The sequence below is a fragment of the Coffea arabica genome, chromosome 2c, assembly GCF_036785885.1.
Source record: "Coffea arabica cultivar ET-39 chromosome 2c, Coffea Arabica ET-39 HiFi, whole genome shotgun sequence".
Lineage (NCBI taxonomy): Eukaryota > Viridiplantae > Streptophyta > Magnoliopsida > Gentianales > Rubiaceae > Coffea > Coffea arabica.
The window spans coordinates 54582738-54654826 of NC_092312.1; the positions used below are offsets into that span (position 1 = coordinate 54582738).

Below are 72089 nucleotides of genomic sequence, written 5' to 3' on the forward strand. Positions count from 1 at the left end.
AATTTTTATGAATGCAGGGGAGGGGGAAAACAAAAGAAAAATACCCAGAGTTAGTAGACAAAACTGCAAAATCGGTATGCATGTCCTATGGGGGAACCCTTTTTGTGCCAAGGGTAGGCCTAGCATGAAAATGCAATCCGCTAGAGTAGGCACTATACAATACCTGATGGATCCGATCAACTCATGGAGTGAAAAATAATTTTTAAAAAAATTTGGCCCATTGGAATGAGAAGAGACGTTGGTCAAAATGAGGATCTCGTCCGAAGGGATTGATTACTTTTGATCGATACAAGAACTTGCAAAAACGCACGGGTTTGACCTTGACGAACTTCCTATCGAAGAGATTGGAATTCGTTGACCAAATTTTTCAGTGAAGCACGGGTCAAAACCCTAACTGATCAAATGGCTGGATGCAATGGATGGTTTTCTCAAAATCGACTAAGTTTTGAAATCCGACATTGAAACCCTAATTGGTCAAATGAAATTGACAATTTATTAAAAATCGACCGGATTACCCTAAAAAGGGAAACAGGTCAAATTAATTGAATAAAATTTAATTTATCCAAAATTAATCAGATCACCCTAAAAAGGGTAAATTGATCAAATAGATTGAACGAAACTTAATTTATTCAAAATCGGCTCAGTTGCCCTAAAAGTGGGTAAATTGGCCAAATGAATGAAATTGAATTAGTGATTTATTCAAAAATCGGCTGAATGACCCTAAGAAGGGTAAATTGGTCAAATGAATTGATGATTTATTCAAAAATTAAACGGATGACCCTAAAAAGGGTAAATTGGTCAAATGAATTGACGATTTATTCAAAATTTGACCAGGTAACCCTAAAAAGGGTAAATTGGTCAAATGACCCTAAAAGGGGTAAATTGATCAAATGAATTGACAATTTATTGAATGAATCGGCAAAATGGATTGGTTGAATTGTCCGGCCATTGGTTATTTCAAAAATATTTGAGGTGCATTAGTCTATGACCTTCTAAAAATCAAATTTTGGCCTCAATTTATTTATCGTCTCAATAGGAGGAATCATTTGTGAATTTCTTCAAATTAATGTCCTTTGCGCAAGGGATTTTTACCAAAAATGGCCAAAAAGTGATTATTAGACGCTCATATTCCAAAGATCGCTTTTGAAAATGATCGGATCCTTCCTTACCTTGTGCACTACCCCTTTGGATGGTACGAGAAAGGTAAACGTGCAAGTCTCATTGGATTATATATCCGAGACATGGGGTGGCTTATTCCTAACCACGGGATTCCCTATGTGGTATTCCCTTTCTATGGTTTATGCGTGATGCCATTTATTAAAGCAATGTAAATATGCAACAAATATGGCCTAAAGGGCATAAATAATGCATCGGGGGGAAGAGGTCTAAAATGAAATGTACTTATTAAAAATTAAGCATAATGACTGAAATTTAAACATGTGAGCTATCTAGTGGGTAAGTCACTAAAAGAGTGCCAAAGAGGCCTCTTATTGCTAAGGCACATGAATGCAAGCCAAGAAAACAAAAAGAATGGTTAGCACAATTGATAGTACACATAACACATTGGGAGCAAATAAGAAAGGAAATACAATAAAACAAGTAAAAGGGGTGGAACCCCTTCCCTCGTGCCTAATGTGCTTAAAAGAGGGTGAGGCTGACTCTAACCTAGGAAAACGCTAATATGGATGCATGAGGCTGGGGCTAACTAATGCAACTAGACTCGATAAGGCTTCGGCTCCCAAGCCTTCAGACCTAAAGGCAAAGGGTCATCACTCCCAAGGCCTTCGATCGGTGGCTCGAGTGATCCCTTAGGTAGCGCTATGGGCGCAGCGCACACCATCCGCCTACCCAAGGCGATCGATTCTAATCCTACAAGGCGGTGTGGGAAACGCCCACGAAAATAAAATAAAATGGGATAACAATAAGTAAACGTGCACGTATGAAGTGCTCCCTATTTTGAGGGAAGGGGTTGAGAACCACGCGAGGCTCTAAAGGTGACACACACCCCCCCCCAAATGCAATGCAAGCGCGAGATAAGTAAACATACATCCAATCAACCAATCATACATTCGTGAGCGAGGGAGTAATTTGAAACGCGAGTGATGCAAAAATCCTAAAAAAGGAAAAAAATTCAACCCTAAAACACCCAAATGTGATATATGAAAAGGTTAAAAGAAGAAAAAGATTGATTAAATCAAATTTGCTTGGACTCTCGAATATCCCCAGTGGAGTCGCCAACTGTCGCGCCCCATTTTTTGATAAATAAATAAATGGTTTAAAAAATGTATTTTTGTGATTGGAAAATGAATCGTGATTTAAAAGAAAAATGGGTCTAAATGGGGTTTTGAGAATGCGACGATTTGACCCAAAATTATAGTTTAAAAAGGGTTTTTAAAACTAAATACGGAGTCGCCACTTGGTAATGAGTTAAGGTGTACCAAGTCACCTAAAAAATATTTTTTTAAAGAAAAATAGGAAAAAGTAGTGAGAAACCCTTTTTAAACGACTCCTAGTCTACGTAAACCAAAGAAAAGGTTCGGGAGTCACATTTGACAAAGGGGAAGGCAAGGATAAAATCCAAGGCACCCCTTTGACCTAGCCAAGGCTAGTTGCATGATTTAATCAAAGATTTTCTTGTTTTAACCAAAGAATTTATTACATTTGGATGCACAACATGAATGCAAAATGAAGAAAAAATGCAAACCTAAATTCTAAAATGTCTCTTGTAAGGTTTTTGGTCCCAACCACATGAATTGTGGCGGCCAATAAAGGAAAACCTTATAGAGGTCGATTAATGCAAATGATGGCTAAAGTGCAAGTGTGCAAGTGTATAAAAAGGTGAACGTGTGAAATTGTATGAAAAATCCAAGTGTTTGTGTGCAAGTGTATGAAAAGGTGCATGTGTGAAATTGTATGAAAAATCCAAGTGTTTGTGTGCAAGTGTTTGAAAATAGAATAATAGATATATAAGGTAAAGTGGAATTCCATTTGTGAGGTGAAAATGAGCGCGTGATAGGAAACATGTAGTGAGAAAGTATGGTTTGAGAAATGTGAAAAAATGTGGTTAAAAGAGTATGTAGGTGATAAAAATGAAAGTATGACCCTAGAGGAATGCAACAAGTCGGGTACGGGGGTTGACTCCTAACTTTTCGACTTCTATTTTCCCTTTGATTAGAAGGCAAGACTAGCGTGCTAAGGCTATTGAGTAGCCACACTCGCTCGTTTTCCTTATCGGAAGGGAAAATTGAAGAACTGGAATCATAAACTTAAAGCAAGTAATCATCTTCCCCCCAAGCGGCCCAAACGTCTGATGCCATCTTTCTTTGCAGACGGGAATCAGAAAACTCAAGTCTGGCCACTCCCCAATCAAAACGACAATCACACAAGCTCTTTCTCATACCATTTCAATTCAAATTCATACGGTGGGAAGCATAAAGCAACAGAAAAATGCAAGACTGCAACACATCGAAATCTTAACCGGTTCTTTCAATAAGGAATTTCAGTCAGGCATTTTGTCGAACAGGTTAAGAGCATCAGAAATTTCACAAACTCCTTACTCAAACGCAACTATAATCAACCCAAAAAATTGTCATCAACATAGAAAAACAGCCCAATTAACACATATAGCATGCGTACTCAAAATCATGAACAACAAAAGGAAAATTGCAACAAACGTAATCACGGCAGCACGCTCCGAAAGCTTGAACAGAATCAAAACTTTTTTTTTTTTTAAAAGAAAAAAAAACCCTTACCTGCTCCTGCTTGATGAAAGTTTTGCAGGCGGTGGTGGGAAGTTCCGGTGGTGGCAGCGGCGGCTTCAGTCATGGCCTTTTCCTTTCTTGCTCCTGACCCGAAGCTCTTCTGAATGGCCTATTTGTGGCTTCGTTATGGAGATTGAGGAGAAGGACCGTGAGGCTTTTGGGAGGCGGATTGGGCTTCCTTCCATTTCTGTGACGCTTTGACAGCTGCAACCAACTCTTTCCCTGGGAGTCATGGTGGCCACAGAGGTGGTAGAGGTGAAGAATGGGGTGGCGCCGTGGAGAAACGGTGGTTGGATGGGCCATTCCGTTGTTTTATTGGTTCAGAGCCTCCAAAATCTCTCAGCTTTCTCCCTTCTTGCTCGTTGCTCTCTCGATTCCCTTTTTCTCTCAATTTTTGTCTTGCTCAGCCGCGACTCCTCCCACTCAGTCCGTCTCTCGGTTCTCTCTCACTCCAGTCTTAGCCGCCGCCAGTTTTCTTCTCCCTCGGCTCTCAAACTTCGCGACCCTCAACTCTCTCGGCCCTCCTCTGTTTTCCTTTCGCTCAGCAGCCATCAGCCGTAGCTACCTCCTTTCCACCCCTCTTTGCCTTGTTTTCTGGTTTTCCTTACCTAATCTTTGGCCGTCGTTCCTTTTTCCTCACCAAGACATCCCCCCAGCTTCCTCCCAATTTTCATACTCTCTCCGTTTTTGACGATGCCTCTCTCTCTCTATCCCCTCTAGCCGTCCACTTCCTTTTGCCGTATGCTTTTTCCGTTAAACCCAAAAACTCTCCCCTCTCCCGGTTGCGCTTTTCTTTCAGCTAAACTCCAGCCGTTGTTACCCTCACTCTCAGCCGTAGTCACCCAAAACTTTCCCTCAGAATCTTCCAGTTCCAGCCGCCTCCCTCTCTCTCTGTTTTTCTTTTTTTTTTCGATCCTATCCCCCTCTTCCCCTCTGTTGCGGCTGCCTTCCTCTTGCTCTTTTATATCATCAACCCCCCTCCTAAACCCTTAAAACATTGCCACCATATTTGCAGCTTAAGGAGCCGCACAAGTCCTCCTTTGCAAACTGCAAAAAATTGCTGCTTGCATGCCGCGGCTCTATTTTTTTTTTTTTTAACTTAATAATTTTACAAAAATAATAATAAAACTAAATAATAATAAAACAACAATTTTAATCAAAATAAACAAACTAAAAATAACAAAATTACCATTTTCGATCTTTTCTTTCATTTTTCATCATTTTCATTTTTTCCAAAATAAATTAACAAAAATAAACCAAAATGCCAAAAGATTGAATTTGAACGTATTTTTGTGAACAATTTTCCTTTTTCTCTTTTTTTATGATTTTTCCTTTTCCATGATTTTTCTATGCTAAAACTTAAAAATAAAAATAAAAACTAGAAACTAAAAAAAACTAAAAAGTAAAAGAAATTACACCAAAAATTTGGTGTCTACAGCTATTATTGTGCTTAGAAGTGGCTTGAGTGTTGGAATATGTGATTTATCTCTTGATTTGGCTTGTTTTGGTGAAGTTTTTATTTTATTGGGAATTTTTCTGGTTTAATATGAAATGAATGTTGTGGCCATCTTTGATGATTGGCAATGGACTATAATGGCTCTAGTAGGTATGTTTGATAAGTATTTGCAATCAATTTCGGATTTGGATGGAAAAATGGAAAATTAGGGTTCATAAAACCCCAATTCTGTCCGGTTTTAGATCATAGGGTTAGAGGCCGAATTAGACTTTGCTCAAAACATGAAAGTTGTAGGTATTGATGTTTTTGAGGTACCTGTAAAATATCAGGTCATTTGGATTAGTGTAGAGTGAGATATGACGAAATTACTGTAGCTGGTCTGCTTTGATCAGAATGCGAAAACTGCGATAGTAATTGGCCATTTTGACTGGAATTGGTTTGGATTTTGGAGTTGGTGTCTTCTGATGAAATGTAGCTGGATGTCTTAGCTAACTTATGCCTTGGAATTTCGGCATTTGGACTTGTATGGACTGAGATATACCGATTACAGTTTTCTGTGTTTTGCAAACCTGTTTTGGTGATTCTGGTTTAGTGTTTGGCATTTTTGACCTAGTTGGGTCAGGAACTGGATTGAGTGACCTTCTACATTGTTGTAGCCCTGTTCCATAGCTTCGAAACGGTGGGTCTTACACCCCCATCCGATAATTGTAGTGAGAGTTGTGCCATTACCGCATTATGACGTCAAAACCGGTTTTCTTATCAAGGCCTAAGTTAAAACCCTTTTCTTAATTTCTGGTTTGCTTTCATGCTTGTATATGTTTATAAAAAGCTATTGGGGTTGTAATTGGCATGGCTTTATGGCTCGGTATCGAGTCTCATTGAATGTGTTACATGTTTTAGGACGTGACGGTAGCTCACGACGTCTTGGTGATCACGGTGTATGAAACACCACTTTCTTGCTTGGTGAGTATACTACTCACTTATTTGTTACAATGTGACTCCGTGCTATGTGAATTGTTGCCTTGAAGGCTTATTTGGTTATTGGAAATGATTGAGGTGGGGGTGTACTTGACCGCCCTCACCCCTTGTAATTTCCTTTATAACTATTTACCGTTTTACTGAAATACTGCATTTGTTATATGAGATACTGAATTCCATGTATGGAAACTGAATTGGTGTCGTTTGGGACGATTGTCCAACGGCTTTACTGTATCACAGAGCTCAATCCCGTTTGGTAGTCAATTGGATCGAGCCGGCGAGGGCTTGGTCGTGAAAATTGTCATGCCACGGGGACTGTACTGAGGAACCTTGTAGTAATGAGACTCTCGGTTCCGGTAAACTCGAGTATTACCAAAAGCTACTGAAATGGAGTGCGGGCCCGGTTGGGGTATGTTGGGTGGAAGGAAGTGGAAGTAAAGGGTGGTCTACGGTTTGGTACTTGTAACATTGACGGAGAGTCAATGAGGTTGGATCAAGATTTCAAGTGTGGAAATGGGCTCTTGAGAGCCGACTGTATCCTTTTACCATTTTACTCCATTGCTTATGGTGTACTTTAAGTGATTGGTTATGCTTATGTGACTTTGGTTGCTAATGTAGTAGTATACCACTGGGCTTTAGCTCATTCCGTGTTATTTGTTTTCCTTACAGGGATATAACTACTTTTGTGAATGGATTGGATAGTCATTTGCCAAATTGAGCTTGTAAATGTCTTTTGTATAGCTCTTGAAATGAAACCCTAATGTGTAACGGGTTCATTTCCTTTTGATAGGCAAACCGAATATGTACTTCTTTAATGGATGGCTTGTATTGGCCTAATTGCACTTGTATGAACTAGTTAGAGATTTTGGCATGCCGTTTTGGGCTTGTAAATGTTGATTTCCAATGTATGTATATGCTTGGTTGTGGTTTGGATAAATTTCGGTTTCGAATTTTCGTTTTTTTTATTTTGTGATTTTGACTTGTTTGCGCGCAATGGTATGTTCCGGAACGTAATAGATTGACGTAAACTGTACCGTTAGTCCTGGCGAGAGCTGGGCAGGCAGTCCGCTAACCCCTTTGGTTCGCCTTAGGGGAAGGTGGGGCTGTCACAGTTCCTCTAGCACTACAATTACCCATTCTAACTAGTCTAAAATTAATTCTCCAAATCTCTGATTAGTCGTACCGGCGCGACTTTTTTTGAAAATTTTTGACGCATGAGTGATAAAAGTATAATTTAAGTAAAATTCACGCTAAAATTATAAAATTAAATAATACCAATACAAATAATTTTAAAATAGGTTAAATTAAGAGCAAAAACATGAGTCCTCACATAGTGTTTGCGGTGCAGCCCTCCCCTAATGCCTTCCCAAGAGGTTGCATTCCAGTCTCTCATCTGAGTTTTGCGGATGACATGGTGATCTTCATGCAGGGACAGCGCGGGGATGTCACAGCCTTACTGAACTTTCTAGACCTCTATTAGCAGGGCTCCGGCGAATGGATCAACAATGAAAAGAGCTTCTTCATAGTCTCCTCACGCTGCTCAGTTGCTAGGTCGCGCCTACTATCCCATTGGATTGGGATGAGCCGCCGTCATTTGCCTCTCCAGTACCTTGGTTGCACGCTCTCCAAGGGAGGACCAAAGAGGGGACATTTTCAACACTTGATAGATAGAATACAACTGAAGCTCGCCGGATGGAAAAATAAGCTACTATCAGCTGGGGGTCGAACAGTCCTCATCAAACATGTGTTGTTTGCCATCCCTCAATATACCATGGCTATCCTAGAACCCCCAAAGACGGTCTTGCAGGACATGGAGCGGATTATGGCTAAATTTTTTTGGGGTGAGACTGATGGTAGGGATAAAAGACACTAGAGAGCATGGAAAAGACTGTGTCGCCCAATTGAGGAAGATGGTGTGAGAACCCGTAAAACCCTAATCATTTTCCTAGGATTTTAGTTCCCTTAATTGCATAATTTTTTTGCGTTTCTGGCTTAGAAATATTATCTGGGTGGATTTTATGAGCAATTATAGTTTTAAGATGATTTTTCTAGCATTGGTGAAATTTTAGAAAATTAAGAGTAAATAGTGGACGTGGGACCCACTAGTGCGAAAAGTTCGGAAAAATTCGGCCAATAAGGTTAAGTTTCGGATACTGTGTAAAATTTATCGGGTGTTAAGAGATAAATAGAATGTGTGAAGTGATTGATGTGAGAGGGAAAAAGAAAGATAAGAATGCATTAATGAGTGTGACAAGTGTCACAATATGATTGGGTGGACTTTAAGAAATACTATTCACATTTTTGACTTTTTTGACCCATGGATTAAATATCAAAAAAATGCCCAAAATTCACCATTTTTCTCTTCCTTGTGGCCGGCTCTCTCCTTGCAAAGAAGAAGGAAATTCCACCAACTTTCAAGCTTCCATAAGCTTCAATCTTCCATAAACAAAAGCTTAGACTAGATTTCACTCCATAAAATCCTATCTTCAAGTGCTAGTAAGGGTTGTAGTGAAGTTTGTTTGAAGAGCTAAGTGTCCAACACCTCTCTACATCCCTTGTTTCTTGGTAAGTTATGCTTGAACACCCTACTACACCTAATGATGGTATTATTATGCTTAGAAGTGGCTTGAGTGTTGGAATATGTGATTTATCTCTTGATTTGGCTTGTTTTGGTGAACTTTTATTTTATTGGGAATTTTTCTGGTTTAATATGAAATGAATGTTGTGGCCATCTTTGATGATTGGCAATGGACTATAATGGCTCTAGTAGGTATGTTTGATAAGTATTTGCAATCAATTTTGGATTTGGATGAAAAAATGGAAAATTAGGGTTCATAAAACCCCAATTCTGTCCGGTTTTAGATCATAGGGATAGAAGCCGAATTAGACTTTGCTCAAAACATGAAAGTTGTAGGTATTGATGTTTTTGAGGTACCTGTAAAATATCAGGTCATTTGGATTAGTGTAGAGTGAGATATGACGAAATTACTGTAGCTGGTCTGCTTTGATCAGAATGCGAAAACTGCGATAGTAATTGGCCATTTTGACTGGAATTGGTTTGGATTTTGGAGTTGGTGTCTTCTGATGAAATGTAGCTGGATGTCTTAGCTAACTTATGCCTTGGAATTTCGGCATTTGGACTTGTATGGACTGAGATATACCGATTACAGTTTTCTGTGTTTTGCAAACCTGTTTTGGTGATTCTGGTTTAATGTTTGGCATTTTTGACCTAGTTGGGTTAGGAACTGGATTGAGTGACCTTCTATATTGTTGTAGCCCTGTTCCATAGCTTCGAAACGGTGGGTCTTACACCCCCATCCGATAATTGTAGTGAGAGTTGTGCCATTACCGCATTATGACGTCAAAACCGGTTTTCTTATCAAGGCCTAAGTTAAAGCCCTTTTCTTAATTTCTGGTTTGCTTTCATGCTTGTATATGTTTATAAAACCCTATTGGGGTTGTAATTGGCATGGCTTTATGGCTCGGTATCGAGTCTCATTGAATGTGTTACATGTTTTAGGACGTGACGGTAGCTCACGACGTCTTGGTGATCACGGTGTATGAAACACCACTTTCTTGCTTGGTGAGTATACTACTCACTTATTTGTTACAATGTGACTTCGTGCTATGTGAATTGTTGCCTTGAAGGCTTATTTGGTTATTGGAAATGATTGAGGTGGGGGTGTACTTGACCGCCCTCACCCCTTGTAATTTCATTTATAGCTATTTACCGTTTTACTGAAATACTGCATTTGTTATATGAGATACTGAATTCCATGTATGGAAACTGAATTGGTGTCGTTTGGGACGATTGTCCAACGGCTTTACTGTATCACTGAGCTCAACCCCGTTTGGTAGTCAATTGGATCGAGCCGGCGAGGGCTTGGTCGTGAAAATTGTCATGCCACGGGGGCTGTACTGAGGAACCTTGTAGTAATGAGACTCTCGGTTCCGGTAAACTCGAGTATTACCAAAAGCTACTGAAATGGAGTGCGGGCCCGGTTGGGGTATGTTGGGTGGAAGGAAGTGGAAGTAAAGGGTGGTCTACGGTTTGGTACTTGTAACATTGACGGAGAGTCAATGAGGTTGGATCAAGATTTCAAGTGTGGAAATGGGCTCTTGAGAGCCGACTGTATCCTTTTACCATTTTACTCCATTGCTTATGGTGTACTTTAAGTGATTGGTTATGCTTATGTGACTTTGGTTGCTAATGTAGTAGTATACCACTGGGCTTTAGCTCATTCCGTGTTATTTGTTTTCCTTACAGGGATATAACTACTTTTGTGAATGGATTGGATAGTCATTTGCCAAATTGAGCTTGTAAATGTCTTTTGTATAGCTCTTGAAATGAAACCCTAATGTGTAACGGGTTCATTTCCTTTTGATAGGCAAACCGAATATGTACTTCTTTAATGGATGGCTTGTATTGGCCTAATTGCACTTGTATGAACTAGTTAGAGATTTTGGCATGCCGTTTTGGGCTTGTAAATGTTGATTTCCAATGTATGTATATGCTTGGTTGTGGTTTGGATAAATTTCGGTTTCGAATTTTCGTTTTTTTTATTTTGTGATTTTGACTTGTTTGCGCGCAATGGTATGTTCCGGAACGTAATAGATTGACGTAAACTGTACCGTTAGTCCTGGCGAGAGCTGGACAGGCAGTCCGCTAACCCCTTTGGTTCGCCTTAGGGGAAGGTGGGGCTGTCACAGGTGGTATCAGAGCCTAGGTTTGAATAGCCTGGGTGTTATAGGAATGCTTGACTTGAGGATTCTATTGTTTATGCCTATTAAGTGTAATCATATTATTTTTTCCTTTGCTATAGGATGGATGCGAGTGGTGACCCGAGTGACCGTCTGGCAGGAGATCGTCCTCGTAGTACGCTGCCGCCAATTAAGTATCAACTTAGGCAGAAGGGGGCCGTGGTGCGTTGGAGCCCGGCCAGCCACGTTCGACAGTGCGAGTGCCGTAGCAACTACGCCTATCCCAACGCTCTAGTGTTGGCGGTGGCAAAGGAACGTGAGGAGTTTGCTAAGGATAATACTAAGTTGGAAGCTGCGGTTGCTACATTGGAAGCTGAGGTGACTCAGGCTAGGGCAACCAATGAGAAGCAAGCCGCACGTATCATGGAGCTAGAGTATGACGTGCATGAGGCCGAGGATCGAGTCGATGACCTATGTGATCAACTGAGAGATGCACGTGAGCGCGAGACTAAGAGAGCTCGCAAGGTCAGGGGTCGTGCTGAGGCGATCCTTAACCTATGTGACGACGGACTCGAGGAGTCTAGTGATGAGGCCTCGTATGCTGGGGCCGAGGCTGGGGAGGAGTCTACCCCGTCGCCTGGATCCCAGACCCCAGCGACTGACTAGGCCATGACTATTAGGCCTCTTTTGGATAGTGGTGGTTTTGAATGTACATAGGGATAGGGATAGAGCCTTAGCTAACCGTTTTGGATGTAGGGTTAGCTACGTGTAAATTTCTTTTGATAGGCCTATCCTCGGGAGGATCGTTTATGTACGTACGTGCCTTGGCCGTACTTGACTGACTGCTTGTATATATATGTTTGGCGTGTATATAGGTGTGCTTGTGACCCTGTGTGAAATGTATCAATATGTGTTATGTGAAAGTTTATGTGTTACTTACCTGCTTTATTACTGCTTTGGTTTAGTACTTTTGCCTAGACCGAGTGAACTTATGGAAGGAACACGAAGTGGTCGGGGACGCGGGCGCGGTAGGCAACCCACACCGGTTAGGGAAACGGGGGAAGCTTCTACTGGACCAAATCCTGAACCCCAAATAGACCCTAATGTACAAATAGCTGCCGCTATGCAGCAAATGACCAACTTACTCGCACAAGTAGTGCAACAACAGGGCCAAAACCCAAACCCTAACCCCGGGAACCCTGGTAACCACGTCGAGAGCGAGGATAGAGCTCTCGAACGTTTTCAAAAGTTTTCCCCGCCGAAGTTTGTTGGGGGACCTGACCCTGATGTGGCTGAGAAATGGCTTGAGAAAATGGTTGATATATTCGCGGGCCTACACTACCCGGACGAACGGCAGGTCACATTTGCCGTGTTCCAGCTTGAGGGAGCGGCCCGTTCCTGGTGGAACGTGATTAGGCAGAAATGGGAACGGGAACAGACACCGAGAACTTGGGTGAACTTCATCCGAGAATTTAATGCTAAGTTTTTCCCTCCTCTAGTCCAGGAGAGGAAGGAGGACGAGTTTATTCGGCTCCGGCAAGGGGCTCAGACTGTGGCGGAGTACGAGAGTCAATTTACCCGCCTGTCCAAATTTGCGCCTGAATTAATCATGACCGAGCAACGACGCGTGAGGCGCTTTATTCAGGGCTTGAACGTTGAGATCCAGAAAGACCTCGCGGCGGCTCAAATCACTACGTTTAGCGAGGCTATGAAAAAAGCCCAACGAGTTGAGAGTGCACGGCTTCAGGTCCGAAACTTCCAGGCTAAGAAGCGTGGTTTTCCTGGGAGTACGTCCGGACAAGGTGAGAAGAGCACTCCCTCCAAGTTTGGACGAGGAACGGGTGGTGGTCGACATTCTGGGTCAGGCAGAGGGACTCCATTTAGGGGTGGTCAAGCTGGGCGAGGACAAAGAGGAAACGCTCAAAGTGGCTCGGCTTCGGCACCTCGAGGTCCCTGTGGGCACTGTGAAAAGCTAAACCACACCGAAGACAACTGCAAGAGGAAACAGGGGAAATGTCTGCGGTGTGGAAGTGCGGACCATCAACTGGCTACGTGCCCGGTCCTGAAACAAGACGGAAAGGGGAGTCAACTACCGTCGAGGACCAATACTGGATCAGCCAAGGGGGACGGATCCAAACCGAAGGTGCCAGCTAGGGTATACTCCTTAGAGCCCTATCAGGTCCCAGAGTCTTCCGAGGTGGTGGAAGGTACGATCCCTATTTTCCACCGCTTTGCCAAAGTTTTAATTGATTTTGGTGCCACTCATTCGTTTGTTAACCCTGATTTCATGTGTGGCATCGATATAAAACCTGCTAGCTTACCATATGACCTAGAAGTTAGTACACCTACGGGGAATCAATGTTTGGTGACTAGTATGGTTTATAAGGATTGCGATGTATGGGTAGGTGAAAGGAGATTTTTAGGAGACCTGATTAGCTTGTCCATTAAGGGGTACGATGTGATTTTGGGTATGGACTGGTTAGCCAAATATAACGCCCAACTGGATTGTAAAACGAAAATAGTTGAATTTCGCATTCCTGGCGAGGCAACCTTAAGGTTAGATATAAGAGGTAGGCTAGCCTCATTTGCTCTCATTTCGGGCATTCGAGCTAAGAAACTGATAAGTAGTGGGGCGCAAGGATTTTTGGCTTTCTTAATTAATACCCCTACGGATAAGTTAAAAGTAGAAGACGTGGCTATAGTGAGGGAATTTCCAGATGTATTTCCTGTTGAGTTAGTAGCCTTACCTCCGGAAAGGGAGATAGAATTCCGAATAGATCTTTTACCTGGAACCGCACCTATCTCAAAAACCCCTTACCGAATGGCGCCTGCAGAACTTAAGGAGCTTAAGTTGCAATTGCAAGATCTGTTGGAGCGAGGTTTCATTCACGAGAGTGAGTCTCCTTGGGGAGCTCCTGTTCTATTTGTGAAGAAAAAGGATGGAAAGTTGAGGATGTGTATTGACTATAGGGGGCTGAACAACGTTACGATCAAGAATAAGTATCCACTGCCCCACATCGACGAGTTGTTTGACCAGCTGCAAGGAGCAGTGGTCTTCTCCAAGTTGGACCTCCGACAGGGATACTACCAGTTGTTAATAAGGAAGGAGGACATTCCAAAAACTGCCTTCAACTCGAGATACGGGCACTACGAGTTCGCCGTTATGCCCTTTGGACTGACTAATGCTCCCGCCGCCTTTATGGACCTAATGCATAGGGTTTTCAAACCCTATCTAGACCGATTTGTCATGGTGTTCATTGATGACATTTTGGTCTACTCCAAGACACGCGAGGAGCATGAGGAGCATTTGAGAGTGGTGTTGCAGACATTGAGGGAACATCAACTGTACGCCAAGTTTAGCAAATGCGAGTTCTGGTTGGAGAAAGTAGCGTTTCTAGGGCACGTGATCTCCCACGAAGGTATTTCGGTGGACCCGGCGAAGGTTGAGGCCGTGGTAAATTGGAAGAGGCCAGAAACCCCCACGGAAATTCGTAGCTTTCTAGGGCTAGCTGGGTATTACCGACGGTTTATTAAGGATTTTTCCAAACTGGCAGGACCTTTAACTGACTTGACAAAGAAGCATGGCCAGTTTATCTGGAATGGCCGATGCGAAACGAGTTTTCAGGAATTAAAGAAAAGATTGACCATGGCTCCGGTACTGGTCTTGCCAAAGGGAGTGGACGGGTTTGCAGTATATGCAGACGCGTCGCGAGAAGGATTGGGATGCGTTTTGATGCAGAACCGGAATGTGATTGCTTTTGCCTCTAGGAAATTGAAGCTTCACGAGCAGAACTACCCGACTCACGATCTAGAATTAGCTGCAGTTGTGTTCGCTCTGAAAAAATGGAGGCATTACCTATATGGGGTGACTTTCGAAGTGTATTCGGATCACAAAAGTTTTAGATACCTCTTCTCCCAGAAGGAACTGAACATGAGGCAACGAAGGTGGATGGAATTCCTGGAAGATTATGACTGTACAATCAATTACCATCCGGGAAAGCCAAATGTGGTGGCAGATGCCTTGAGTCGTAAGGTGCAAGTAGCAGGACTAATGATCAAGGAATGAGATTTGCTAGAATCCGTGTGCGAGTGGAAACCCTGTCTTGGGAGTCATAAGGTGATATTTAGCAATGTAAGGGTGACATCCACTCTACTGGAACGTATAAAAGAGGCGCAAGGCGAGGAATTGATGGTACGGAAGTGGAGAGAGAAAGTGGAAAAGGGAGAAACAACGGACTTCAATTTGAGTCCTGAGGGTATTTTGAGGTATCGAAATCGAATGGTGGTACCAAAGGACGATTCGTTGAAAGCAGAAATTTTGGAGGAAGCTCATAGGTCCAAGTATACAATCCATCCGGGTAGCAGCAAGATGTATCAAGACCTGAAAGGAACCTATTGGTGGGACAATATGAAGAGGGAAATCGCGCAGTATGTGCAGAAATGTCTCATTTGCCAGCAAGTGAAGGCAGAGCATCAAAAACCATCGGGTTTGTTACAACCCTTGGAGATACCCGAGTGGAAGTGGGAAAACATCACCATGGACTTCGTTTCAGGTTTACCAAGGACGCAAAGAGGACACGATGCCTTTTGGGTGATCGTTGATCGATTAACCAAGTCGGCCCATTTCTTGCCGGTGAACATGAAGTACTCAATGGACAAATTGACCCAATTGTACATGGATGAAATTGTAAGGTTACACGGCGTGCCGGTGAGCATTGTCTCTGATCGGGATCCACGGTTCGTATCTCGGTTTTGGCAGAAGTTCCAAGAAACCCTGGGGACGAAACTCAATTTGAGCACTACCTATCACCCTCAGACGGATGGCCAGTCGGAACGGACGATTCAGACTCTTGAGGACATGCTACGAACCTGTATTCTGGACTTTGGAGGCAATTGGGGTCAGCACATGACCTTGGTAGAATTTGCGTACAACAATAGCTTCCATTCGTCAATTCAAATGGCTCCGTATGAAGCTCTCTACGGACGCAAGTGCCGCTCACCGATTTATTAGGATGAAGTAGGTGAAAAGAAAGCACTGAACCCGGCAACCATTCCATGGATGGAAGAGACTCAGGAAAAGGTCAAGTTGATACGACAACGACTTCAAACCGCCCAAAGTCGTCAAAAGAGTTACGCGGATAACAGAAGAAAAGATTTGGAATTTGAAGTTGGAGATCATGTATTTCTCAAAATCACACCCTTACGAAGTCTTACAACGGGCAAAGGAAAGAAACTTCAACCGCGGTACGTCAGACCCTATAAGATCCTTCAGAGGGTTGGAGCGGTCGCGTATCGATTGGAACTGCCATCTAGTCTATCTCGAATCCACGACGTATTTCACGTCTCGATGCTAAAGAAGTACCATCCTGACCCATCTCATGTTTTACAACCGGAGGATATCGAAGTAGATGAATCACTGGCCTATGAAGAGAAACCGGTCCAAGTGCTCGATCAAAAAGTCAAAGAGCTCAGAAACAAGCGAATTCCGCTAGTGAAGGTGCTATGGAGAAACCACGGAGTGGAGGAAGCTACCTGGGAGATGGAAGAGGAGATGCGAAAGAAATACCCAAACCTTTTCGGGAATTAAGGTGAGAGATTTCGAGGACGAAATTCTTTTAAGGGGGGAGAGTGTGAGAACCCGTAAAACCCTAATTATTTTCCTAGGGTTTATTTCCCCTTAATTGCATGTTTTCTGCATTTTCTGGCTTAGAAATATTTTCTTAGTAGATTTTATGAGCAATTATAGTTTTAAGATGATTTTTCTAGCATTGGTAAAATTTTAGAAAATTAAGAGTAAATAGTGGACGTGGGACCCACTAGTGCGAAAAGTTCGGAAAAATTCGGCCAATAAGGTTAAGTTTCGGATACTGTGTGAAATGTATCGGGTGTTAAGAGATAAGTAGAGTGTGTGAAATGATTGATGTGAGAGGGAAAAAGAAAGATAAGAATGCATTAATGAGTGTGACAAGTGTCACAATATGATTGGGTGGACTTTAAGAAATACTATTCACATTTTTGACTTTTTTGACCCAAGGATTAAATATCAAAAAAATGCCCAAAATTCACCATTTATCTCTTCCTTGTGGCCGGCTCTCTCCTTGCAAAGAAGAAGGAAATTCCACCAACTTTCAAGCTTCCATAAGCTTCAATCTTCCATAAACAAAAGCTTAGACTAGATTTCACTCCATAAAATCCTATCTTCAAGTGCTAGTAAGGGTTGTAGTGAAGTTTGTTTGAAGAGCTAAGTGTCCAACACGTCTCTACATCCCTTGTTTCTTGGTAAGTTATGCTTGAACACCCTACTACACCTAATGATGGTATTATTATGCTTAGAAGTGGCTTGAGTGTTGGAATATGTGATTTATCTCTTGATTTGGCTTGTTTTGGTGAAGTTTTTATTTTATTGGGAATTTTTCTGGTTTAATATGAAATGAATGTTGTGGCCATCTTTGATGATTGGCAATGGACTATAATGGCTCTAGTAGGTATGTTTGATAAGTATTTGCAATCAATTTTGGATTTGGATGAAAAAATGGAAAATTAGGGTTCATAAAACCCCAATTCTGTCCGGTTTTAGATCATAGGGATAGAGGCCGAATTAGACTTTTCTCAACACATGAAAGTTGTAGGTATTGATGTGTTTCAGGTGCCTGTAAAATTTCAGGTCATTTGGATTAGGGTAGAGTGAGATATGACGAAATTACTGTAGCTGTTCTGCTTTGATCAGAATGCGAAAACTGCGATAGTAATTGGCCATTTTGACTGGAATTGGTTTGGATTTTGGAGTTGGTGTCTTCTGATGAAATGTAGCTGGATGTCTTAGCTAACTTATGCCTTTGGAATTTCGGCATTTGGACTTGTATGGACTGAGATATACCGATTACAGTTTTCTGTGTTTTGCAAACCTGTTTTGGTGATTCTGGTTTAGTGTTTGGAATTTTTGACCTAGTTGGGTCAGGAACTGGATTGAGTAACCTTCTACATTGTTGTAGCCCTATTCCATAGCTTCGAAACGGTGGGTCTTACACCCCCATCCGATAATTGTAGTGAGAGTTGTGCCATTACCGCATTATGACGTCAAAACCGGTTTTCTTATCAAGGCCTAAGTTAAAGCCCTTTTCTTAATTTCTGGTTTGCTTTCATGCTTGTATATGTTTATAAATCCCTATTGGGGTTGTAATTGGCATGGCTTTATGGCTCGGTATCGAGTCTCATTGAATGTGTTACATGTTTTAGGACGTGACGGTAGCTCACGACGTCTTGGTGATCACGGTGTATGAAACACCACTTTCTTGCTTGGTGAGTATACTACTCACTTATTTGTTACAATGTGACTTCGTGCTATGTGAATTGTTGCCTTGAAGGCTTATTTGGTTATTGGAAATGATTGAGGTGGGGGTGTACTTGACCGCCCTCACCCCTTGTAATTTCCTTTATAGCTATTTACCATTTTACTGAAATACTGCATTTGTTATATGAGATACTGAATTCCATGTATGGAAACTGAATTGGTGTCGTTTGGGACGATTGTCCAACGGCTTTACTGTATCACTGAGCTCAACCCCGTTTGGTAGTCAATTGGATCGAACCGGCGAGGGCTTGGTCGTGAAAATTGTCATGCCACGGGGACTGTACTGAGGAACCTTGTAGTAATGACACTCTCGGTTCCGGTAAACTCGAGTATTACCAAAAGCTACTGAAATGGAGTGCGGGGCCCGGTTGGGGTATGTTGGGTGGAAGGAAGTGGAAGTAAAGGGTGGTCTACGGTTTGGTACTTGTAACATTGACGGAGAGTCAATGAGGTTGGATCAAGATTTCAAGTGTGGAAATGGGCTCTTGAGAGCCGACTGTATCCTTTTACCATTTTACTCCATTGCTTATGGTGTACTTTAAGTGATTGGTTATGCTTATGTGACTTTGGTTGCTAATGTAGTAGTATACCACTGGGCTTTAGCTCATTCCGTGTTATTTGTTTTCCTTACAGGGATATAACTACTTTTGTGAATGGATTGGATAGTCATTTGCCAAATTGAGCTTGTAAATGTCTTTTGTATAGCTCTTGAAATGAAACCCTAATGTGTAACGGGTTCATTTCCTTTTGATAGGCAAACCGAATATGTACTTCTTTAATGGATGGCTTGTATTGGCCTAATTGCACTTGTATGAACTAGTTAGAGATTTTGGCATGCCGTTTTGGGCTTGTAAATGTTGATTTCCAATGTATGTATATGCTTGGTTGTGGTTTGGATAAATTTCGGTTTCGAATTTTCGTTTTTTTTATTTTGTGATTTTGACTTGTTTGCGCGCAATGGTATGTTCCGGAACGTAATAGATTGACGTAAACTGTACCGTTAGTCCTGGCGAGAGCTGGGCAGGCAGTCCGCTAACCCCTTTGGTTCGCCTTAGGGGAAGGTGGGGCTGTCACAGTTCCTCTAGCACTACAATTACCCATTCTAACTAGTCTAAAATTAATTCTCCAAATCTCCGATTAGTCGTACCGGCGCTACTTTTTTTGAAAAATTTTGACGCATGAGTGATAAAAGTATAATTTAAGTAAAATTCACGCTAAAATTATAAAATTAAATAATACCAATACAAATAATTTTAAAATAGGTTAAATTAAGAGTAAAAACATGAGTCCTCACATAGTGTTTGCGGTGCAGCTCTCCCCTAATGCCTTCCCAAGAGGTTGCATTCCAGTCTCTCATCTGAGTTTTGCGGATGACATGGTGATCTTCATGCAGGGACAGCGCGGGGATGTCACAGCCTTACTGAACTTTCTAGACCTCTATTAGCAGGGCTCCGGCCGATGGATCAACAATGAAAAGATCTTCTTCATAGTCTCCTCACGCTGCTCAGTTGCTAGGTCGCGCCTACTATCCCATTGGCTTGGGATGAGCCGCCGTCATTTGCCTCTCCAGTACCTTGGTTGCACGCTCTCCAAGGGAGGACCAAAGAGGGGACATTTTCAACACTTGATAGATAGAATACAACTGAAGCTCGCCGGATGGAAAAATAAGCTACTATCAGCTGGGGGTCGAACAGTCCTCATCAAACATGTGTTGTTTGCCATCCCTCAATATACCATGGCTATCCTAGAACCCCCAAAGACGGTCTTGCAAGACATGGAGCGGATTATGGCTAAATTTTTTTGGGGTGAGACTGACGGTAGGGATAAAAGACACTAGAGAGCATGGAAAAGACTGTGTCGCCCAATTGAGGAAGATGGTGTGAGAACCCGTAAAACCCTAATCATTTTCCTAGGATTTTAGTTCCCTTAATTGCATAATTTTTTTGCGTTTCTGGCTTAGAAATATTATCTGGGTGGATTTTATGAGCAATTATAGTTTTAAGATGATTTTTCTAGCATTGGTGAAATTTTAGAAAATTAAGAGTGAATAGTGGACGTGGGACCCACTAGTGCGAAAAGTTCGGAAAAATTCGGCCAATAAGATTAAGTTTCGGATACTGTGTAAAATTTATCGGGTGTTAAGAGATAAGTAGAATGTGTGAAGTGATTGATGTGAGAGGGAAAAAGAAAGATAAGAATGCATTAATGAGTGTGACAAGTGTCACAATATGATTGGGTGGACTTTAAGAAATACTATTCACATTTTTGACTTTTTTGACCCAAGGATTAAATATCAAAAAAATGCCCAAAATTCACCATTTTTCTCTTCCTTGTGGCCGGCTCTCTCCTTGCAAAGAACAAGGAAATTCCACCAACTTTCAAGCTTCCATAAGCTTCAATCTTCCATAAACAAAAGTTTAGACTAGATTTCACTCCATAAAATCCTATCTTCAAGTGCTAGTAAGGGTTGTAGTGAAGTTTGTTTGAAGAGCTAAGTGTCCAACACGTCTCTACATCCCTTGTTTCTTGGTAAGTTATGCTTGAACACCCTACTACACCTAATGATGGTATTATTATGCTTAGAAGTGGCTTGAGTGTTGGAATATGTGATTTATCTCTTGATTTGGCTTGTTTTGGTGAAGTTTTTATTTTATTGGGAATTTTTCTGGTTTAATATGAAATGAATGTTGTGGCCATCTTTGATGATTGGCAATGGACTATAATGGCTCTAGTAGGTATGTTTGATAAGTATTTGCAATCAATTTTGGATTTGGATGGAAAAATGGAAAATTAGGGTTCATAAAACCCCAATTCTGTCCGATTTTGGATCATAGGGTTAGAGGCTGAATTAGACTTTGCTCAAAACATGAAAGTTGTAGGTATTGATGTTTTTGAGGTGCCTGTAAAATTTCCGGTCATTTGGATTAGTGTAGAGTGAGATATGACGAAATTACTGTAGCTGTTCTGCTTTGATCAGAATGCGAAAACTGCGATAGTAATTGGCCATTTTGACTGGAATTGGTTTGGATTTTGGAGTTGGTGTCTTCTGATGAAATGTAGCTGGATGTCTTAGCTAACTTATGCCTTTGGAATTTCGGCATTTGGACTTGTATGGACTGAGATATACCGATTACAGTTTTCTGTGTTTTGCAAACCTGTTTTGGTGATTCTGGTTTAGTGTTTGGCATTTTTGACCTAGTTGGGTCAGGAACTGGATTGAGTGACCTTCTACATTGTTGTAGCCCTGTTCTATAGCTTCGAAACGGTGGGTCTTACACCCCCATCCGATAATTGTAGTGAGAGTTGTGCCATTACCGCATTATGACGTCAAAACCGGTTTTCTTATCAAGGCCTAAGTTAAAGCCCTTTTCTTAATTTTTGGTTTGCTTTCATGCTTGTATATGTTTATAAAACCCTATTGGGGTTGTAATTGGCATGGCTTTATGGCTCGGTATCGAGTCTCATTGAATGTGTTACATGTTTTAGGACGTGACGGTAGCTCACGACGTCTTGGTGATCACGGTGTATGAAACACCACTTTCTTGCTTGGTGAGTATACTACTCACTTATTTGTTACAATGTGACTTCGTGCTATGTGAATTGTTGCCTTGAAGGCTTATTTGGTTATTGGAAATGATTGAGGTGGGGGTGTACTTGACCGCCCTCACCCCTTGTAATTTCCTTTATAGCTATTTACCGTTTTGCTGAAATACTGCATTTGTTATATGAGATACTGAATTCCATGTATGGAAACTGAATTGGTGTCGTTTGGGACGATTGTCCAACGGCTTTACTGTATCACTGAGCTCAACCCCGTTTGGTAGTCAATTGGATCGAACCGGCGAGGGCTTGGTCGTGAAAATTGTCATGCCACGGGGACTGTACTGAGGAACCTTGTAGTAATGAGACTCTCGGTTCCGATAAACTCGAGTATTACCAAAAGCTACTGAAATGGAGTGCGGGCCCGGTTGGGGTATGTTGGGTGGAAGGAAGTGGAAGTAAAGGGTGGTCTACGGTTTGGTACTTGTAACATTGACGGAGAGTCAATGAGGTTGGATCAAGATTTCAAGTGTGGAAATGGGCTCTTGAGAGCCGACTGTATCCTTTTACCATTTTACTCCATTGCTTATGGTGTACTTTAAGTGATTGGTTATGCTTATGTGACTTTGGTTGCTAATGTAGTAGTATACCACTGGGCTTTAGCTCATTCCGTGTTATTTGTTTTCCTTACAGGGATATAACTACTTTTGTGAATGGATTGGATAGTCATTTGCCAAATTGAGCTTGTAAATGTCTTTTGTATAGCTCTTGAAATGAAACCCTAATGTGTAACGGGTTCATTTCCTTTTGATAGGCAAACCGAATATGTACTTCTTTAATGGATGGCTTGTATTGGCCTAATTGCACTTGTATGAACTAGTTAGAGATTTTGGCATGCCATTTTGGGCTTGTAAATGTTGATTTCCAATGTATGTATATGGTTGGTTGTGGTTTGGATAAATTTCGGTTTCGAATTTTCATTTTTTTTATTTTGTGATTTTGACTTGTTTGCGCGCAATGGTATGTTCCGGAACGTAATAGATTGACGTAAACTGTACCGTTAGTCCTGACGAGAGCTGGGCAGGCAGTCCGCTAACCCCTTTGGTTCGCCTTAGGGGAAGGTGGGGCTGTCACAGTTCCTCTAGCACTACAATTATCCATTCTAACTAGTCTAAAATTAATTCTCCAAATCTCCGATTAGTCGTACCGGCGCGACATTTTTTGAAAAATTTTGACGCATGAGTGATAAAAGTATAATTTAAGTAAAATTCACGCTAAAATTATAAAATTAAATAATACCAATACAAATAATTTTAAAATAGGTTAAATTAAGAGTAAAAACATGAGTCCTCACATAGTGTTTGCGGTGCAGCTCTCCCCTAATGCCTTCCCAAGAGGTTGCATTCCAGTCTCTCATCTGAGTTTTGCGGATGACATGGTGATCTTCATGCAGGGACAGCGCGGGGATGTCACAGCCTTACTGAACTTTCTAGACCTCTATTAGCAGGGCTCCGGCCGATGGATCAACAATGAAAAGATCTTCTTCATAGTCTCCTCACGCTGCTCAGTTGCTAGGTCGCGCCTACTATCCCATTGGCTTGGGATGAGCCGCCGTCATTTGCCTCTCCAGTACCTTGGTTGCACGCTCTCCAAGGGAGGACCAAAGAGGGGACATTTTCAACACTTGATAGATAGAATACAACTGAAGCTCGCCGGATGGAAAAATAAGCTACTATCAGCTGGGGGTCGAACAGTCCTCATCAAACATGTGTTGTTTGCCATCCCTCAATATACCATGGCTATCCTAGAACCCCCAAAGACGGTCTTGCAAGACATGGAGCGGATTATGGCTAAATTTTTTTGGGGTGAGACTGACGGTAGGGATAAAAGACACTAGAGAGCATGGAAAAGACTGTGTCGCCCAATTGAGGAAGATGGTGTGAGAACCCGTAAAACCCTAATCATTTTCCTAGGATTTTAGTTCCCTTAATTGCATAATTTTTTTGCGTTTCTGGCTTAGAAATATTATCTGGGTGGATTTTATGAGCAATTATAGTTTTAAGATGATTTTTCTAGCATTGGTGAAATTTTAGAAAATTAAGAGTGAATAGTGGACGTGGGACCCACTAGTGCGAAAAGTTCGGAAAAATTCGGCCAATAAGATTAAGTTTCGGATACTGTGTAAAATTTATCGGGTGTTAAGAGATAAGTAGAATGTGTGAAGTGATTGATGTGAGAGGGAAAAAGAAAGATAAGAATGCATTAATGAGTGTGACAAGTGTCACAATATGATTGGGTGGACTTTAAGAAATACTATTAACATTTTTGACTTTTTTGACCCAAGGATTAAATATCAAAAAAATGCCCAAAATTCACCATTTTTCTCTTCCTTGTGGCCGGCTCTCTCCTTGCAAAGAAGAAGGAAATTCCACCAACTTTCAAGCTTCCATAAGCTTCAATCTTCCATAAACAAAAGCTTAGACTAGATTTCACTCCATAAAATCCTATCTTCAAGTGCTAGTAAGGGTTGTAGTGAAGTTTGTTTGAAGAGCTAAGTGTCCAACACCTCTCTCGATCCCTTGTTTCTTGGTAAGTTATGCTTGAACACCCTACTACACCTAATGATGGTATTATTATGCTTAGAAGTGGCTTGAGTGTTGGAATATGTGATTTATCTCTTGATTTGGCTTGTTTTGGTGAAGTTTTTATTTTATTGGGAATTTTTCTGGTTTAATATGAAATGAATGTTGTGGCCATCTTTGATGATTGGCAATGGACTATAATGGCTCTAGTAGGTATGTTTGATAAGTATTTGCAATCAATTTTGGATTTGGATGGAAAAATGGAAAATTAGGGTTCATAAAACCCCAATTCTGTCCGGTTTTAGATCATAGGGTTAGAGGCCGAATTAGACTTTGCTCAAAACATGAAAGTTGTAGGTATTGATGTTTCTGAGGTGCCTGTAAAATTTCCGGTCATTTGGATTAGTGTACAGTGAGATATGACGTAATTACTGTAGCTGTTCTGCTTTGATCAGAATGCGAAAACTGCGATAGTAATTGGCCATTTTGACTGGAATTGGTTTGGATTTTGGAGTTGGTGTCTTCTGATGAAATGTAGCTGGATGTCTTAGATAACTTATGCCTTTGGAATTTCGGCATTTGGACTTGTATGGACTGAGATATACCGATTACAGTTTTCTGTGTTTTGCAAACCTGTTTTGGTGATTCTGGTTTAGTGTTTGGCATTTTTGACCTAGTTGGGTCAGGAACTGGATTGAGTGACCTTCTACATTGTTGTAGCCCTGTTCTATAGCTTCGAAACGGTGGGTCTTACACCCCCATCCGATAATTGTAGTGAGAGTTGTGCCATTACCGCATTATGACGTCAAAACCGGTTTTCTTATCAAGGCCTAAGTTAAAGCCCTTTTCTTAATTTCTGGTTTGCTTTCATGCTTGTATATGTTTATAAAACCCTATTGGGGTTGTAATTGGCATGGCTTTATGGCTCGGTATCGAGTCTCATTGAATGTGTTACATGTTTTAGGACGTGACGGTAGCTCACGACGTCTTGGTGATCACGGTGTATGAAACACCACTTTCTTGCTTGGTGAGTATACTACTCACTTATTTGTTACAATGTGACTTCGTGCTATGTGAATTGTTGCCTTGAAGGCTTATTTGGTTATTGGAAATGATTGAGGTGGGGGTGTACTTGACCGCCCTCACCCCTTGTAATTTCCTTTATAGCTATTTACCGTTTTACTGAAATACTGCATTTGTTATATGAGATACTGAATTCCATGTATGGAAACTGAATTGGTGTCGTTTGGGACGATTGTCCAACGGCTTTACTGTATCACTGAGCTCAACCCCGTTTGGTAGTCAATTGGATCGAACCGGCGAGGGCTTGGTCGTGAAAATTGTCATGCCACGGGGACTGTACTGAGGAACCTTGTAGTAATGAGACTCTCGGTTCCGGTAAACTCGAGTATTACCAAAAGCTACTGAAATGGAGTGCGGGCCCGGTTGGGGTATGTTGGGTGGAAGGAAGTGGAAGTAAAGGGTGGTCTACGGTTTGGTACTTGTAACATTGACGGAGAGTCAATGAGGTTGGATCAAGATTTCAAGTGTGGAAATGGGCTCTTGAGAGCCGACTGTATCCTTTTACCATTTTACTCCATTGCTTATGGTGTACTTTAAGTGATTGGTTATGCTTATGTGACTTTGGTTGCTAATGTAGTAGTATACCACTGGGCTTTAGCTCATTCCGTGTTATTTGTTTTCCTTACAGGGATATAACTACTTTTGTGAATGGATTGGATAGTCATTTGCCAAATTGAGCTTGTAAATGTCTTTTGTATAGCTCTTGAAATGAAACCCTAATGTGTAACGGGTTCATTTCCTTTTGATAGGCAAACCGAATATGTACTTCTTTAATGGATGGCTTGTATTGGCCTAATTGCACTTGTATGAACTAGTTAGAGATTTTGGCATGCCGTTTTGGGCTTGTAAATGTTGATTTCCAATGTATGTATATGGTTGGTTGTGGTTTGGATAAATTTCGGTTTCGAATTTTCGTTTTTTTTATTTTGTGATTTTGACTTGTTTGCGCGCAATGGTATGTTCCGGAACGTAATAGATTGACGTAAACTGTACCGTTAGTCCTGGCGAGAGCTGGGCAGGCAGTCCGCTAACCCCTTTGGTTCGCCTTAGGGGAAGGTGGGGCTGTCACAGTTCCTCTAGCACTACAATTATCCATTCTAACTAGTCTAAAATTAATTCTCCAAATCTCCGATTAGTCGTACCGGCGCGACATTTTTTGAAAAATTTTGACGCATGAGTGATAAAAGTATAATTTAAGTAAAATTCACGCTAAATTTATAAAATTAAATAATACCAATACAAATAATTTTAAAATAGGTTAAATTAAGAGTAAAAACATGAGTCCTCACATAGTGTTTGCGGTGCAGCTCTCCCCTAATGCCTTCCCAAGAGGTTGCATTCCAGTCTCTCATCTGAGTTTTGCGGATGACATGGTGATCTTCATGCAGGGACAGCGCGGGGATGTCACAGCCTTACTGAACTTTCTAGACCTCTATTAGCAGGGCTCCGGCCGATGGATCAATAATGAAAAGATCTTCTTCATAGTCTCCTCACGCTGCTCAGTTGCTAGGTCGCGCCTACTATCCCATTGGCTTGGGATGAGCCGCCGTCATTTGCCTCTCCAGTACCTTGGTTGCACGCTCTCCAAGGGAGGACCAAAGAGGGGACATTTTCAACACTTGATAGATAGAATACAACTGAAGCTCGCCGGATGGAAAAATAAGCTACTATCAGCTGGGGGTCGAACAGTCCTCATCAAACATGTGTTGTTTGCCATCCCTCAATATACCATGGCTATCCTAGAACCCCCAAAGACGGTCTTGCAAGACATGGAGCGGATTATGGCTAAATTTTTTTGGGGTGAGACTGACGGTAGGGATAAAAGACACTAGAGAGCATGGAAAAGACTGTGTCGCCCAATTGAGGAAGATGGTGTGAGAACCCGTAAAACCCTAATCATTTTCCTAGGATTTTAGTTCCCTTAATTGCATAATTTTTTTGCGTTTCTGGCTTAGAAATATTATCTGGGTGGATTTTATGAGCAATTATAGTTTTAAGATGATTTTTCTAGCATTGGTGAAATTTTAGAAAATTAAGAGTGAATAGTGGACGTGGGACCCACTAGTGCGAAAAGTTCGGAAAAATTCGGCCAATAAGATTAAGTTTCGGATACTGTGTAAAATTTATCGGGTGTTAAGAGATAAGTAGAATGTGTGAAGTGATTGATGTGAGAGGGAAAAAGAAAGATAAGAATGCATTAATGAGTGTGACAAGTGTCACAATATGATTGGGTGGACTTTAAGAAATACTATTAACATTTTTGACTTTTTTGACCCAAGGATTAAATATCAAAAAAATGCCCAAAATTCACCATTTTTCTCTTCCTTGTGGCCGGCTCTCTCCTTGCAAAGAAGAAGGAAATTCCACCAACTTTCAAGCTTCCATAAGCTTCAATCTTCCATAAACAAAAGCTTAGACTAGATTTCACTCCATAAAATCCTATCTTCAAGTGCTAGTAAGGGTTGTAGTGAAGTTTGTTTGAAGAGCTAAGTGTCCAACACCTCTCTCGATCCCTTGTTTCTTGGTAAGTTATGCTTGAACACCCTACTACACCTAATGATGGTATTATTATGCTTAGAAGTGGCTTGAGTGTTGGAATATGTGATTTATCTCTTGATTTGGCTTGTTTTGGTGAAGTTTTTATTTTATTGGGAATTTTTCTGGTTTAATATGAAATGAATGTTGTGGCCATCTTTGATGATTGGCAATGGACTATAATGGCTCTAGTAGGTATGTTTGATAAGTATTTGCAATCAATTTTGGATTTGGATGGAAAAATGGAAAATTAGGGTTCATAAAACCCCAATTCTGTCCGGTTTTAGATCATAGGGTTAGAGGCCGAATTAGACTTTGCTCAAAACATGAAAGTTGTAGGTATTGATGTTTCTGAGGTGCCTGTAAAATTTCCGGTCATTTGGATTAGTGTACAGTGAGATATGACGTAATTACTGTAGCTGTTCTGCTTTGATCAGAATGCGAAAACTGCGATAGTAATTGGCCATTTTGACTGGAATTGGTTTGGATTTTGGAGTTGGTGTCTTCTGATGAAATGTAGCTGGATGTCTTAGATAACTTATGCCTTTGGAATTTCGGCATTTGGACTTGTATGGACTGAGATATACCGATTACAGTTTTCTGTGTTTTGCAAACCTGTTTTGGTGATTCTGGTTTAGTGTTTGGCATTTTTGACCTAGTTGGGTCAGGAACTGGATTGAGTGACCTTCTACATTGTTGTAGCCCTGTTCTATAGCTTCGAAACGGTGGGTCTTACACCCCCATCCGATAATTGTAGTGAGAGTTGTGCCATTACCGCATTATGACGTCAAAACCGGTTTTCTTATCAAGGCCTAAGTTAAAGCCCTTTTCTTAATTTCTGGTTTGCTTTCATGCTTGTATATGTTTATAAAACCCTATTGGGGTTGTAATTGGCATGGCTTTATGGCTCGGTATCGAGTCTCATTGAATGTGTTACATGTTTTAGGACGTGACGGTAGCTCACGACGTCTTGGTGATCACGGTGTATGAAACACCACTTTCTTGCTTGGTGAGTATACTACTCACTTATTTGTTACAATGTGACTTCGTGCTATGTGAATTGTTGCCTTGAAGGCTTATTTGGTTATTGGAAATGATTGAGGTGGGGGTGTACTTGACCGCCCTCACCCCTTGTAATTTCCTTTATAGCTATTTACCGTTTTACTGAAATACTGCATTTGTTATATGAGATACTGAATTCCATGTATGGAAACTGAATTGGTGTCGTTTGGGACGATTGTCCAACGGCTTTACTGTATCACTGAGCTCAACCCCGTTTGGTAGTCAATTGGATCGAACCGGCGAGGGCTTGGTCGTGAAAATTGTCATGCCACGGGGACTGTACTGAGGAACCTTGTAGTAATGAGACTCTCGGTTCCGGTAAACTCGAGTATTACCAAAAGCTACTGAAATGGAGTGCGGGCCCGGTTGGGGTATGTTGGGTGGAAGGAAGTGGAAGTAAAGGGTGGTCTACGGTTTGGTACTTGTAACATTGACGGAGAGTCAATGAGGTTGGATCAAGATTTCAAGTGTGGAAATGGGCTCTTGAGAGCCGACTGTATCCTTTTACCATTTTACTCCATTGCTTATGGTGTACTTTAAGTGATTGGTTATGCTTATGTGACTTTGGTTGCTAATGTAGTAGTATACCACTGGGCTTTAGCTCATTCCGTGTTATTTGTTTTCCTTACAGGGATATAACTACTTTTGTGAATGGATTGGATAGTCATTTGCCAAATTGAGCTTGTAAATGTCTTTTGTATAGCTCTTGAAATGAAACCCTAATGTGTAACGGGTTCATTTCCTTTTGATAGGCAAACCGAATATGTACTTCTTTAATGGATGGCTTGTATTGGCCTAATTGCACTTGTATGAACTAGTTAGAGATTTTGGCATGCCGTTTTGGGCTTGTAAATGTTGATTTCCAATGTATGTATATGGTTGGTTGTGGTTTGGATAAATTTCGGTTTCGAATTTTCGTTTTTTTTATTTTGTGATTTTGACTTGTTTGCGCGCAATGGTATGTTCCGGAACGTAATAGATTGACGTAAACTGTACCGTTAGTCCTGGCGAGAGCTGGGCAGGCAGTCCGCTAACCCCTTTGGTTCGCCTTAGGGGAAGGTGGGGCTGTCACAGTTCCTCTAGCACTACAATTATCCATTCTAACTAGTCTAAAATTAATTCTCCAAATCTCCGATTAGTCGTACCGGCGCGACATTTTTTGAAAAATTTTGACGCATGAGTGATAAAAGTATAATTTAAGTAAAATTCACGCTAAATTTATAAAATTAAATAATACCAATACAAATAATTTTAAAATAGGTTAAATTAAGAGTAAAAACATGAGTCCTCACATAGTGTTTGCGGTGCAGCTCTCCCCTAATGCCTTCCCAAGAGGTTGCATTCCAGTCGCTCATCTGAGTTTTGCGGATGACATGGTGATCTTCATGCAGGGACAGCGCGGGGATGTCACAGCCTTACTGAACTTTCTAGACCTCTATTAGCAGGGCTCCGGCCGATGGATCAACAATGAAAAGATCTTCTTCATAGTCTCCTCACGCTGCTCAGTTGCTAGGTCGCGCCTACTATCCCATTGGCTTGGGATGAGCCGCCGTCATTTGCCTCTCCAGTACCTTGGTTGCACGCTCTCCAAGGGAGGACCAAAGAGGGGACATTTTCAACACTTGATAGATAGAATACAACTGAAGCTCGCCGGATGGAAAAATAAGCTACTATCAGCTGGGGGTCGAACAGTCCTCATCAAACATGTGTTGTTTGCCATCCCTCAATATACCATGGCTATCCTAGAACCCCCAAAGACGGTCTTGCAAGACATGGAGCGGATTATGGCTAAATTTTTTTGGGGTGAGACTGACGGTAGGGATAAAAGACACTAGAGAGCATGGAAAAGACTGTGTCGCCCAATTGAGGAAGATGGTGTGAGAACCCGTAAAACCCTAATCATTTTCCTAGGATTTTAGTTCCCTTAATTGCATAATTTTTTTGCGTTTCTGGCTTAGAAATATTATCTGGGTGGATTTTATGAGCAATTATAGTTTTAAGATGATTTTTCTAGCATTGGTGAAATTTTAGAAAATTAAGAGTGAATAGTGGACGTGGGACCCACTAGTGCGAAAAGTTCGGAAAAATTCGGCCAATAAGATTAAGTTTCGGATACTGTGTAAAATTTATCGGGTGTTAAGAGATAAGTAGAATGTGTGAAGTGATTGATGTGAGAGGGAAAAAGAAAGATAAGAATGCATTAATGAGTGTGACAAGTGTCACAATATGATTGGGTGGACTTTAACAAATACTATTCACATTTTTTGACTTTTTTGACCCAAGGATTAAATATCAAAAAAATGCCCAAAATTCACCATTTTTCTCTTCCTTGTGGCCGGCTCTCTCCTTGCTAAGAAGAAGGAAATTCCACCAACTTTCAAGCTTCCATAAGCTTCAATCTTCCATAAACAAAAGTTTAGACTAGATTTCACTCCATAAAATCCTATCTTCTAGTGCTAGTAAGGGTTGTAGTGAAGTTTGTTTGAAGAGCTAAGTGTCCAACACCTCTCTACATCTCTTGTTTCTTGGTAAGTTATACTTGAACACCCTACTACACCTAATGATGGTATTATTATGTTTAGAAGTGGCTTGAGTGTTGGAATATGTGATTTATCTCTTGATTTGGCTTGTTTTGGTGAAGTTTTTATTTTATTGGGAATTTTTCTGGTTTAATATGAAATGAATGTTGTGGCCATTGTCGCGCCCCATTTTTTGATAAATAAATAAAATGGTTTAAAAAAATGTATTTTGTGATTGGAAAATGAATCATGATTTAAAAGAAAGATGGGTCTAAATGGGGTTTTGAGAATGCGACGATTTGACCCAAAATTATAGTTTAAAAAGGGTTTTTAAAACTAAATACGGAGTCGCCACTTGGTAATGAGTTAAGGTGTACCAAGTCACCTAAAAAAATGTATTTTTTAAGAAAAATAGGAAAAAGTAGTGAGAAACCCTTTTTAAACGACTCCTAGTCTACGTAAACCAAAGAAAAAGGTTCGGGAGTCACATTTGACAAAGGGGAAGGCAAGGATAAAATCCAAGGCACCCCTTTGACCTAGCCAAGGCTAGTTGCGTTGATTTAATCAAAGATTTTCTTGTTTTAACCAAAGAATTTATTACATTTGGATGCACTACATGAATGCAAACCCTAGACCTAGGGGTATTGGGGGAAATTTCTCTTCAAAGGTTGAGTGGTGCCAATCACATTAATTGTGAAGCCCAATAACGACCCTTTGAAGAAGTCACGAATAATGCGAGTGGGATGCAAATGAATGGAATGCATGTATGCAATGTGAGGATATGTGAAGTGAGAAAAATAATAAAAATAATAGGATGTAAGTGGAGGTGTGCAAATGTATTTACAAGTGTTTGTGTGCAAGTGAAGGGATAAAAAGGTGTACGTGTGCAAATGGGAGGAAAAGTGTTCGTGTGCAAGTGAAGGGATAAAAAGGTGCATGTGTGCAAATGAGACAAAAGTGAAAGTGTGCAAGTGAAGGGATAAAAGGTGTACGTGTGCAAATGGGAGGAAAAGTGAAAGTGTAATGATAGAGTGGACTTAGAAATGCATGAGCCTAGGGAATTCATGCATATTGGGTACGGGGAGACCTAGATCGTGACTCAATTTGCCCTTTTATAGAGGGAATACAAGCGTGCTAAGGCTTAGAAAAAGCCACACTCGTCTATATCCCATAGTTAAGGGGACTCTCAAGCAAATGAACCCTATAACTAGCATGAAATGCAAAAATCCTAAAATGGAGGGAAAAGGGGTTCGGGGGGCATGCAAAATGATAAAACTAAAAGGAATGCATGACATGTAATGAACATGCAAACTTGTACTAACGAGGGGAAATCCCTAAGGGTCTAGCGTTGGACTAGCCCATTCTATGAATTCCTACTAGCGTTGGACTAGTGGAAACGTACATTCATCCATCACATTCATTCATGGCTATGGAAAGCGAGTAGACATGCCAAACACTCATAAACACATAGCACATAACATTTAGCATGCTCGACTAGATGCAAGGCCCTAACAAAGCAAATTAACACGTAGCAACTAAGCATGCAAGACACATAAGACAATTAAAGCCCTAACTATTACATTTGCTAGCTAGGCACATGACTTCGGTAGGTCTTCATTGAATGCTCCTCCAAGCCCTATCTATTACATTAGGGTAAAAGGGGGAAAAGGAATAAAATGATTAAATCCCTAACTATTACAAGCCAAGAGGTGTACACATACCCCATAAAGAATAACTTAAATAAAAAGCAAAAGTAAATGACATAAATGAAAGAAATTAAAGAAAGGTTAGGAAAGCAAAGTAGACATGTATTTCACTTAGCACGTTGGAGCACGTAGGAAAAATAACGCAAGAATATAGAAGTTACCTCCCTTGCAATGGAAATCGAGTAAATGAGATATTAGCTTCAAAACAATAAAAAAGGTCAAGGCACCAATTTATTTGACAAATAATCACAAAGGATAAAAATAAACATGAATTTGAATCAATTAAATCATGTCAACAAACCACATTTAAGAAGTCAAGAGAAGAAAGGACTTGATTGCAAAGATTGACAAAATTTTGGGGCCAAAATTAAAGAAAACAAAGTTCAAGGACTTATTTGCAATTAAAGTAAGGACCGAATTGAAAGTAGTTGAAAATATCCAGGGCCACAATGAAATTAAAGAAAAGTACAGGGACTGATCTGCAAATGCGTTCTCTGGTTTCTTAATGGACTAGGCCATGGGGCCATTTTATTAATTTCTTGGGCCAAAACAAATTGGCCCGATCGGAAGTCCAAAGTACTGAAATGGTCTAGCATATTATTTTGGCCCAAAATTAGCCAACCAAATAGATGGGCTTTGGCTCTCTAGCCCAAACCAGAAAAAACAAACAAAATAAACCAAAACAACTTTTTTAAACCCAAACACAAAATAACCTCTTAGCCCAAACACTTATTTCATTAAACCAAACAAAATAAACAAATCAACAAAATTATTAAGCCGCAATTATGACCCACAATCAAAAATTAATCTATCCCCAAAGTCACATAAAATATGCAAACAGAGGATTAAACTTAAAATGACAAAATTAGTTCACTTATTCCAAGTTTTGGGCCATAGCAGAATAAGGGGAAGCTGAGGGGTTAAATTGCAATTTTGGAAGATTGTTTTCATGCAATCTTCATGCAAATGACGTGAAAAACAACATGAGAAACAACATTTTGCAGCAGAAATTTCTGCTGAAAGCTTTCGGCCACCCAGCATTTTACAAAGACAGCCTTCAAACATAGCCAAATCCAAACACAACTATCACACAATTCTCTCACTTTGCATCATAAAGCTTGTAGACTTAAACACCCAAAATCGGACAACAGACATGCAAAATTTAAACAGCTCAAGCAGCCTCATGCCAAGTTTTACAAATTTTCTGCAACATCTCTTATCAAACCATTAGCAACCGAAACTTCAACAAGAGAAACAGCACACACAACTTGCTTTTTAGTTAAAGTCTCAAACCCAAATATGAAAGCTTTGAACTAAGCGACTAACTACACAATCACCATCATCCAAACAGGAAGAACATTTAGAAAAATCTCATGCAAAATTCTGGAACAACATGCAAACATTTGAAAAAAAGAAATCTGCTGCAACTTTCTCTATTTCTTATTCAACAACCAGGAAGCTTGTGATGGTTCTAAACCAAGCTTTGAACTCAAACAATCGCCAAATTTCATAAGACCGTCATCCAACATAAATGTGAACATACAAGCCAATGAAGTCTAAGATAAAGTGGGGCTGAAAAACACAAGTTTCTAAACAAAAATTCAGGCAGCTTGGTCGAAGTTTTCTGAAGCTACAGAAGTTCACCTACCCGGCGAACATTTGAACACATAACACAGATTTGGACAGAGTTCCTCAACTCAACATCAAACATCGAATTTTGTCTCCCGCATACAAACATCAGGTAATGAACATACGGCACAACACAAACAGATGACTTGACATGATGGAAAGCATCTCGATGAAAAATGTACCAAATAAACTAACATCAAGTACCATTTCAGCTTTCTTCCGGTCAGCAACATCAGAAATTTAGTTTCGAATTCAAGCACTCTCAATCAGACAATGAAACCCACAAGAACTTCCCCTCCCAACCTTAATTCGAATGCATATGATGGATGCGACAGGAACGGCAAAATGTAAGGCAGCCATGCACCAAAGATTCTCAAATGGGAGGAAAGGAATTGAACTCGATGACTTGTTCATTTTCCTCACATAAAACCGCAGATGAATCATTTTTAAGATGAATTTCTAGTCTGACATTTCGTTGGACAAGAAAGACATTAAGATTTCACTGTCCTTTTGCCTAGTTGATGTTATAATCTGTCCCAAAAATTATCAGCAAACCCAATCAAATTACTCTTAAATAACAGAAATTATATACGTCACATGAATGGGAGACACGAAAAGGGATAAACTACGGGTTTCAATCGAGCATTTCATCAAACACCAGACGGGTATTGAAAAATTCAATGATTTTTGTTCAATTGATGCCATAGCTAGCCCAAAATTTTTGTCAGGAAACAAAACAAAATATCCCAACCAATCCATAAAGCATGCTCGGTCAAAATTGTGCACAATCCACAAAGAAAATTCGAGAAATCATCCTCTGTTTTAAATTTCCAAATATGAACTTGCACAGAAAAATGAATTTCAAAGAAAAAGGATCTCTTACCACACATATTTCCTCGGCAAAGATGTGCCGATGGCGGCGGCCTCCGACGAAGTGGGGGGTGGTGGCTCCTCGCGAGTGCAGCAGCTTCGGCTGCCCTGTTTTCTGCAGCCTTTGTTTTGCTCTCACAGAAACTCTCTTCCATTTCCCAGATTTACTTCCTTCCTCTTCGTCCGTCTCTCTCTGACTTTCTCTTTTTGTTTTGCTCCCGGCTATCCCTCTCTATTTCCTCTTCCTCTTTTCATCCGAAGCCCCCCCCTCTGGTCTCTTTCTTTTTCCTTTTTATCCTCCTCCCGAATGGCTAAACCCTCCAAAAACCTGATATCAAAGGCCCTCAGCAAATCTCATCTCACCGCATTTCCTCGATCATCCGATCATCTTCAACTTCCAGCTTTGACAGATGAGGGCCAAGTGGAGCGATCAAACGGAGTAAAATAAATGAAGGGAAAAACCGGCAAATGAGCTAAGAAACAATTTTTGTATCTGCGTTTTGCCGAAAAGAAACAATGAGGAAAGGTTATAATCCTACGCTTCTCAAGGTCCATAAGCCTGTCTCTTTTTTTTCATTTTTTAACACGTAATGAAATATTTTTAAAAGAAACGCTGCAAAATTGAATTTAAAAGAAATAAACACATTTTAGTGAACAATTTTCTTTTTTTTTTATTATTTTTCAAGAAAACATTGAATTTAAATCAAAACAACTAAAGCATATTTTTTTGAAAGCTTTTTTTCTTTTTCTTCTTTTTTTCCGAGAAATTCTACGCTAAAAACTTAAAAATAAAAATAAAACTATAAACTAAAAACTAAAAATCGAATAAAACTAACACGACAAATAAAAACTAAAAAAAATAAACAGTAAATGAAATTACACCAAAAATTTGGTGTCTACAGTTTGCCCCTCTTTGTCTGAGTTTTGAAAAAACTTGAGACAAAGAAGTAGACACCAAATACCTACCTGCATTATTCGGCTGCAAAATGATTCCAACGAACAAGAATTCTAAAATGGGACTGACCCAAACATAAAATTAAAACGGGACTGACCCGAACAGGAAATTTTAAAACGGGACTGACCCGATCAGAAATTTAAAAATTGGGATAGACCCACGGGATAGACCCGGACAGAAATTTAAAATTGGGAGAGACCCACGGGATAGACCCGGACAGAAACAGAAATTTAAAATTGGGATAGACCCACGGGATAGACCCGGACAGAAATTTAAATTTGGGATAGACCCACGGGATAGATCCGAACAGAAACGTAAAATGGGATAGACCCAGACATAAATTTAAATGGGATAGACCCGAACAGAAAATGCAAGCGGGATAGACCCGGACAGAAATTTAAATGGGATAGACCCGAACAGAAATGTAAAATTAGATGAATTGAAGTGAGATGGAGTGTTGGTGGGATGAAAACACGCACATTAGTGAGATAGGCTCGATGCTAACGGCGGTAGGATGAAAACATGCACGTTAGTGAGATAGACTCGATGCTAACGGCTGTAGAAATGAAAACACGCACGTTAGTGAGATAGACTCGATGCTAACGGCGGTAGAATGAAAACACACACGTTAGTGAGATAGACTCGATGCTAACGGCGGTAGAAGTCAGTGAGTTCAATGTGGTTGTCAAGAATGGGGAATGGAAGGGTGCGCGGCGGGCGCTGAGATTTTGCAAACAAGAAATGAAAATTGGATTTTCAAGAAATAAGAAATTGATTGATTTTTTTTTTATTTTTTTTGATTTTTGATTTTTTTTTGATTTTTTGATTTTTTTGATTTTTTGATTTTTTTTTTTGATTTTTTTTTTGATTTTTTGATTTTTGATTTTTTTTTTGATTTTTTTTTGATTTTTTTTTGATTTTTGATTTTATTTTTGATTTTTTTATTTTTGATTTTTGATTTTTTGATTTTTTTTTCTGACTGAAAGAGACTTTTTGCAATAATTTGCCCCAGTGTAATGAATTGGTCAGTGTGATTAACCCGAGCCTGCCAAGGTAAGCGGTCAGCGGTCAGCGGGATAAGATCCGGTCCTGCCGAAATAAGCGGTCAGCGGGATAAGACCCGGTCCTGCCGAAATAAACGGTCAGCGGGATAAGACCCGGTCCTGCCGAGGTAAGAGGTCAGCGGGATAAAACCCGGTCCTGCCGAAATAAGCGGTCAGCGGGATAAGACCCGGTCCTGCCGAAGTAAGCGGTCAGCGGGATAAAACCCGGTCCTGCCGAAATAAGCGGTCAGCGGGATAAGACCCGGTCCTGCCGAAATAAGCGGTCAGCGGGATAAGACCCGGTCCCAACGTGCTTTTGCGAATGGTCAGTGGGATAAAACCCAATCCTGCCATCCAATTGGTCAAGAAATTGAATTTGATTTGCCAAGAAACAAGCAATTAAATTTGATTTTCCAAGAAACAAGAATGTGAACTTGATTTTTGACTTTTGAAATTTTTGAATTTTTCTGATTTTTTGTAAGAATCTTTTTCAAAAATAATTTGCCCCAGTGTAGGGCCCTTTTCCCTTCTTTTTCTCTTTCTTCGGCATCGGCCTTCCACATCACCAGATGCTCTTTCGTCGATTTCAACAATGAATACCTGCACATGGGGCTTACCAAAATATGACATGCATTCACATTTACATGAAAAGAGCAGCGTGATTGATTTGAAAGATGCATTATTTGATTCTTGGGCGAAATCCTCAATTGGACTAACAAAAATATTTGCCCCTGTGTGGGCTTGTTTTCACGAAATCTCATAACAAAAATTTGCCCCAGTATGGGCCATTTAATTGCAAAAACTTGTCTGGATGACTTTCCATTTATTTGAACACTGTAAGAAACTATGTTTCCTAAAAGAAAATTTCATGATGATTTTCTTGAAATAAAATCAGATCACAGAAGATTTCTTCCTCACATTGGCATTGGTGTTTTGGGTAATGGGTCACAATTTCTGGTTGGCTCATCTTTTCAGGACCAATCAAGTGATTTTATTTTTTAAATGGCTAAGGAAATGGGAGGTCAGAATCTGTCTCATTTCTTTTTTTTTTTTTTTTTTTTCAATTGTATCTAATCCATTCAATGTCACATCTTAGTGAAAGCAAATAGTTTGTCCATTCTTATTTCTTAAGAAAATTTAGTCAACTACCAACTTTTTAAGCTTGTAACGTGTGGGCAGAAACGATAGCTAAACATGTAGAAAACAGGTTATAGCCTCATGATCACAAATGATTTGATGAATTTCTTATAAGCATGATCCTCATTTTGGATTGTCATGAAAGAATAAGTCAACGATGGACTTTATTAGCTTGTAATTTGGCTTGAAAACGATAGCTAAAAAATAAAACTTTCAAGGACATTGCACCAAAGATCGCATTTTTTCAAAATTGCCCCTATTCTGAACTCAAAGATCTCAGAATTTGTTTGGATTTTCTCATCATTCCCCAAGGACTTCAACGTCGAATTTTTCTGCATCTTCTTGCATTTACTTTTCTTGCTTTGCTTTTTTGCCTCTTTTCCTTTCCCTCAATTTGGTGGGTTTTCACATGGTGAGTAGCGTCATCCCCATACTCAAGCAATTCAGAAATACAGCTAAATTTTCCGGCATCAGAAATTTTCTTGACAGGGCCATTGCAAAGAACAGAAGTCAGGACTTTCGGCTTTTGTAATGGGGTCTGGTGGGGTGTTTAGAAAAGTTAAGGCCTGAAGGCAGATTTCAAGAGTGGTTTGAAGAATCTGAGATCGCATTGTTGTGCCAACCCTATTTTAGGGCTAAATCAAAATTTTGCCCCAGTTTATGCACACTTGAGGCTTTTTCTCTTTCATTTTCTTTCTTCTTTTGATTCTTCGGCCTTCCGCCATTCTTGAACTTTCACAAAATTTGCCCCAGTTTATTTTTGAACTGAGGTTCTCTTTTCTTCTTTTGCCTTTTGATTTTGTGACATTATCACTTTTTCACTTCTTGAAATTTTTCTTTTCAACTCCAACTTGCCCCAGTGTGGGGTTTGCGATTCTCAGGGGTTGCCAAACGAAATAATTTATTCTGATGGCTCAAAGGGATAACTAGGGATAGAATGTTTGATTGGAAAAGAAGAGGGCCTGACTTTTGTTCCGTTCCTTGCAATAACTCTGAAAAGAAACTTTCATTAATGCGAAATTTCTTGCATGTATCTGAATTAATTGACTGAGGAAGACTCTCCATAAGTGGTTCGTCGGACAAAACCCTTCCTTTTCTTCTTTTTCGAAAATTGGAACCCAAGTGGAATCAAATTTCCCCAATTCGCGGTTCCCTTTCCCCTTTTCCTTTTTTCTTTTTTTAAAATTCCCCAATCTCCTTCCCCAATGTGGGGTGCGATCATATGTGCACTCGAAAAGAACCACCAATTTTTTGGCTCAAATGAGGATGCAAGGGATAAATGGTGTTTAGATTGTAGAAACGATGGCCAAAATATCATTCTTACACCTCATGACAACCAAAGTAGTGAAATGGTCATTGAAAATCCATTCCTCTTTTGAAAATCTTCCCAATGTAGGGTAGTGATCATTAAGGCTCTTATTTGAAGCGAAATTATTCTTTCAAAGGCTCAAATGGGAGAGCAAATGATAAAATGTGTATAGGTAGAGAAAAGAATGCTCGAAGTATCATTCCAAATTTTCAAAACAAACAAGAGTAATGCACATTTTTTGCTTTCACTTAGATGTGAACTGAATCGGTTAAACACAATGGATATTTTCAAGCAAAGATGGCTCCAATTTATCAATCAATGTGACTGATTTTATTTTGGGGTCAAATGAAGGAGAAAATGAATCTCATAGGGCCTTTTGAGTGACCTCTTTTAATTCTGAGCACTCTTATTGTGAATTTTCAGGCAGGAGGTTGAAAAAATCCCAATTTAGTCTTTTTTCTTAAAATTCATCATGAAATCTCCAATGAATAAGAATAAAGAATGAAATGTACATAAATATACACAAAACAATGATTGTCCAAAAATTTTATTGCTGAAAAAGTTTGAAATAAAATTTCTCATTCAATTACGATACAAATGAGAAGAGAGAAACTTGTAAAGAGCTGCACATATACATTTTTTGTCTCCTTTTCTTTTTGGAACAAAATGTATTAACAAATCAAATATACAAAATTTTTCTTTGGAAATAATTACAAAATCTCTCAGATGCTTTAGCGTAGAGCTTCCAGATAGATCTTTTATGTTTTCATTGTAGGATCTGCCCAAGAATCAAATAACACTTGCAGTTTTGACACTTTATTAGATCGGAAGTGCCATCAGATATAGAAAAATATTTTCCCTTTTATTGAAGCGTTTTTATGAATACAGGGAAAGGGGAAAAACAAAAGAAAAATACCCTGAGTTAGTAAGCAAGAATATAAAATCGGTATGCATGTCCTATGGGGGGACCCTTTTTGTGCCAAGGGTAGGCCTAGCATGAAAATGCAATCCTCTAGGGTAGGCACTATACCATACCTGACGGATCCGATCAACTTATTGAGTGAAAAAAATAATTTTGAAACATTTGGTCAATTGGAGTGACGAGAGACATTTGTCAAAATGAGGACAACGTCCGAATGAATTGATTACTTTTGATCCATACAAGAATTTGCAAAAACACACGGGTTTGACCTTGACAAACTCCCTATCGAAGAGATTGGAATTCGTTGACAAAACTTCTTTAGTAAAGCGCGGGTCAAAACCCCAACTAATCAAATGGCTGGATGCAATGGATGTTTTTCTCAAAATCGACTAGGTTTTTCCATTTTGAAATTCAACATTGAAACTCTAATTGGTCAAACGGGTTGAATGAAATTTATTTAAAATCGACCGCATTACCCTAAAAAGGGAAACGGGTCAAATGAATTGAGTAAAATTTAAAAACTTACTCAAAATTGACCGAATCATCCCTAAAAAGGAACTTGATCGAATGAAATTGAAAATTTTATTCAAAAATGGATCGGATCATCCTAAAAAGGAACTTGATCAAATGAATTGAATGAAATCGAGAATTTATTCAAAATTGACCAGATCGCCCTAAAAGGGTAAATTGGTCAAATGAATGAAATTGAATTAGTGATTTATTCAAAAATTGGCCGAATGACCCTAAAAAGGGTAAATTGGTCAAATGAATTGACGATTTATGCAAAATCGACCGGATGACTCTAAAAAGGGTAAATTGGTCAAATGACCCTAAAAAGGGTAAATTGGTCAAATGAATTGACGATTTATTCAAAATCGACCGGATGACCCTAAAAAGGGTAAATTGGTCAAATGACCCTAAAAAGGGTAAATTGGTCAAATGAATTGACGATTTATTCAAAATCGACCGGATGACCCTAAAAAGGGTAAATTGGTCAAATGACCCTAAAAAGGGTAAATTGGTCAAATGAATTGACGATTTATTCAAAATTGATTATGAATTGACAAAAATGGATCGATTGAATCGTCCGGCCATTGGTGGCTTCAAAAAAATAGTCTATGAGCCTTCTAAAATCACGATTTGGCCTCAATTTATTTATTGTCTCAATAGGAGGTATTATTTGTGAATTTCTTCAAATTAATGTCCTTTACGCAAGGGATTTTTACCAAGTTTGATAAAATGGCCAAAAAGTGATTATTAGACGTTCATATTCCAAAAATCACTCTATGAAAATGATTGGATCCTACCTTACCTTGTGCACTACCCCTTTGGATGGTACAAAATGTAAACGTGCAAGTCTCGTTGGATTAAGTATCCGAGACACAAGGTGGCTTATTCCTAACACGGGATCCCCTAAGTGGCATTCCCTTTCTAGGGTTTATGCACGATGCCATTTATTAAAGCGGTAAAATGTGCAATTCGAAATGAAACGTGACCTAAGGAACCCTTTATTTGCCAGGGTAGGCCTAAAATGCTATGCAATTACCAAAATCTATGAATGCAATATACCAAAATCTTTAAACGTGCAATAACCTATCTACGAGGGTAGGTTCTAAAAGAAGGTCATGCCAGACCTCTTATTTGATAGGGTTTGTGAATGCAATGGGGACATAAAACCAAGAAAGGTTAGTTCAGGTAGAGAAATACACATAACACATTGTAGCAACAAGATAAAACAATCAATACAAGCAATAAAAGGGAAAAAGGGGGTTGGACCCCTCCCCTCGTGAATAGTGTCCCTAGCTCAGGATAAGGCCGACTCTACCCTAAGGCAATTCTAAAATGGATGCATGAGGTTAGGGTTCGCTAATGCATCTAGACTCGATAAGCTCAGGTCCCCGAGCCTTCAGACTTAGAAACCAAGGGTCATCAATCCCAAGGTTCCTTGTCGGTGGCTCGAGCGATTCCCCAAACACCGCTACGCACGCATCGTGTCGCGGCTACGTGTTTGAGTGAATCTATCAAAATCCTCAATCTTCGACTAAAAGCTATAGGCCAAGAACCCATAGCTTAAAGCGGAAGATTGAGTGACCCATTGGATCGTGCTACACACACATCGTGTCGTGATCACATGTCCAAATGGGTCACCTAATCCTAGTAGGGTGGAGTGGCGTGACAAGCCACTAAAAGGAAAATAAAAGAGGGATAAATAATTAAAGCGTATGCACGTATGCTAGTGCTCGTTTGGAGGGGAGGGATCAAGAACCAACGCGAGGCTCTAAGGTGATGTCCCCCACCCAAATGCAATGCAAGCGCGAGATAAGCAAGTAAACATACATCCAATCAACCAAACATACATTCGCGAGCGAGGGAGTAGTTGGATACGCGTGAAATGCAAAAATCCTAAAAAAAGGAAAAATGCAATCCTAAACACCCAAATGTGATATATGAAAAGATTAAAAGAAGAAAAAGATTGATAAAATCAAATTTGCTCGGACTCTCGAATATCCCCAGTGGAGTCGCCAACTGTCGCGCCCCATTTTTTGATAAATAAATAAAATGGTTTAAAAAAATGTATTTTGTGATTGGAAAATGAATCATGATTTAAAAGAAAGATGGGTCTAAATGGGGTTTTGAGAATGCGACGATTTGACCCAAAATTATAGTTTAAAAAGGGTTTTTAAAACTAAATACGGAGTCGCCACTTGGTAATGAGTTAAGGTGTACCAAGTCACCTAAAAAAATGTATTTTTTAAGAAAAATAGGAAAAAGTAGTGAGAAACCCTTTTTAAACGACTCCTAGTCTACGTAAACCAAAGAAAAAGGTTCGGGAGTCACATTTGACAAAGGGGAAGGCAAGGATAAAATCCAAGGCACCCCTTTGACCTAGCCAAGGCTAGTTGCGTTGATTTAATCAAAGATTTTCTTGTTTTAACCAAAGAATTTATTACATTTGGATGCACTACATGAATGCAAACCCTAGACCTAGGGGTATTGGGGGAAATTTCTCTTCAAAGGTTGAGTGGTGCCAATCACATTAATTGTGAAGCCCAATAACGACCCTTTGAAGAAGTCACGAATAATGCGAGTGGGATGCAAATGAATGGAATGCATGTATGCAATGTGAGGATATGTGAAGTGAGAAAAATAATAAAAATAATAGGATGTAAGTGGAGGTGTGCAAATGTATTTATAAGTGTTTGTGTGCAAGTGAAGGGATAAAAAGGTGTACGTGTGCAAATGGGAGGAAAAGTGTTCGTGTGCAAGTGAAGGGATAAAAAGGTGCATGTGTGCAAATGAGACAAAAGTGAAAGTGTGCAAGTGAAGGGATAAAAGGTGTACGTGTGCAAATGGGAGGAAAAGTGAAAGTGTAATGAAAGAGTGGACTTAGAAATGCATGAGCCTAGGGAATTCATGCATATTGGGTACGGGGAGACCTAGATCGTGACTCAATTTGCCCTTTTATAGAGGGAATACAAGCGTGCTAAGGCTTAGAAAAAGCCACACTCGTCTATATCCCATATTTAAGGGGACTCTCAAGCAAATGAACCCTATAACTAGCATGAAATGCAAAAATCCTAAAATGGAGGGAAAAGGGGTTCGGGGGGCATGCAAAATGATAAAACTAAAAGGAATGCATGACATGTAATGAACATGCAAACTTGTACTAACGAGGGGAAATCCCTAAGGGTCTAGCGTTGGACTAGCCCATTCTATGAATTCCTACTAGCGTTGGACTAGTGAAAACGTACATTCATCCATCACATTCATTCATGGCTATGGAAAGCGAGTAGACATGCCAAACACTCATAAACACATAGCACATAACATTTAGCATGCTCGACTAGATGCAAGGCCCTAACAAAGCAAATTAACACGTAGCAACTAAGCATGCAAGACACATAAGACAATTAAAGCCCTAACTATTACATTTGCTAGCTAGGCACATGACTTCGGTAGGTCTTCATTGAATACTCCTCCAAGCCCTATCTATTACATTAGGGTAAAAGGGGGAAAAGGAATAAAATGATTAAATCCCTAACTATTACAAGCCAAGAGGTGTACACATACCCCATAAAGAATAACTTAAATAAAAAGCAAAAGTAAATGACATAAATGAAAGAAATTAAAGAAAGGTTAGGAAAGCAAAGTAGACATGTATTTCACTTAGCACGTTGGAGCACGTAGGAAAAATAACGCAAGAATATAGAAGTTACCTCCCTTGCAATGGAAATCGAGTAAATGAGATATTAGCTTCAAAACAATAAAAAAGGTCAAGGCACCAATTTATTTGACAAATAATCACAAAGGATAAAAATAAACATGAATTTGAATCAATTAAATCATGTCAACAAACCACATTTAAGAAGTCAAGAGAAGAAAGGACTTGATTGCAAAGATTGACAAAATTTTGGGGCCAAAATTAAAGAAAACAAAGTTCAAGGACTTATTTGCAATTAAAGTAAGGACCGAATTGAAAGTAGTTGAAAATATCCAGGGCCACAATGAAATTAAAGAAAAGTACAGGGACTGATCTGCAAATGCGTTCTCTGGTTTCTTAATGGACTAGGCCATGGGGCCATTTTATTAATTTCTTGGGCCAAAACAAATTGGCCCGATCGGAAGTCCAAAGTACTGAAATGGTCTAGCATATTATTTTGGCCCAAAATTAGCCAACCAAATAGATGGGCTTTGGCTCTCTAGCCCAAACCAGAAAAAACAAACAAAATAAACCAAAACAACTTTTTTAAACCCAAACACAAAATAACCTCTTAGCCCAAACACTTATTTCATTAAACCAAACAAAATAAACAAATCAACAAAATTATTAAGCCGCAATTATGACCCACAATCAAAAATTAATCTATCCCCAAAGTCACATAAAATATGCAAACAGAGGATTAAACTTAAAATGACAAAATTAGTTCACTTATTCCAAGTTTTGGGCCATAGCAGAATAAGGGGAAGCTGAGGGGTTAAATTGCAATTTTGGAAGATTGTTTTCATGCAATCTTCATGCAAATGACGTGAAAAACAACATGAGAAACAACATTTTGCAGCAGAAATTTCTGCTGAAAGCTTTCGGCCACCCAGCATTTTACAAAGACAGCCTTCAAACATAGCCAAATCCAAACACAACTATCACACAATTCTCTCACTTTGCATCATAAAGCTTGTAGACTTAAACACCCAAAATCGGACAACAGACATGCAAAATTTAAACAGCTCAAGCAGCCTCATGCCAAGTTTTACAAATTTTCTGCAACATCTCTTATCAAACCATTAGCAACCGAAACTTCAACAAGAGAAACAGCACACACAACTTGCTTTTTAGTTAAAGTCTCAAACCCAAATATGAAAGCTTTGAACTAAGCGACTAACTACACAATCACCATCATCCAAACAGGAAGAACATTTAGAAAAATCTCATGCAAAATTCTGGAACAACATGCAAACATTTGAAAAAAAGAAATCTGCTGCAACTTTCTCTATTTCTTATTCAACAACCAGGAAGCTTGTGATGGTTCTAAACCAAGCTTTGAACTCAAACAATCGCCAAATTTCATAAGACCGTCATCCAACATAAATGTGAACATACAAGCCAATGAAGTCTAAGATAAAGTGGGGCTGAAAAACACAAGTTTCTAAACAAAAATTCAGGCAGCTTGGTCGAAGTTTTCTGAAGCTACAGAAGTTCACCTACCCGGCGAACATTTGAACACATAACACAGATTTGGACAGAGTTCCTCAACTCAACATCAAACATCGAATTTTGTCTCCCGCATACAAACATCAGGTAATGAACATACGGCACAACACAAACAGATGACTTGACATGATGGAAAGCATCTCGATGAAAAATGTACCAAATAAACTAACATCAAGTACCATTTCAGCTTTCTTCCGGTCAGCAACATCAGAAATTTAGTTTCGAATTCAAGCACTCTCAATCAGACAATGAAACCCACAAGAACTTCCCCTCCCAACCTTAATTCGAATGCATATGATGGATGCGACAGGAACGGCAAAATGTAAGGCAGCCATGCACCAAAGATTCTCAAATGGGAGGAAAGGAATTGAACTCGATGACTTGTTCATTTTCCTCACATAAAACCGCAGATGAATCATTTTTAAGATGAATTTCTAGTCTGACATTTCGTTGGACAAGAAAGACATTAAGATTTCACTGTCCTTTTGCCTAGTTGATGTTATAATCTGTCCCAAAAATTATCAGCAAACCCAATCAAATTACTCTTAAATAACAGAAATTATATACGTCACATGAATGGGAGACACGAAAAGGGATAAACTACGGGTTTCAATCGAGCATTTCATCAAACACCAGACGGGTATTGAAAAATTCAATGATTTTTGTTCAATTGATGCCATAGCTAGCCCAAAATTTTTGTCAGGAAACAAAACAAAATATCCCAACCAATCCATAAAGCATGCTCGGTCAAAATTGTGCACAATCCACAAAGAAAATTCGAGAAATCATCCTCTGTTTTAAATTTCCAAATATGAACTTGCACAGAAAAATGAATTTCAAAGAAAAAGGATCTCTTACCACACATATTTCCTCGGCAAAGATGTGCCGATGGCGGCGGCCTCCGACGAAGTGGGGGGTGGTGGCTCCTCGCGAGTGCAGCAGCTTCGGCTGCCCTGTTTTCTGCAGCCTTTGTTTTGCTCTCACAGAAACTCTCTTCCATTTCCCAGATTTACTTCCTTCCTCTTCGTCCGTCTCTCTCTGACTTTCTCTTTTTGTTTTGCTCCCGGCTATCCCTCTCTATTTCCTCTTCCTCTTTTCATCCGAAGCCCCCCCCTCTGGTCTCTTTCTTTTTCCTTTTTATCCTCCTCCCGAATGGCTAAACCCTCCAAAAACCTGATATCAAAGGCCCTCAGCAAATCTCATCTCACCGCATTTCCTCGATCATCCGATCATCTTCAACTTCCAGCTTTGACAGATGAGGGCCAAGTGGAGCGATCAAACGGAGTAAAATAAATGAAGGGAAAAACCGGCAAATGAGCTAAGAAACAATTTTTGTATCTGCGTTTTGCCGAAAAGAAACAATGAGGAAAGGTTATAATCCTACGCTTCTCAAGGTCCATAAGCCTGTCTCTTTTTTTTCATTTTTTAACACGTAATGAAATATTTTTAAAAGAAACGCTGCAAAATTGAATTTAAAAGAAATAAACACATTTTAGTGAACAATTTTCTTTTTTTTTTATTATTTTTCAAGAAAACATTGAATTTAAATCAAAACAACTAAAGCATATTTTTTTGAAAGCTTTTTTTCTTTTTCTTCTTTTTTTCCGAGAAATTCTACGCTAAAAACTTAAAAATAAAAATAAAACTATAAACTAAAAACTAAAAATCGAATAAAACTAACACGACAAATAAAAACTAAAAAAAATAAACAGTAAATGAAATTACACCAAAAATTTGGTGTCTACAGCCATCTTTGATGATTGGCAATGGACTATAATGGCTCTAGTAGGTATGTTTGATAAGTATTTGCAATCAATTTCGGATTTGGATGGAAAAATGGAAAATTAGGGTTCATAAAACCCCAATTCTGTCCGGTTTTAGATCATAGGGTTAGAGGCCGAATTAGACATTGCTCAAAACATGAACGTTGTAGGTATTGATGTGTTTGAGGTGTCTGTAAAATTTCAGGTCATTTGGATTAGTGTAGAGTGAGATATGATGAAATTACTGTAGCTGTTCTGCTTTGATCAGAATGCGAAAACTGCGATAGTAATTGGCCATTTTGACTGGAATTGGTTTGGATTTTGGAGTTGGTGTCTTCTGATGAAATGTAGCTGGATGTCTTAGCTAACTTATGCCTTTGGAATTTCGGAATTTGGACTTGTATGGACTGAGATATACCAATTACAGTTTTCTGTGTTTTGCAAACCTGTTTTGGTGATTCTGGTTTAGTGTTTGGCATTTTTGACCTAGTTGGGTCAGGAACTGGATTGAGTGACCTTCTACATTGTTGTAGCCCTGTTCCATAGATTTGAAACGGTGGGTCTTACACCCCCATCCGATAATTGTAGTGAGAGTTGTGCCATTACCGCATAATAAGGGCAAAACAGTTTTTCTATTCGGGGCCAAGACTAATGCTATTTCTAATTTCTGGTTTGCTATCATGCTTATTTATGCATATGAAACCCTATTGGGGTTGTGTTCAGCATTGTTTTGTGACTCGCTATCGAGTCTCATTGCATTTGTTTACGTGTTCTAGAGCGTGACGGTGGTTCACGACAGTCTCCTGACGGAAGTGCATGAAATAGCACTTAATTGATTTGTGAGTATACTACTCACTTAAATGTTATTATGTGGCTTTGCTAAATGTATATGTGATGCCTTGAAGGCTTACTTGGATATTGGAATTGATTAAGGTGAGGGTGTACTTGACCGCCCTCACCCCTTTTGATAGTATCACTGATTGTCCACTGTTTCACTGTCTTACTGAACTTGATATATGAGTTATTGCATTCCATTTTATGGAAACTGATTTGGTGTTGTTTGGACGATGTCCAACGACCTTACTGTATTACTGAGCTCAACCCCGTTTGGTAGTCAATTGGATCGAGCCGGCGAGGGCTTGGTCGTGAAGATTGAATTGCCACGGGGACTGTACTGGGGAACCTTGTGGTATTGAGACCCTTGGTTCCGGTATACTCGAGTATTACCCAAAATGACTGAATGGAGTGCGGGCCCGGTTGAGGTATGTTGGGTGGAAGGAATGGAAGTAAAGTGAGGTCTACGGTTTGGTACTCTTAACATTGACGGAGGGTCAATGAGGTTGGATCAAGATTGCAAGCGTGGAAATGGGCTCTTGAGAGCCGACCGTATCCTTTCACTGATTTGCTTTACTTCGAAATTGCATATTTGAATTGAATGGTTATGCTTATGTGATCTTAACTGTTACTGTGGTAGTTGCTCACTGGGCTTTAGCTCATTCCGTTCCATTTGTTTTCCTTACAGGGATATAACTACTTTTGAGAATGGATTGGATAGTCAATTGCCAAGTTGAGCATGTAAATGTCTTTTGTATAGCTCACGAAATGAAACCCTAATGTGTATCGGGTTCATTTCCTTTTGATAGGCAAACCGAATATGTACTTCCATGATGAATGATTTTGGTAGGCCGTTTTGGCTTTTAAATGTTGAATTGATGTATATAGATGTTTGGTTTGATTTCGGATCAAAACGCATTTCAAACGGAAAAGGAAAAAATTTTGGCGCGAATGAACAGTACCAAATCCGGATTCTGACGTGTCTGCTACTGTTCATTTCGGCTTCGATTTTTGTTTTTTAAATTTTGTGATTTTGACTTGTTTGCGCGCAATGGTATGTTCCGGAACGTAATAGATCGACGTGAACTAATCCGTAGTCCTGGCGAGAGCTGGGCAGGCAGTCCGCTAACCCCTTTGGTTCGCCTTTGGGGAAAGTGGGGCTGTTACAAGTGGTATCAGAGCCACGTCGCGTGGTCTCCGCGCGAAGTGAGACTGGGCCAAGTGGTGTTGTGGTCCTAATTTCATGAATATGTTTAAGTGCTCGTTTGAGCATAAGTTATGAACCGGGCATGTGATAAGTGTACGAATCATTATCATGGGACTCGAGGAAGCTAGGTATGTATGTCGGGTAGGAATCTTTAATAAGGATGGTTTACTCTTGGGACCGGCCGGCTCGAGATGTGAATTATCTTAAACGAGATTCTTGCGCCCGGATACGAAAGATATGAAGGCCTAGGTTAGAAAGGATTTGGTGAACTAGAAAGGTGATTCTATGGAACTTCGTGTGGTTTGTTTGGGTGTGGTTAAGCGTGATCGACCTTGATTAAGATATAAATATATGGACGAAGCCCTAGAAGGGAAAAAGCTTTTCGTGAGTTCTTTTGCACTTGTGACCTAGTTGTTCAAAGTACTTTTGAGGACCCTATTGTGTCATGCAATGACTTCATATGTACTTGACTGACCGTTCCGTATGATTGCTTAACCTGGTTATGTGATCTATGTATACGTGTTATGTGTTTAAATGCTCTTCGCAGTAAATGTTTGAGTTGCTTATTCTTGTTTCATTGTTCCTGTCTGGTGCTACGGAAAGGAGGGTTAGGTGCCCTTTAACAGTATATTTATTTGGTGACCTAGATTGACTTAGATTGATGGAAGGCACTCGGAGTGGTCGAGGCCGTGGACGCAGAACTAGACAACCCACACCGGTTAGGGGTACAGGGGAAATCTCTATTGGACCCAATCTGGAACCGCAAGTAAACCCTAATGTGCAAATAGCTGCTGCTATGCAGCAAATGACAGACCTGCTAGCACAAGTAGTGCAGCAACAAGCCCAGAACCCAAACATTAACCCTGGAAACCCCGGAAACCCTAGCCATCATATCGAGAGCGAAGATAGAGCTCTCGAACGTTTTCAAAAGTTCGCTTCGCCGAACTTTGTTGGGGGACCTGACCCGGACATTGCTGAGAGATGGCTTGAAAAAATGGTTGACATATTTGCAGCCCTACACTACCCTGATGAACGGCAAGTGACTTTTGCCGTATTTCAACTTGAGGGGGCAGCCCGTTCCTGGTGGAACGTAATTAGGCAGAAATGGGAACGGGAGCAGACGCCGAGGACTTGGGTGAACTTCATCCGAGAATTTAATGCAAAGTTTTTCCCTCCTCTAGTCCAGGAAAGGAAGGAGGACGAGTTCATTAGGCTCCGCCAAGGGGCTCAAACTGTGGCGGAATATGAAAGTCAATTTACCCGCTTATCCAAGTTTGCGCCTGAGTTGGTCTTGACCGAGCAACGAAGAATACGGCGATTTGTCCAGGGCCTGAACGTAGAAATCCAGAAGGACCTCGCGGCAGCCCAAATTAACGCCTTCAGTGAAGCAGTGGAAAAGGCACAACGGGTAGAGAATGCTAGGCTTCAGGTGAAAAACTTTCAGGCGAAAAAGAGAGGATTTCCTGGAGACAATTCGGGACAGGAGGATGAAAGTATCCCTCCCAAATTTGGGCGGGGAACGGGAGGAGTGAGGATGCCGGGAATGTCACCAGAGAGGCCGTCAAGAGGAGGCTCAGCTTCTGCAGCACGCGGACCCTGCGGGTATTGCGGAAAATTAAACCACTCGGAGGACAATTGCTGGAGGAAAGGAGGAAAATGCTTGCTCTGTGGGAGTGCCGAACATCAAATTGCTAACTGTCCAGCTCGCCTGCGCGAGCGGCAAGGGACTCTGCCACCAACCACGACCCACCCTGACCGGTCGAAGAGGGACAAGGATGGATCAAAAGTGTCCTCTCGGGTGTACTCCTTAGAACAACATCAAGGCTTTGACCCATTAGAGGACGTGGAAGGTAAGAATTTACTGAACCTGACCAGTGAAGGGGCACAGATTTGTTAGCAAAGTATAAAGCTCAATTTAATCCCAGAGTAGTCAATGATAAGGAATTTCGAGGACGAAATTCTTTTAAGGGGGAGAGAGTGTGAGAACCCGTAAAACCCTAATCATTTTCCTAGGATTTTAGTTCCCTTAATTGCATAATTTTTTTGCGTTTCTGGCTTAGAAATATTATCTGGGTGGATTTTATGAGCAATTATAGTTTTAAGATGATTTTTCTAGCATTGGTGAAATTTTAGAAAATTAAGAGTAAATAGTGGACGTGGGACCCACTAGTGCGAAAAGTTCGGAAAAATTCGGCCAATAAGGTTAAGTTTCAGATACTGTGTAAAATTTATCGGGTGTTAAGAGATAAGTAGAATGTGTGAAGTGATTGATGTGAGAGGGAAAAAGAAAGATAAGAATGCATTAATGAGTGTGACAAGTGTCACAATATGATTGGGTGGACTTTAAGAAATACTATTCACATTTTTTGACTTTTTTGACCCAAGGATTAAATATAAAAAAAAATGCCCAAAATTCACCATTTTTCTCTTCCTTGTGGCCGGCTCTCTCCTTGCTAAGAAGAAGGAAATTCCACCAACTTTCAAGCTTCCATAAGCTTCAATCTTCCATAAACAAAAGCTTAGACTAGATTTCACTCCATAAAATCCTATCTTCTAGTGCTAGTAAGGGTTGTAGTGAAATTTGTTTGAAGAGCTAAGTGTCCAACACCTCTCTACATCTCTTGTTTCTTGGTAAGTTATGCTTGAACACCCTACTACACCTAATGATGGTATTATTATGCTTAGAAGTGGCTTGAGTGTTGGAATATGTGATTTATCTCTTGATTTGGCTTGTTTTGGTGAAGTTTTTATTTTATTGGAAATTTTTCTGGTTTAATATGAAATGAATGTTGTGGCCATCTTTGATGATTGGCAATGGACTATAATGGCTCTAGTAGGTATGTTTGATAAGTATTTGCAATCAATTTCGGATTTGGATGGAAAAATGGAAAATTAGGGTTCATAAAACCCCAATTCTGTCCGGTTTTAGATCATAGGGTTAGAGGCCGAATTAGACTTTTCTCAAAACATGAAAGTTGTAGGTATTGATGTGTTTGAGGTTCCTGTAAAATTTCAGGTCATTTGGATTAGTGTAGAGTGAGATATGACGAAATTACTGTAGCTGTTCTGCTTTGATCAGAATGCGAAAACTGCGATAGTAATTGGCCATTTTGACTGGAATTGGTTTGGATTTTGGAGTTTGTGTCTTCTGATGAAATGTAGCTTGATGTCTTAGCTAACTTATGCCTTTGGAATTTCGGAATTTGGACTTGTATGGACTGAGATATACCGATTACAGTTTTCTGTGTTTTGCAAACCTGTTTTGGTGATTCTGGTTTAGTGTTTGGCATTTTTGACCTAGTTGGGTCAGGAACTGGATTGAGTGACCTTCTACATTGTTGTAGCCCTGTTCCATAGCTTCGAAACAGTGGGTCTTACACTCCCATCCGATAATTGTAGTGAGAGTTGTGCCATTACCGCATAATAAGGGCAAAACAGTTTTTCTATTCGGGGCCAAGACTAATGCTATTTCTAATTTCTGGTTTGCTATCATGCTTATTTATGTATATGAAACCCTATTGGGGTTGTGTTCAGCATTGTTTTGTGACTCGCTATCGAGTCTCATTGCATTTGTTTACGTGTTCTAGGGCGTGACGGTGGTTCACGACAGTCTCCTAACGGAAGTGCATGAAATAGCACTTAATTGATTTGTGAGTATACTACTCACTTAAATGTTATTATGTGGCTTTGCTAAATGTATATGTGATGCCTTGAAGGCTTACTTGGATATTGGAATTGATTAAGGTGAGGGTGTACTTGACCGCCCTCACCCCTTTTGATAGTATCACTGATTGTCCACTGTTTCACTGTCTTACTGAACTTGATATATGAGTTATTGCATTCCATTTTATGGAAACTGATTTGGTGTTGTTCGGACGATGTCCAACGACCTTACTGTATTACTGAGCTCAACCTCGTTTGGTAGTCAATTGGATCGAGCCGGCGAGGGCTTGGTCGTGAAGATTGAATTGCCACGGGGACTGTACTGGGGAACCTTGTGGTATTGAGACCCTTGGTTCCGGTATACTCGAGTATTACCCAAAATGACTGAATAGAGTGCGGGCCCGGTTGGGGTATGTTGGGTGGAAGGAATGGAAGTAAAGTGAGGTCTACGGTTTGGTACTCTTAACATTGACGGAGGGTTAATGAGGTTGGATCAAGATTGCAAGCGTGGAAATGGGCTCTTGAGAGCCGACCGTATCCTTTCACTGATTTGCTTTACTTCGAAATTGCATATTTGAATTGAATGGTTATACTTATGTGATCTTAACTGTTACTGTGGTAGTTGCTCACTGGGCTTTAGCTCATTCCGTTCCATTTGTTTTCCTTACAGGGATATAACTACTTTTGAGAATGGATTGGATAGTCAATTGCCAAGTTGAGCATGTAAATGTCTTTTGTATAGCTCACGAAATGAAACCCTAATGTGTATCGGGTTCATTTCCTTTTGATAGGCAAACCGAATATGTACTTCCATGATGAATGATTTTGGTAGGCCGTTTTGGCTTTTAAATGTTGAATTGATGTATATAGATGTTTGGTTTGATTTCGGATCAAAATGCATTTCAAACGGAAAAGGAAAAAATTTTGGCGCGAATGAACAGTACCAAATCCGGATTCTGACGTGTCTGCTACTGTTCATTTCGGCTTCGATTTTCGTTTTTTAAATTTTGTGATTTTGACTTGTTTGCGCGCAATGGTATGTTCCGGAACGTAATAGATCGACGTGAACTAATCCGTAGTCCTGGCGAGAGCTGGGCAGGCAGTCCGCTAACCCCTTTGGTTCGCCTTTGGGGAAAGTGGGGCTGTTACAGATGGTCTGGGGTTCACCAGCTTGGAAGATGTGGTAAACGCATTTGGCTGCAAGCTTTGGTGGAGACTGAGAACTTCCCCTACTTTATGGTCACAGTTCATGATTGGAAAGTATGGCCAACAGGGTAATCACATTACACAAGCATGGGCGACAAGGACCAGCTCAAAGACATGGCGACGTTTGTTGAGCTGCTGAGATTTTGTTGAAGAGAACTCCTATACTTTGGTTAGCACGGGAGATAGCTCTTTCTGGTTCGACAATTGGCTAGGCCACGGTCCCCTAGCATCCGGGAAACACGATGTTCCAAACCCCAAACTGCTAATAAAAGGTTGCTAGATGATGGGGCTTGGAGCTTGCGGGAGGTTTAGAGCGCCCTTGCTCCTGGCAAACTACATGCCATCTCTTGCACTCTACCCACTCTCTCCACAGGGGTGATGGACTCTCTCGCCTGGTGCCCATCACACGACGGGCGGTTTAGCATTTCCTCTACACTAAAGACGCTGAAGCCGCAAAGCAACTCCTTGCTGTCTCATCGACTCATCTAGGACAAACGCCTCCCCTCCAAGATCTCGATTTTCATGCTGAACTCTTTGCTTCCACTACCTGATGTTTTGCAGCAGTTTGGGTTTCACCTCCCCTCAAAGTGTTTCTTTTGCAGGAATTCGGAATCTGTGAACCATGTCTTCTTTAGTTGCGACATGGCAACCTCAATCTGGGGGATTGCCCAAACGACAGCTCAATCTGGTGCTCGCTCCGATGGATGACGTCCCTATGAAGCTGCAAAGCTGGTGGATGCACTCATTCGGCAACTCCACATTGGCTGCGCTAACCCGCCTATTGCCGCCCTTTATATGCTGGGAGCTATGGAAGGCTCGGAACAAAGCTTGCTTTGAGGACGTAGTGGCCACTAGTACAAGTCTTTTACAGCAAATTACCATGCAGCTTCACACAGTTGGTCATGCATTTCCCTTCAGGTGCACAAGTACTGGAGACGCGGTTCTTTGAGGGCAGGGACTCGTTCTGCTTCTGGTGTACCCGAGCAAGCGTAGAGCCATAGCCCTCTCATGGAGCTACCCCATCAGGCCCTATGTGAAACTTAACATTGATGGCTCATCCCTTGGGAACCCAGGCGACTCAGGGGGTGGTGGGCTCATTAGAGACGACTCAAGGCGCTTCCTATGCGGGTTCTCCTCATACTACAGGTGGCACACTAACACACACGCAGAAGCATCGGCTTTACTAGAAGGAATACAGCTCTATTTATTACCAGGTTACGCACATGCCATGGTGGAGCTTGACTCGCTGACGTTGCTAAATGTGGTGCAGGGATGGTCTAAGTTCCCATGACGTATATTCTCTATCGTCTCAGCCATAAAAGCCAAGTTGGGGGGGGGGGGGGGTCTTCCGACTCAAACACTGCTACATAGAACTCAACGCTGTGGCTGATGCTTTGGCGAAACGCGCTAGCAATCTACGTACCTCATTCGAATATCGCGCGCCCAACTACCCAACTAAAATCCGCAGCATTCTCCAACTCGACAGAGCACACTTTCCCTACATCTGAACCACAGGATAGATTCCTTTTAGCCTTCCTCTAAGCCAGGGTTGGGGTCCGACATGCTGGCCTCCCTTGATGTAATTTTTTAAGGTTTCTCATGAATAAAATCTGCTACTTCAGTACAAAAAAAAATAAAAGCTCAAGAAAGCATAGCATGCATTCAAATATTGCATTGCATCCAAAGCTATATATCGATGCGTTTGTTGATCTACAAGTATTATAATGGAATGTACATGCATTTTCGCAAAAAAATTCTAGTTTAGGGAACCAAAAATTAAATGAAATGAAATAAAAAAAGCAGATATGTGAGAAATTACAAGATAATTGGAAGAATTGACTTGATTTTCTTTATTAAACTTTGACGTTCTAAGTTTATAACATTATGTGCAAAAAAATGCACTAGATCAATAAATGCAACAAACCTTTCAGGGGAAAAAAATGAATGCAACAACCGAATATCTTATGGTGCCTCACGTTTTGATGATAGAAATTTCTACAATTGCATGGGCCAAGATATTTTCTAGATCAAGCTAGCCATTATTGGCTAAATATAGACAACTATATCACAGCATTAAACTTGTAAATATAGTAGTACTCAATTATTTGATTCATTGTTGATGGAATTCTTCTAGATGGGAGATTAGATAATAGAAGAGGAGCATAATTGATTATCTTAATATGCATTGGAGACACAAAAAAAACAAATCAGTAGGAATAAATTTAATCTGTTTCTGGACTAGGATAAAATCAAGCTTTAACACGTGCAAAGACCAGACTGTTGAGTGATTAGCTGTTGGCCTAAAGTATTAATATGGATATTAAAAAAACAATTCCAAGGAGTTCATTTTTTTTTTGTTTATGCGAATTGCCAAGTTTGTAGGACCTTTGCTTCTGCACCTGGCCTGCTGGCTCCTGGTCTTTGGCCCTCTTGGGACATCTAAATATAATCAATTCTTTTTAATTTCAACTGGGCTCTAGATGACAAAATGGTTCCCAGCAGGTTCTAATTTCCAAGGAATGAGGAAGAGATTGAAGAGTCAATTTGGATTACTACCCTAACATTTACTCCATTCATTGTTGCCACAAATGACGACCAACAAATGAGAATAGGATTGAAAGATAAATCAACCTATTTGATACTCGAATCAGACTCAAGTTGGTGAGAGTTCATTCAAGCTTAATTCGCCAATTAGTTAAGTCAAACTTGAATAACGTTTTATATTCAATAACATTGAAACTTGATAAAAGGTTCATTCAAACTTAATTCAACAAATAAACTAGACAAATTTGAATAAAATTTCAAGTTCATTAAAATAATCAAATAAATTTTGAACACTGGAGTGTTCGATTTGATTAATCTCATTTACACCCCTAAATAAGAAGTTGTAGGAGCAATTCGAAATGGCTTCAGCTTGAGTACGTAGTACTTAATAGTATATGTGCACTGTATAATTATTTCTATTCTTGATTTACTCAGAATTAAGATCTAAACTTTGTTTTTTTCTTTTTTTGAAAGAGAATTAAGATCTAAACTTCAATATATAAAACGATTTTTAACATTAATTTTATGTTGGTCAAGTGAGAAGATGTTTGTAGTTCATACAGGTAATCTGTAGGATATCTTTACAACCTGGAAGTGACTTGACTAGCATACAGCCAGACAAGTTGCAGGTTTGAGTTTCAAATGCTCATGTCCCATATCGAAAACTTCTCTAGACCTTGGCTGCTTGGTTCTTCTATTCATAAATAAGTTGTCCGCAAGACAATGTCAACACTTAACCCGTCCTGTCGAGGTTGAGGATCGACTCGTCAATGATCGTTTAGTGATAGCGGGTCGTGCCGACAACCCATTAATGAACACACTCTTCCCCAGAGGTGAATGAGTCTTCCCCATTTTGGTGGGCTTGCCCATCAATTTTTTGAAGCCCTCAAATCTCTTGAGGGCTAAGCCAATCCAATCCAACCAAATTAACAAATGCAAAACATCAAAGTGCGAAATGGATTGTTACTAATAACGCTAAAGCCCAACCCATATTAACAAATAGTTATATCAAATCATAAGAGCATAAGCCCAACTTATTAACAATTAGTTATATCAAATCATGAGATATAGGTCCAAGTGACTATTGAGGAAGAAACTACCAGACCATTGTTCAAAAATAGTATACAAAATTGTGGAAGCTTTTGATGTAAATAATCTTTTATCTTGCAGAACACTTCAAATTTTGCACGACAACGAAAACGTGCATTTTCATAGCTTTTCTTCTTGATTTACATTTTTCTGGTTTGATTTTTTCTAAAAGATTCTTGTCAAACATTTCTCTTTGACCTTTTAATCATACATATACTCTTTTCAAAAAAAATGCTAAAGTTATATTTCTTCAAATTCTCTTCCAAAAAAAAAAAAACAATCCAAATGAAAAATTTTCTCACTTCCATCATTTATTCTTTGGAGCAAACAAATAGGATTACTTGCCCTTCGGGGCACATAGTCAAAGTGCACATCTATTAAACCAGTTCTATGATCGAGTCAAATCGACGATTAATGGTGCAAAAAATTGTACATTTTGTAGAAAACAAGATTGACAAGGCCCATGAAAAGATATATAAAATAGGCAGATGTACTTGTTGACAAATAAGAGCTTATAATCATCGAATTGTGTGTTGTAATCTATAAAGAGTTGGAAGCTGGAATTAACCATTATCTTTGGAGGCAAAAAAGAGTTATGTGTTCTCTCAAGTCCTTCCATTTTCTCTTTCCTTTAGCAAAGTTTGAAGTAATTCATTAAAAAAAATTATTCAATTAAGAGCTCACTATGATAAGATTGAAAGGTTTGGCAGCCTGTCATTGTTCGTTTCTATAATTGAGGCAGATGGAATGTAGCCCCCTCTTCTATTCCAATATATAGCAGCAATCTAATGATTTAGGATGCATTTGATAAATAGGAAATTTGAAATTTGAATCTATTAAATTATTGAACTGTTAAGTACTAAATTTGATAAATTTCAGTATATACCACATTAAATGATAAGTGAGTAATAAGCAAATAGCTTATCACTTATTTTAGAAAGCTGAGTTTTGCCTAAAAAATTGAGTACTACTTAATTAATTCAAATATTCTATTTATGGTTATCAAACAAATATATTAAAATCTGAATTCGTTAAATTTAAGTGTTGAATTGAATTATCATACAGGACTTTAATTCCTTTGATCCTTTCCGTGCCACTTTTGCATTCTGGTGAACTAAATCAGTTGGACATAAATCACTAAGAATTCTCAAGTGTTTGGTAGGTGCAGTTGGAACTCAAATTGCTCTGGTAAGCTTTAAAAATAGGTCCATCAGACATGCTATTTCAGGGATTAGACAATTATAGATATAGCATCACAATCAAAGGTGAAAAGCCCTTTCGACGGCCAAAATAATCTGGAATTCGAATAAAACCGGTTGTTAAGTCGTACAGCTTTAAAAATAAAGTCATTATGTTTGATAATCTAATTCAGCACTTAAATTTAATAAATTTAGATCTTAATATATTCAAATTGTTTGATAGTCAAAAATTAAATATCTGAATTAATTAAATGGTACTGAATTTTCTAGGCAAAACTTGCTTCCAAAATTAAGTAATAAACTATTCGCTAAGAGTGGAAATAAATCAAGTTGAGTCGAATTTTGACCTAATTGAACCAAGTCTCAATTTAGTTTTATAAAACTCGAGCTTGACAAGCTCCAAAAATACAATTCGAGCTCGAGTTTAAAAAATAAAAAATAATTATTTTATTTATAAAAACAAATAAAATAATAATTTGCTTAACAAATAATAAAATATTAGGGATATATATATATGTAATTTTGCTATTAAAATAAAAAATAATATATATATATAATCAAGCCAGCTCGCGAGTTAATGAGTTGAATATTTTTGAATTCGAATTTGAGCTCGAGCTCAACTCGAACTTGATGTTGACCAAGCTCAGACTCGAGCGGCTCGCTAGGGGTTTTATTTATTTGTAGTCTTATTACTCACTTATCACTGAATGTGATATGCACTCAAAAGTATTAGATTTAATACCTAACAATTCAATAACTTAATATATTCAATTTTAGATTTTAGACTTTAGTTTTCAGATTTCAGTTTTATTAAACGCACTCTAACATTCGATAAAAATTTTTTTAAAATACTGGGAAATGTCTACAAAGTCATTAAAACAAGGGTGATACTAAGTTCACACCCCTAATGCATTAAGTTTTAAAATATTGGGAAATGTCTGCAAAGTGATTTTAAAAATGGTGATACTAAATCCACAATCCTAGTGCATTAATAACTTGTACTAAGAATATTGATAACTTGTACTATTAGTATTGAAAGTTATACACCCTAATGCATTAATTACTTGCACCACAAGCATTGATAACTTGTACTATTAGCATTAAAAGTTATACTAGGTATGAATTTAGACTGTAAGGATGCGGATTTTGTGACGCCCCCACCGCCCCCCAAGGCAAACCAGAGGGTTTAGCAGGGTACCTGCCCAACTCTTGTCAGGACTCACGCACTTACTCGAACCCAATCAAGATTTTCAAACCAAACAATTTCTTAAAACCAGGAAAGTACTTGAATAACAACAGTCACAATCCTTAGACAATATCTTTAACTATTACAACCATAATATTTCAAATCCAAATGAAACCTACACTTCCAAATGTCTAAAAGTTGCTCAAGGAATCACACTAGCTCTAAACAAAAACTGGCTAGTCTAGCGCCCCCAATTCTTCACTTCAAATTCCTGTTAAGGAATAACAAACTTAAAGGGATGAGCGGATGCTCAGTGAGACCAAGAAAACAAGCAAGCAAGCAAAGCAAGTACCATAAATCAACTCAGGTAGCACATGTACAGAATAACAACAATAATTTCACGTAAAGCCACAAAAGGACTAGAACACGTTCATTAAGAGGATACAGGAGCTCTCAGGACTTGAACATCGTTTTCTTTGGTTGACACTCTGCCAACCACGCAAGTAACAAGTCCGTAGAATTCATTTGACACGAATCCCCATCCACCGGGACCAAACGTCCACCAGGGTTTTGGTAATATTCAAATATACCCACGCAAGAACAAGAATGTGTGAGGACCCGAAATTTTTTTTATCCCATATTATTGGGTTATTTAAATATTTATTCATCCGTTTTCTAGGAATAATTTTTTTCAACCATTTTAAAATTATTTACATGGAACTATGCCTTATTTATATTTTAAAACATCCCGTTAGTTAATTTTCGGAAGCTCGTTTAATGAGAAATAGTGAATACACGTATTTCGAGGAAGTAGTTGATCTGAGAGTGCAGTGACCTTGGAGATTTGAGAACTCATGCATTAGTCTTAAAATAGTTATTTTTATGATTAATTACTCTAGTATTAGTTACTTATTTTGTCGTTACAAGAATTTCTTTTAAGTTTTGCTTTATCGCATGCGAATTGGATGTTCACGTTTTCGCGTCAAATCGACCCAAGGGAGATTTAAGAAATGTATTCTAGACTACTAAGAGTGAATAATTATAATGTTAAAGGAAGTACATTAGAGGTTTAGTGCACAAGTGAAACAAATCCGAGAGAAAACGGACACGAAATGCTCGCGTGCGTGCACTATTCATGGTTGACTTTTGCTCAAATCTTAACCACAAAACCTCAAGCTTCTCAAGGAAGCTTCATGACACACCAAACCCTTCTTTTTCACTCCTTAGTGCCGGCTCAACAAGAAAGAAAAGATGGAAGAAGAAAGCTCTTCTCATTTCACTCCAATCTTGCTTCGATCTTGCTCAAATCCTTCACCCAACTCCTAAACTACTTGGAGATTCACATAAACTAGAAGAAAGACATCATCCCATGGTTTTCTTGGGGCTCTAGTAGTGCAAAAATTTCTGGTTTCTCTCAAGGATTAGGAGGTAATCATCCAATCACTTAATCTTAGCTTTAGTGGGTTTAATCTTGGCTATGAAGCTTGTAGGTTCATTATTGATGTTGCTATTTGAATTAGAATGGTTGAAGTTCGCTCTATGAAATCCCACCTTGGTTGTATGGACTGATATGATGATAATAAGTGTTGTTTGGGTTAATTATGTGTTGAAAAACATGATGTTATTTAGACAAGTGAAAGGAAAACCGAAAGAAATCGCATAGGAAGACCGGCCGAAATCTGTCCTGTTTTTTCCGGGCATTTGGTTCAAATTTTTTATGCTCAAATGATTTTAAAACTAATGTATATATGTTGTGTATGGTGTGCAGAAAGTTTCTAGAAAAAAAAATCATTTGGTTTGGTTGGATAAAAATTGAATTTTGGCAAGAACAAATCTGGAAAATTCTTGTATCAGTGGTCCTTTGGCAGTGTTCTTTGAACAAACATATCTCTCTGTCCGGACATCGGAATTGAGTACCGTCAACAGCATTCAAAACTAGACATCCGTAATTTTCTAACGGTGTATATGCACCTTCTAATTCGAATTGAATCATCTGTAGTGATTGAACAAAGTCAGCTGCCCTGTTCTGTTGGCCTATCCGAGAGAAAGGTAGAAACTACATTTTGTGGCTCTATTTCTCTCATTTAGGAATTGATTTTGATAACTATTTGTACTGATGAAATGTATCCTTTTGAATCTAATTTTCAACGCCACATACCATTGTCAATTCCAAGTTGTATTGAGTGAGATATGTTGCAAATTGTAAACTGCAACAGAGCTACAAAACCCTACTTTTTGCTGGCCAACTGATTTGGTTGTTTGTGAGATGCTTTGCTTTGAAAATTTTGATGTCAACCAACTATGAACTACTTATGAAATGTGTCTTGGACCATGATTTCATGAATGAACCAAAATGGGACTGATTTCATGGTGCAAAATGTTTGAAAAGGAAAAGAAAGCAAGAAGACAGATTTGTCTTAGAAATTCCTTAAATTTTGGTAGTATTGTTAACTACCTTCCCGTGTGAATTTTCAAATAAAATTTGATAGAGAAGTAGTCCTCATATGGAAGTTAAATTGTACCAATTTTAGTGTCAATCTAAGACCATTTCGATATACAAATGATGTCCCAATGTTGCTTTCAAATCTGGAAAACTTTTCCTTTTCTCTTGGCCGAATGGTCAAATCTGATTTGGGAAGTTATATTTTGAAAACCTTGATATCAATTACCTCTAAATTGCTTATTGGATGTTTATGGAACATTGGTTTCAACGCTTGAGTTAATTGAGGTTGATTGTGTGGAACAAAGCTTTTAAAAAGGAAGGAAACGTGAGAAGGCAGATTAGCCTTGGAACATTTCTTGAATTTCAGTTGTTTTAGTGACTGCCTTCCCGTGGGATTTTTTGTATAAAACTTGGTAGAAATGTTGTTCACAAATGGAAGATTTAGCCTACCAAGTTTGGTGTATTTCCAATGCCAAATTGATGGCCAAATAATACTTCAAAGATAGCCTTTCAAACCTGGAAAATGACAGAACAGTTTACAAAATCCGACCAACTTTGAACTGATGTATCTCGACACCCAAAATTCCGATTTTAGTTCCGTTTGTTGTTTTTAAAACCTTGATTGGACTTCTTATTGTGTTATGAATTTCGGAGACTAGTTCATATTCTGTGAATTTTGACAAATTCCCAAAGTTTACCGAAAACTAAGACTGAAACAGTCTTGTAAGTATAAGTCAGCCACTTTAAGCTTAAATTTGAATGTCTGCCATTTAGAATCTTGAAAAGGTGTCTTCTAGGAACTTTTAGTTCTTTGAAACTAGTTTCCAACCGTATAAAGTTTTCCAATTATGGACCTACTGAGTGTAAGATACGATTTTTCAAAAATTGTCCCTTAAAGCTGAATTTTTGAACTTGTTGTGAAATGAGTTTTTGGAGACTCTTCCCCATCCTTCGATGTTGATTGACCGTTTTAGACTTGACTTCATGAAGAAAATCAGTTTTTCCTTGTGTTATTAAACACCACTTTTGAACCTGAAATTTTGAACAAGCAAAGCTCTATTTCATGACATTTTCTTAGATTGTACAAGTGCACAATCTCCCTTGTTAATAAGGGATTTATAAGTAATAGTGTGTTATAGCCAATTGTTATTTGCTCAGGCGCTCAAGGGGACCTTTAAGAGGAACTCGAAGTGGACGGCTAAACACTTGTTTGAGCACTTACTCCCTTACTTTAATTGGTAAGTGTCAAGTGTGTGAAAATTGTTACGTGCTTAATTGTTATTAGTGATTGAGTATTTTGAAAATGCCGAGTCAAGTGTGTACTTTATCGCACTCATTCTTATTTAAGTAAAGTGTACTTGAATTACTTGAAGTGAATATTTAAGTGAAGTGTTTCAATGGTTAATTATGCTATGGTTGCATATGTCGGTTGGAGTGAATCTCCTCGACTCTTAGTGGTAATAGTGGGGGACACCCAAATCTCATTGGCCGACCTTGGATTCGAGCTGGCATGGGGTTGGTCGGGAACCTTGGTAAGCCATGAAAAAAATGTATAAACTTGATCTACTGAAGAGATCTCGCTTGGCATACTCGAGTAGTATCACCTTATATAAAAGAAGTATGGGCCTGGAGCAGGGGGAGTAAAGGTGAATGGGGAAGAATAAGTGAAGTTCTACGGACGTATAATCTACCCGATTGACGGAGTGTCAACTCGAGGAGGTTTTGGATCGTGCAAGCGGAATATAGCTCTTGAGGTACTTGAGGAGCGAGGAAAAGACAAGGGCTCCTTGTGAGTAGCTTCAAAAGCTAAGAACCGACTTGCTAGGGTAGTATACAAAATTAGAGATTGGACGAATAAGTCGATGGGTGGATGTGTACCTTGGTTGAACAAGTGGTGAATGACAAGATATGTGACTGAAAAAAAAAGAAAGACGAAAACTCCTAGTGCTGCAAGTGAGAATAATCCTATTGAAGTAATAGAGACTCTTAGTTCCGCCAATCACTAAGATAGTGATCTGGTCTACTTTGGTAGTTTTGTAGATGGGATTAGTTGGGGTGGTGCTAGTTCAAAAACCATTGTATTTTGCTTAACTGTGTGACCTACCTTTTGAAGAACTTGAATCTATTCTTGGCATGCTTGACTAAATGTACTTTTGTAGCACCTGTGTGCTATATTTTTGTAAATGTCCATGACTTGCTAATTGTATGAACCTTGAAATGCTAGTATATACAAGTTGGTTTTATTTTAAATGTTTCTCATGTTAACTTTTGTTTTAAGTGTTCCCTCGTATAATTGTTTTTAATTTGCATTTAGACATACCTAACACTATGAATGGCCGTGGAGGTGCAAAGGACCTAGGGCGTGGGGTTAGACAACCTGAAACCCATAGGGATGATCAAGGATTGGCAACTGGTCCGAGCCAAGGGCAAGTGAATGAAGAGGATAATCAAGTGGCTACTGCCATTAACCGACTAAATGATATTTTCGAGTGGTTAGCTGAACACCAAAGCCCTAAACTAATCAACCAACCTAAACTAAGAGAGGAGTGAGGATAGAGCGATTTCTGAAGTTCACCCATCTAAGTTTCACGGAGGGTCTAACCTCAAAATAATAGATTGGTTTGAGGGGATGAATGAGGCACTAGTGAAAGTAAGAAATTAGGGTTTGTTCTTGAGCAACTTTGCAGATAAATATTGGAGAGTGAACTAGGGCATGAAACTTTTATATTAGGGAATAAGATCTCCATATTTTTTTATGTTTGTAAGTAATGATAGTAATCGTGTGGAGCCTCAAGAGCTTGTCCATATTAAGTAGAGAATAATTAAGATTTATATTCGGGGGTAACCTATAAGCCAAAGAATGAAAGAGTAATATAGCCAGAATTTCCATTGTGAATAGTTACTCACTTTGATCCTTTGATTTACCTGGTAGGCTAGCATTTGATTTAGCCAACTGGTAAGATGACAAATTTGGAAGAAATACGTAAGGAAATGGACATTCTTCGAAATGAGGTAGAATTTCAAAAGAAATTGACTGATTATTGGGGAGGACGGTGGAAACAAGAATATGCAGAGAAAATTAAGTTGCTACGCAAGAACGTAGAACTAGAAAAGAAATACAAAGGAAATTCTCAAACGGATCAAGCCATGACTCCTCACATAACTTGTGGATACTGTAGCAAGAATAACCACACTGAGACCGAGTGCCGGAGAAAGCAAGGAAAATGTCTGAGGTGCGGTAGTAATGAGCATAAGTTTTCGAATTGTCTTGGAGTTTCTAAGAAAAGAGGAAATACTCAGCAGTAAGCTAGATCCACTGCAAAGCAATCGAGGGCTAGAAGGGGTGATTAATACTAATGACTGTGAGAGAAATCCAAGTAATGAAAGTAATACGAGTGGGGGATGGATTTGACTCCGCTCGAGAAATAGGGGTTGTAGTTTTACCCTAGTCTAGACTAGCACTTTTGGAGGTTGTGATCTTTTGAAAAAGGGAAAGTCTTTTGGTGTTTTGTATCTTGGCAACTTGGCACATCTTGTTTTAATCTTGTTATTTCCCTTTTCCTCTTGAAATGATTTGATAAACCTATTCCAACTTGATGTAACTATTATAATCTTTTATGAAATATGAAAATTTACCTTGCTTTTAATTGATTTCAGGGCTTATAGATATATTTACACTTTGCCCCACACCTTTAGATTGGTAATAAGACATGGACGGTAGTAGACGTGGTCGAAATTGTACTTGAGAGCGTAAGCAACCCCGAGGTCTTGGAGATGACCAGGGATCGGTGGTGAAAAAAAAAATCAAAAACTTTGGGTTGAAGTTGGGACCTAATATTTGATTGCCAAATTGATATATTAAAGTTATGAGACTTGGGTTAGTGAAAGGAAATATTTGATAGATTGAATGAGTCTAACAACTTAGGGATAGGATATAATATTTGGGATGGAAGTTTGAGGTTATACATAGACTATCGAGATTGAAACAATGTGATCATTAAGGACAACTACCCTTTTGCCTTACATGGATAAGAATTCGATCAACTGTAAGGAGCAGTGGTACTATCCAAGTTGCATTTAAAGTAGAACTATTACCAGTTGAGGATCCTAGAAACTGATATATTTAATACCGTTTCAATTTAAGATATGGTACTTCAAATTCACAGTTACACCCTTTGGGTTAACTAAGACACTAGCAGCAATTATGGATTTAATGCATTGGGATTTTAAGTTGTATTTGGATCAATTGGTAGTGATATTCATTGACGGTATATCGGTATACTCTAAGGTTTGAGGAGGTCATGAAAGACACCTGATGATAGTTTTACAAACCCCGAGAGAGCACCAACTTTCATTAAGTTCAATAAATATGAGTTTGGTTGGTAGAAGTCCTTTCTAAGTTGTACAATATCTAAGGAAGGAATTGCTATAGACTCAGCTAAAGTGGAAGCTGTTTTAAGAGGAAACAACCAGAAAACCCTACCGAAATTTGGAGTTTTTAGACTTAGCCGAATATTACCTTTGACTTATCAAGGACTTTTCTAAGGCTGCAAGACTTGGTAAATTATTTGGGATTCTAAATGTAAGGAAGAATTTCAAAAGTGAAAAAGTGTTTAACCAATATCTAAGTTGTACAATATCTAAGGAAGGAATTGCTATAGACTCAACTAAAGTGGAAGCTATTTTAAGAGGAAACAACCAGAAAATCCTACCGAAATTTGGAGTTTTTAGACTTAGCCGAGTATTACCTTTGACTTATCAAGGACTTTTCTAAGACTGCAAGACTTGGTAAATTATTTGGGATTCTAAATGTAAGGAAGAATTTCAAAAGTGAAAAAGTGTTTAACCAATGCACCTATATTATCCTTACCGAGCGGAGAAGGTAGTTTTGTAATTTATACAGATGCTTCAAAGAATGGTTTAGAATGTGTATTATTATTATATGATAAGGTGATTGCATATACCTCTAGAAAGTAAAATCTTACAAGAGAAATTATCCAACTCATGATTTGGACTTAGCGGCTGCAATATTTGCAGTAAAGAAGTGAAGACACTACCTATATGGGGTAGACATGAGGCCGATTAAATTGTCCTATGACTTGGAAGTTAAAACATCTAGTTGGGGAAAATCAAAGTTTGATTGCTAGTTGGATGAATAGAAATTGCAAAGTATGGGTTGGAAAACGTAAGTTAGTGATTGATCTGATAGATTTAACCATTAAGGGAATGATATTATCCTAAGTGTGAATTTCGAGGACGAAATTCTTTTTAAGAAGGCAAGGATGTGAGGACCCGAAATTTTTTTATTTTATTTTATGTCATATTACTGGTTTATTTAAATATTTATTCACCCGTTTTCTCCGAATAATTTATTTCAACCATTTTAAAACCATTTACATGGAACTATGCCTTATTTATATTTTTAAAACATCCCGTTAGTAAATTTAATTTTCGAAAGCTCGTTTAGTGAGAAATAGCGAATACACGTATTTCGAGGCAGTAGTTGATCTGAGAGTGCAGTGACCTTGAAGATTTAAGAACTTATGTGTTAGTCTTAAAATAGTTATTTTTATGATTAATTACTCTAGTATTAGTTAATTATTTATCGTTACAAGAATTTCTTTTAAGTTTCACTTTATCATACGCTAATTGGAAGTTCGCGTTTTCGCATCAAATCAACCCAAGGGAGATTTAAGAAATTTATTCTAGACTACTAAGAGTGAATAATTATAATGTTAAAGAAAGTACATTAGAGGTTTAGTGCACAAGTGAAACAAACTCGAGAGAAAACGGACACGAAATGCTCGCGTGCGTGCACTATTCATGGTTGACTTTTGCTCAAATCTTAACCACAAAACCTCAAGCTTCTCAAGGAAGCTTCATGACACACCAAACCCTTCTTTTTCACTCCTTAGTGCCGGCTCAACAAGAAAGAAAAGATGGAAGAAGAAAGCTCTTCTCATTTCACTCCAATCTTGCTTCGATCTTGCTCAAATCCTTCACCCAACTCCTAAACTACTTGGAGATTCACATAAACTAGAAGAAAGACATCATCTCATGATTTTCTTGGGGCTCTAGTAGTGCAAAAATTTCTGGTTTCTCTCAAGAATTAGGAGGTAATCATCCAATCACTTAATCTTAGCTTTAGTGGGTTTAATCTTGGCTATGAAGTTTTTAGCTTCATTATTGATGTTGTTATTTGAATTGGAATGGTTGAAGTGGGCTCTATGAAATCCCATGATGATAATAAGTGTTGTTTGTGTTAATTATGTGTTGAACAAGATGATGTTATTTAGACAAGTGAAAGGAAAACCGAAGGAAATCGCATAGGAAGACCGGCTGAAATCTGTCTTGTTTTTGCCGGGCCTTTGGTTCAAATTTTTGATGCTCAAATGACTTCAAAACTGATGTATATATGTTGTGTATGGTGTGCAGAAAGTTTCTACAAAAAAAAAAATCATTTGGTTTGGTTGGATAAAAATTGAATTTTGGCAAGAACAAATCTGGAAAATTCGTGTATCAGTGGTCCTCTGGCAGTGTTCTTTGAACGAACATATCTCTCTGTCTAGACGTCAGAATTGAGTGCCGTCAGCGGCATTCAAAACTAGACATCCGTAATTTTCTAACGGTATATATGCACCTTCTAATTCAAACTGAGTCATCTATAGTGATTGATAAAATTCAGCTGCCCAGTTCTGTTGGCCTATCCGAGAGAAAGGTAGAAGCTGCATATTGTGGCTCTATTTACTCTCACTTAGGAATTGATTTTGATAACAATTTGTTCTGATGAAATGTAGATTTTTGAATCTAGTTTTCAACGCCACTGACCATTCTCAATTCCAAGTTGTATTGAGTGAGATATGGTGCAAATTGTAAACTATAGCAGAGCTGGAAAACCCTACTTTTTGCTGGCCAACTGATTTGGTTGTATGTTAGATGCTTTGCTTTGAAAATTTTGATGTCAACCAACTATGAACTGCTTATGAAATGTTTCTTGGATTGTGATTTCAAGAATGAACCAAAATGGGACTGACTTCGTGATGCAAAATGTTTGAAAAGGAAAAGAAAGCAAGAAGACAGATTTGTCTTGGAAATTTCTTAAACTTTGGTAGTTTTGTTAACTACCTTCCCGTGTGAATTTTCAAATGAAATTTGATAGAGAAGTACTACTCATATGGAAGTTGAATTGTACGAATTTTGGTGTCAATCTAAGACCATTTCGATATACAAATGATGTCCCAATGTTGCTTTTCAAATCTGAAAAACTTTTCCTTTTCTCTTGGCCGAATGGTCAAATCTGATTTGGGAAGTTATATTTCAAAAACCTTGATGTCAATTACCTCTAAATTGCTTATTGGATGTTTATGGAACATTGGTTTCAACGCTTGAGTTAATTGAGGTTGATTGTGTGGAACAAAGCTTTTAAAAAGGAAGGAAACGTGAGAAGGCAGATTAGCCTTGGAACATTTCTTGAACTTCAGTTGTTTTAATGACTGTCTTCCCGTGGGATTTTTTGAATGAAACTTGGTAGAAATGTTGTTCACACATGGAAGATTTAGCGTACCATGTTTGGTGTATTTCCAATGCCAAATCGATGGCCAAATGATACTTCAAAGATAGCCTTTCAAACCTGGAAAATGACAGAACAGTTTATAAAATGTGACCAACTTTGAACTGATGTATCTCGACACCCAAAACTCTGATTTTAGTTGCATTTGTTGTTTTTGAAACCTTGATTGGACTTCTTATTGTGTTACGAATTTCGGAGGCTAGTTCACATTCTGTGAATTTTTCCGAATTCCCAAAATTTACCGAAAACTAAGACTGAAACTGTCTTGTAAGTATAAGTCAGCCACTTTATGCTAAAATTTGAATGCCTTCCATTTAGAATCTTGGAAAAGTGTTTTCTAGGAACTTTTAGTACTTTGAAAATAGTTTCAAACTGTATAAGGTTTTCCAATTATGGACTTACTGTGACGGCCCCACCTCCCCCTGGGCGAACCAAAGGGTTTGGCAGACCGCCTGCCCAGCTCTCGCCAGGACTCACTCACGCACTCACTCATAGTTCAAGCAAAATAACGTGCATCCCTAGAAAATGAATAATAT

At 39.2% G+C, this 72089-nt stretch overlaps 1 protein-coding gene and 1 long non-coding RNA gene across 2 annotated transcripts; one reads left to right on the forward strand and one right to left on the reverse strand.

Moving 5' to 3' along the window:
• Nucleotides 1–32192: 32192 nt before the first annotated feature.
• Nucleotides 32193–36257, reverse strand: LOC140035347 (uncharacterized). Its single transcript, XR_011839483.1, has 2 exons — nucleotides 35787–36257; nucleotides 32193–33472 (listed from the first exon to the last, which is right to left on the reverse strand). It is a non-coding gene; the product is annotated as an uncharacterized lncRNA (long non-coding RNA).
• Nucleotides 36258–56144: 19887 nt separating this feature from the next.
• On the forward strand, nucleotides 56145–56813 carry LOC140035701 (uncharacterized). The gene is made up of 2 exons (XM_072077035.1): nucleotides 56145–56417; nucleotides 56478–56813. Exons 1-2 carry the CDS (start codon nucleotides 56145–56147, stop codon nucleotides 56811–56813), a joined length of 609 nt encoding a protein of 202 aa, XP_071933136.1.
• The last annotated feature ends 15276 nt before the right edge of the window (nucleotides 56814–72089 follow it).

Excerpts from the sequence above, each read along its gene's own strand:
- LOC140035701 (XM_072077035.1), top strand. The coding sequence starts at position 56,145 with ATGTCTTCTTTAGTTGCGACATGGCAACCTCAATCTGGGGGATTGCCC. Across the intron at positions 56,418-56,477 it reads TTACCATGCAGCTTCACACA|GGACTCGTTCTGCTTCTGGT; the intron begins GTTGGTCATGCA and ends CTTTGAGGGCAG.